The sequence below is a fragment of the Carlito syrichta genome, unplaced genomic scaffold (assembly GCF_000164805.1).
Source record: "Carlito syrichta isolate Samal-C Ts95f unplaced genomic scaffold, Tarsius_syrichta-2.0.1 Scaffold301817, whole genome shotgun sequence".
NCBI lineage: Eukaryota > Metazoa > Chordata > Mammalia > Primates > Tarsiidae > Carlito > Carlito syrichta.
Window position 1 is genome coordinate 254,571 of NW_007245913.1, and position 72,089 is coordinate 326,659.

Consider the following 72,089-nt stretch of genomic DNA (forward strand, 5'->3'; position numbering starts at 1 on the left):
TTATTTTGAGTCTGGTATCTTCTCAATAAGTAGGTTGTATCATTTGATAGTATAGTGGGGCTTGTGTTCTTACCACTTCCTAGGCTAGTGCTAGCAGTGGACATATTCTTTTGCTGCAAGAACAAGTGGCAATGGGAAAAACTGTGCAGGTCCTTCTAGGTAAGAACATTCTTCAGCCCGATGAGCACAGCTATAAATTCATATGAGAGCTACTACTTCCTTTTAGGTGGACTGCAACTCACAGTGCTGCTGAGTATTTCTGCTTTGTCAACAACTCATTCAAAGTAGTGTTGACCACTACCTCGTTTTTAATCTTTTTCACATGTCATGCCTCTATCTTTAAAAAAAAAAAGGAATGATCACCTCAAATCAAGAAGCTCTTAGGTATAGTGTCGTCTGAAAAACTTGGAGGGTCGAAATGCATAATTTGGGGGTATAAAAACTACCTTTGTACAGCTAAAGTGCTATAATTGTACATATTAGAAATTTACCAGTGAACTGCGTATACAAGATTCCTCAGCTATCTGAAGAAGATATTTCCTTCTGTAAAGTCTTCACATTTTTTATGCTCTGTGTGTTTGGAGTTGGGCTAATGAAGTCTCCATCTTCTGATGATATATTTAAGATTTGGAGGCTGTTGTTATGGGAAAAAAGGCATCTCTTCTTTTGAATAAAAAGTTGGTGCTTTGGACAAAATATCCCTTCTTTTCGCTGAAGGGAACATTCTCTCTTGTCAAGTAGAATTAAAAATGAAAACAAAGTGCTGGACGCGGTGGGTCAAGCCTGAATCCCAGCACTTTGGGAGTCCAAGGGGAGAGGATTGCCTGAGTCCAGAGATTTGAGACCAGCTTGTGCAACTTGGTGAGACCTCGTCTCTACAATAAATAAAAAAATTAGCCGGGTGTGGTAGCATGCGCCTGTAGTTCCAGTTACTTGGAAGGCTGAGACAGAAGGATCGTCTGAGCTCAGCAGGTTGACGCTGGGGTGGCTAAGGTGGCCGTGAGCATGCCACTGCACTCCAGTCTGGGTGACAGAGTAAGACACCAACTCAAAAAAAAAAAGATGACTTTTCAAGTTCTAAAAAAAAGGGTTGTTAATTTCTGGGTCAAATACCAATGTAGAAATAATTTCTAGTGTCATAATCTCTGAATTTATTAATTATAACACATTAAGTTTTGCACCAATGCAAAGTGAACTTTAAAAATTCTTTCACTGGCTTAGAACAAGTGTTAAAAATGATCAAATCAGTATAATCTGGGGGTTAAGGATGATGTCAGTTCTAGAGCCTGATGCCTAGTTCAGACCTCAAGTCTATCATTTACAGATGGTGTGATCTTGGGCAAGTTACTGAAAACCTCTGGGCTTCAGGTTCTTCACCTGCAAAATAGTACTTATTGTATGGGGCTGTTGTGAGGATGAAATGAGATACTTGTAAAATGCTAGTACGGGGTTGAGCAGAGTAAGAGCTCAATAAACAAAAGCTATTGAAACCTCATAATTTACTGTAAAGTGTAAGATGCAGTCTGCATTTCTATCAGTTAATTTAGATTACATATCACACAGTATGTGTGTGTGTGCATGTGTATGTGTGTGCGCATGTAGATTTAGTCAAAACATTTTCCTATAGTTTATTTTGGTGACACCATCCGGCAACACTTATTCCTCTTTAAAGTCAAGAACGGGGCCCCAAGTAGGGGGACTCAGACATTTACAGCTCCCTCCTCTGTTTCCTCAGCCACTGGCTGTTTAGTTCTGTCACTGTACTCCTGGGGCAGTACATAACCCTTATCTGCCTTGGGTTAGGAGAATGACTGGGCAATATGCTTGAGGGATATATTTCTGCCGATTTCAGGTTTTTCTTTCAGTTGTGAATGACAAATACCATGATCAAGGAATGCTTTAGCCTGTCAAGTGAGTTCCACAAGACTTCGCTCACTTATTTTGACTGATTTGCCTGCTGTCGTCTGTTAAATGTTTCAGAGGTTTCAGTTTGAAGACAGTAAAAGCTGGAATCTGGAAAGAGTACAGTACTCTTGCATATCTCGATTGTATATTAGAGTGTGTTGGCTATTGTCCAATAGTAATTCTATTATGCATGTGTATTAGTACTAATACAAATGGTAGCAGTAACAGCTAACATTTATTGAGTGCTTACTCTGTACTAGGCACTGTTGTATGCAATTTACACATATTACCTCATTTAATCTTCGCTATACTATTATTATTCCTATTTTATAGTAGTGGAAAAGGCCCAGAGGATTAAGGAAATTGCCCAAGGCTAGACAGCTTCAAATCTTTCCTCAGGTTGTATCTTCTTCTTCTACATTATTGATCACTCATTCACTTGAGTCAGTCCTGCCCTGAAGGGTGGTTCCTGGTTTTCATCTCATTAAATGTGAGCGCAGGCATCACTCAGGCCCCCAACCTCATTCCACTATCACCCATGTTTATATCAGTTCTTAGAAATACTTTAAATGATCAATTTTCTTAAGTTCTCAGTAGAGGGATATTTTCCTGGGGGTGGAAATATTTAATAAGCTCCTTGAATTTGAAGGTTATATGATGGGACCCTCAGATCAAAGATGCTTTAGCATTTAGCATGACTGCTAGGGACACTCAGAGATCGTTAAAAGACAAGGTTATGTTTTACAAAGTAAAGAAAATGAATAGGGCTAGAAATTAGAATGTTCTACTAATGGATTCTGTGGGGGTTTTTGTTGTTTCTGTTTTTTTGAGTGAGATATTTAATTCATTTCCAAGCCAAAACCAGATTTTTTTCCCCCCAGGAATGGTTAAAGTACAGGGGTTGGGGATGGGGGAGAGAGAATAGAGGTGATCAGACTTCACCTTCAAAACAAACCAAATCAATAAAGAAAACTGCAAACCTCTCCCCCCAACTGACCTACAGCAAACACCCTTCTTCAAGGGTCTCTTCCTCAGCCTCTCCCAGAGTCCAAGAGACAGTTCCCTGGATAATTTTTACCTGGGACAGAACCTGTTATCAACAAAAAAGTCTTATTTGGAAAAATTCTTCATGTAGGTCAGTCCATTGAACTGGGAGTATCGGATCATGCAGCCAGGGACATATGGGGTGAGTAGAATATTCTCTTCATTGGAAAATGAGAAGAGTACACAGAGAAGGCCAGCCCTTATTTCTTTGGTGACCATGAAAACTTGTGTCTACCACAGAGTAGACAGTCTTTGAGTGTAGGTGAGACTGCCATGCTTACAAAAGTGAGATCTATGCTCTCCTGACGGCTGCCTGCGGTTCACCTGGGAAAGGAGGCCCTGGCCTTGAAGATCTTGAAGGGACGATACTGCGCTGTGAGGGCCTGACAGGAAGATCACGCACCCTTTATAATGGCTGTGAGGAAGAAGAGAGGGTAAAATGGCTTTACCAAGAGTGTAGTGGAATGAGGGTGGGGGCCTGAGTGAGGTCTGTGTTCACATTTAACGAGATGAAATGCAGGAAGCCCCCTTCAGGGCAGGACAGACCCAAGTGAGTGCTCTTGGGCCTTGCACAGGGTTAATATGGAAACTGTACTGTAAGCTGTGTCTGGACACGTATGTGAAGGTGTCCACGTCCACCACCGCGAACACACCCCACAGCAGACAAGGTCCTTATCGCTGAGTCAACAGGACTCGGGCGACCCAGAGGACCTGAAGAAGCGGTGTCATTGGGGGAAGCCCACCTCTGCATGGGTAGTGGTGGGGGGCTGTCCGTGAGGACTGACATCCAGACACGCCCCCTCTCCCCCGCGGCTCCCCTCTCTGCCTAGATCCGTCCAGCAGGAGAGACATTGGCGCGTGGCCACCTGCCAAGTCAGGCCGAGGCTGCGAGGGAGGCGGCGTACGGGCTTTTCAGATACCGCCGCCGCGGCCACTCCTTTAGACTCTGGACGTGCGGAGACTGGGGACGCTCTCTCCGCCTTATAAAAAGCGCCAGGGCAAGGCCGGCGGGACAGCCCGGGAGGCGGGTACCGGGCCTCGGTGGAGTCCGCGCCGACGCGCCGCGCCGCGCCGCGCCGCGCCCCCACCTGTTGCGGCGGCCGCGCTGCGCTCAGGGCGCGCCCGGCTCCCGGGGCGGCGCGGGGCCGGAGGCGCGGGGCCGGGGCCGCCCGGCTGCGGAGATGGGCCGCTACTCCGGCAAGACGTGCCGGCTGCTCTTCATGCTGGTGCTCACCGTCGCCTTCTTCGTGGCCGAGCTCGTCTCGGGCTACCTGGGCAACTCCATCGCGCTGCTCTCCGACTCCTTCAACATGCTCTCGGACCTGATCTCGCTGTGCGTGGGCCTGAGCGCCGGCTACATCGCCCGGCGCCCCACCGGTGGCCTCCGAGCCACCTACGGCTACGCCCGCGCCGAGGTGGTGGGCGCGCTGAGCAACGCCGTCTTCCTGACCGCGCTCTGCTTCACCATCTTCGTGGAGGCCGTGCTGCGCCTGGCCCGGCCCGAGCGCATCGACGACCCCGAGCTGGTGCTCATCGTCGGCGCCCTGGGGCTGGCGGTCAACGTGGTGGGGCTGCTCATCTTCCAGGACTGCGCCGCCTGGCTCGCCTGCTGCGGCCGGGGGCGCCGCCGCCGCCACCTGCAACGGCCGCAGCTGGCCGAGGCCGGCACCCGCGGCGCTTTCGGGGGGCCCCAGAGCGCTGAGGACCCGCGGCGCGCGGAGACCCCGACAGGGCCCGGCTCGGACTCGGCCGTGACCTTCCGGGGAGCCTCGGTCGAAAGGAAGCAGGAGAAGGGGGCGACCGTGTTCTCAAACGTAGCAGGTGCCTTTCGGTTGTATCTTTTGGACCGCGCCGCCCTTCCTTCCTCCTCCTACCCAGTCCCTTTCTTCTCACACCACACCCTCTTTTTCTGCCTGCTGTTTTTGTTTTTAAATTTTAATCCATTTTGTTTACAGTCCCGCGTTACTTCTCTTCTGCTAACTAGCATATTCTCCATGATTTTTTCCTCTCCTGGGTGCTCGATTCCCTCTAGCCTCTTCCCTTCCCCCCTTCTCTCGTGTATAGGAGTACTGATTTTCTTGGAAATCAGTCCTCATTGTTGGGTAACAGATCGCACTCCTCAATGCCGCCTCCCCTTCGTTGGTTGCTATCTGAACTTTGTTTTTCTTCCTCCCCCTTTGACTATTCTTCTCTCCCCTTGGGTGTTATGGGTTTTGGGGGTGGGGGTGGGCTCCCACTCGCCATCTTTTTTGTTTTGACTTGAAGTGTGAATGAAGTCCAAAGGTGGATCACAAGGCTATTTCAAGGCCAAAATGTACTGTTCTGGGCTGGGTGTGTGTAGAAGTAGGGTCTCCCATAAACTAGTAGGAATTTAAAATAACAAAACTTTATTTTGAGTCTATTGGTTTTTTTTGCTTGTAGAACTTATACACAACACAAGGTTTCTTCTTTGAATGCAGGTGATTCCTTGAACACCCAGAATGAGCCGGAAGAGATGATGAAAAAGGAGAAAAAATCTGAAGCCCTGAATATCAGAGGTAGGGTTGACTTTGAGCCTATTTGAAACTTCCTTTCAGGGTCATTTGTGGACTATACTGTTCATTTCTGACTTTTAATAAGGCAACAGTGTGCTTGAAAGTAGGCCAGTTACCTGCATAGACTATGACCCCAGTCTCTTGCCTAATCACTGCATCGATCCTAAGAGAGAAACTAGTTGCTAATGATTTATCTTTGCTCCACTTAGACCCATGCTAATGCTGCTTGCTTTAGAGCTCCACATATCTGTCATGTTATACTTTATTTGCTTTTACCCATTCATGGATATTGCTAACATACAGTGCAGCCTATTTTAATGGAATGTGATTTTGTTTAAGGCAAGAAAGAAGTAGTTGAGCTGCTATCCAAGGTTATGCCCTGTCTTGCATTGCTGAATGACCCTATTACATCAGTGTTATTTCTGCCAGAAATCTGCTTTTGTAAAGGGACTGTTGGTTCACTAAAACCTCTACTTCCAGGCCCAAGGTGAGGGTTCTGATGAGGCCTAGGGTAGGTATCTAACTAGCATTCTCCTCACCATGTGTTCAAGATCAGAAGCATTGGGCTAAAGTCAGCCTAGGGGGTTCTGAGGTATGTTTCTACTGGACACCACCGTATCCAACGTCTCTCCTTTCTGACTTCTTGGGCACAGACTTTGCTTCAGAGTGATACCAGAAGGGATTAATCCTTAGTCTTGGCTTTGAGAATTTCAATAAGGATTAAGCAACCTTTTACCTTCATAGGGTGTAGGGAAAGCTTGTAGTGATGCTTAGATGGACATAATATCAAGAACAACTATTAATTCAGGACACATCTTCATTTTTGAAAATTTCACATCTGTTTTACAAAGGGATTCTCAGAATGGACCTATGGGAAAAAGTAAGAAATAACAACATCAATAACAATACATGAGCTCCTAAAAATTTCTAAATAACTTAAAGAAAATTTAAATGCAACAAGGGAATTTGCTTTTTAAAAGAGCTGGGTGGTGAATCTTTTTGGAAAGAGAGAATCTGTAATAAAAAATCATTATCCTTTCGTTTATCTTATCTTTCTTTTTTTAGGTTCAGTTAGAAACACACACACACACACACACACACACACACACACACACACAGAAGGATTTTAAGGTGGAGTTAACCCTCAGAGTACTTTAGTTTTTCAAAGCAAGTTCTGTTAATCATCTTCATTATTATGTTACAAAGTTGAGGTAGAGAATAGGTAAGTGGAAAGAAGCAAAGAAGAATGAACAGTAGGCCCCGGTACCTATTTTGGCCATGTTTGAGAAACTTGTATGATCTTGTTAAATTTTAGTCCAAAGTTATTGGAGTTCCTCAATGGAAAAATGTCAATGGTAGAATACTTTACTATACTTGGCTGAGCCCTTGGTCCACAGGTACTGACAAAAGTGCACCTTTAGCTTCAGATAGGGGTGAATAGTGTAGTGGCTGAAAACTAGGATTTTACTTTAAGCTGCCTGGGCTTGGGTTCTGGCTCTGCCACTTAAGAATTATACGACTTTGGACACATTGTTGATCCTCTCTAAACCTTTGGTTCCCTTATCTTTAAAATGAGCATATTGACAGTACCTACCTCATGATGTTGCTGTGAAATAGAACATGTAACGTGCTTAGGCTTAAAGTAGAAAATCCAGCTAATATTTTTATTGAAGGCATAGTTTGGGCCAGGAGCCATTCATGAATTAATCAACTGGTAATCACACCAATCTAATGAGGTGCATAATGTTGTCATTTAAGTAGTGGGTGGAATTGCTGGGTTCCAACCCACACTGCTTCAGTTAAGGGTTAGCTCAGATCATTGCTGATGCTTTTCTGTGAGTTCCTGGAGCTTTTCCATATTTTGGGCTAAGTATGAGACTGGCCTCACCTTAGGCCCTGTGTCCTTGTCTTACAGTTCAGGAAAAGACCACAGAATGTTAGAACTGGAAAGACTTTAGAGAAAATGGACTTCAACCTTTCACTTTACAGATGAGGAAACAGGGTCCAGAGATTTTGGCAACCTCCCCAAGATACTCTGGCTAGCAGCAGAGGCAGGACTGGGATCCTGGGCTCCTGTTTCACATTTCTGGCTCTTTTTATTGTCACACACTGCCTAGACTCCAGTCAGGGATGGCTTGCTTCTCCAGTATACACAGTCCACTGAATGGTTATGTTTCTAACATTTAAGCAACTGCTATAGAAAACAGGACTGCACTGTCTGCTTTACATATGCAGAGGAAACACCTGATAGGGATCCCTGTGAACAAAAATCATTTGATTTTCATTATTGTTTCTCTTATTCCATTGGGAATAAAAAAGGAGTTCTGAGAAACACATTCCATCTTCTACTGCAAAGTACAGTGAAAGCACAATCCTTTTAACATTCTCATCAGTGTGCTTTGTAGTGGTCAATTTTATTGAATGGGATCAAAGATGCTACATTAAAATGCTGTAGCAGTGTGTCAGAAGGACAATTCACCCCTTTTATTTTGGTGTAAGCATAAATAGATGAATAGCAATCCTGACATCCCTTGAAAGTAAATCTTCTTTGATAAGATTTTTCTTTATAATTTTTGATTTTCTTCTAATAAGAAAGTTCTCATCCTTTCATAACCATTTGCCCTATGTGAATGCACTCTGTTTTCAGTTATTCAACAAATTCAACAGGATGAGGGCTTTTCAAAGTGCTGGAACACATCAAATTTCAACTTAGGTCAAATTGCTCTTTCATGTTATATGCCAATTTGGGAGAATTTAGTTTTTCTCTAAAGATAGCAAGTGAGGGCCAAGTGCAGAGGTTTCCTGTCTTTGCAAAGCTACCTTGAAAGCTTTGTGACTAATCAGGTGATTGAGTTGTCTACTAAGTGGTGATCTTTGTCTCTTAGATAATGCTCCCAGATTTATCTTTCTGAATCATAGTTGTGAACACATCAGAGTCTGCTCAGAACCTTAACTGCATCTAGAATAAAGTTTAAACACTGCTGACATTCAAGGGCTTGCTGCTCTGGTGCCAATACTTCTTTCTAGACTTTTCTGCCCTTCCCTTCACCCCTTCATGGCCTTACCTTCCCCACTAGCTCTTCACCATCTCCCCCCATGCCCCTCAACATTGAGTGCACAACCATAGTGATGTGAGAAGTGCTTAGATCCTGTGGTCAGGCAGGCCTGGTTTGAGTTCTACCTCTGCCTTTTACTAACTAGGTGACCTTGGACAAATAACATAATTTCTTTGAGATTCAGTCTTCTCATCTACGTAATGAAGATAATAATACCAACACCCTTGTGTTGTTATGAGGATCGCATGTGTGGTTGGGACAGCACAGAGGATCCACTCAACAAATGGTGCCTATTATTATCATCACTTCCTGGTCAGTCCTCAGGAGTTTTCAGACATTGTTTTATATATTTTTCAGAACTAGCCTCTGGGGAAGTGAGAGATTCACAGTTGTGAATCTTTCTGCACAGAGAAGTTGGTATTTTTAGGTGCCATGGCTCATAGTTACAGTGTCAGAGTCTGTGAGTCTAAATTTAGCCCATCAGCCCCCCCAAATTGCCTGACAAGTGTGTGCTCCATTTTGGCCTCCTGTGAGTCCTCTCTGTCTGAAATGACTTCTCTTTTTTTTTTTGAGTTGGAGTCTCACTTTCCTGCCCAGGCCTGAAATGACTTCTCTTTTGACTACTGGTGAAGTCTGTATTCTCTTCAGAGTCCTGCCCAACTCATCTACCTTTAAACAAGCCTTCCGGAGATATCTCATCAGGGAGGACCCTCTTCCTCCTCCAGAAGGATGCTAATGCACTTATCTCAGAATCCTGCCAGGACTGTGGTTAACGATGACCATGCCTTCTTCATCTTTGCATGGGTGGTTAGAAAACACATTGCATCATTAAATCTCAGGAATTTAGGGGGATGATGCTTTAAGCAGTTTTTCAAACTGAAGGTCATGGCACTTTGGGGTCTAGGATCAATTTAGTAGAGTTTGATTAGCATTTAGAAAATTTATTGTAATTGAAATGGAGTAAGATAATGATAAATCCTATATAAGGGTAGGTTTTACTTTCTCATGAATCATGAATTATTTGTTCCAGTTTGTTTCTGTGTATGTGCTAGGATGCAGAACAAAATTCTTAACGTGAATTCTGGAAAAACAAATTTGAAAGCTACTCTTTGAAATAATTTTTAGGGGCTAATCGTGAGATTTCTGAGAAGGAAAAGCTGAAATTGGAATTTAGTATCTCTAGGAGGCAGGATGTAGATCTCTAGTCGTTTAACCCTTTCTAGCTGTGTGATTTTGGACAAGTTTCTTAGCGACTCTGTGCCTCAGGTTCCTCATTGTAAAATGAAGATTGTGTCAACCTGAAATAATCAAAAGGGTCAGGTTCCAATTTTATAGTCTATTCAAGTGAAAATCTGGGAATGGCCATTCCAGGATGTATCACTCCAGAGAAATGGGGATAATGCTCTGAAGTTAAAGGTGAAATTCTTGCTTATACAGGAAGAGGACAGGAAATTTAACAGGATTACAGTGTTTTCTATCTGGCTTAGGAGTTACAGCAAATTAATTAGTTACAATGTATTTTCTTTTCCATGTGTCTTCTCTATAACTGGTTTTCATTTCTTTCCAATTTAAAAGAGTGTATTTAACATTTAACTCACTGTGATAGCTATGATGTCTTGTGTGAGAAAGGTAAGAAGGAGGTTAATCTATAATGAAAGTCAACAGTAAGAGGGTTGGGGTCTTCCCTGGTTCTCTTTACCATTTACAACATTTTATAGAACAATGCGGGTAAGGGAGAGGACTTAATTTAGACAAACAAAAGCTTTCAGCTACCTGTCATGTGACTCGGGGCCCTTAATTCACATTCCTTTAGAGCTCAAAATAATTGAGTTTCAACAGCTTATTTACTTATTTACTAAAATTTTATATATTTAGGGGATACAAAGGCAGATTTCTTACATGCATATATTGCTTGGTGGTGAAATCTAGGCATTTAGTGCACCCATCACCTGAAGTGAGCATTGTATTCAATATTTACTTTTTCAACCCTCAAGCCCTTTCACCATCCCACTTTCTGTAGTCTCCAGTGTCTATTATTTCACTTTGTGTGTCCGTGAGTACTCATTGTTTATAAGTGAGAACACTGGTATTTGACTATTTGTTTCTGAGTTATTTCACTTAGGATAATGGCCTCTGGTTCCATCTATGTTCCTGCAAAAGGCATAATTTCATTCTTTTTAATGGCTGAGTAATATTCCATGGAATATCTATCTATCTGTCTATCTAATCTATCATCTATCTATAGCATTTTTTTAACCCAATCCTCCGTTGATGGATATTTAAGCTGATCCAACAGCTTAGATCTTGAAAGTGAAAATAAATAATTATATTGGCAATAATTACTTATATTCACAAGAGTGACTACCTTACAGAGTCCTTAAGAGAACTTACTGTGTAAATATATGTAACACACTTAAAACAGTGCTTGGTGTATACATGTTAGTTAGCATTACAATTATTGTTGTTATTAAATATAATTCAGGATTTGTTCTGTATCATAGGATTTATGGCTTAATCAATTAGAAAATACTGTTTTATTGAATGTCTGCTTTGCACGCCTCCAGTGCTATAATACAAACAAAGGAAGTTTAGGGTATGATGCTGACCCTCATGCTACTTATGGAGAAATAAGACTAATATGCATGAATCAGAATAGCGGACTGTCTCAGGCAATGAGAATGATGTCATGTGCATATAGGTACATGATTTTCTATTTTTATGGTAGCATTTTGTACTATCCTGAATAAAGTTAAAGTTTTGATAGTGTATAGACCAACTCTTGGGAATGTTTTGAGTTCCCGTTCTGTGGCTCAGGACAGGGACTGGGGAATAAGAAGCTGCTTTGGGGATGGAGTGGGAATGAAGGGGACACAGCATTAGAAAATGGTGATAGAAACGAAGAGCTGAATATCACATGTTCTCACTCATAAGCGGACCTTGAACAATTATCATAATACTATGAGGAAAGGGATTGGCAGCACTGGGAAGCTGCAGGGGTGAGGTGGGGGGAGGGCACACCTCATCAACAAGGGTGCTTGCATAATGAACATTTGTATACTTAACCCTAAGTTGTACTCCACATCTTTAAAATAAAATAAAAAATTTAAATAAGAGAGAATTACTCCAAAACAAACAAACAAAAAAACAACAACAAAAACGAAAATGGTGATAGCTTAATGTATGTCAAATCGGTGTCCTATTACTGTAATTAAACACTTAGCCAAAGGGAAATGCGAGGATTCTTTTGATCCCTGTATTATTATGGGGGGAAAGTTACCACAGATTACATTTAGCATGTTTACAGAATGGCATTTTACCTCCGATGTTACTCAGAATCCTGGAAGTGTTGCCAAGAGGAGGAATTAGCCCAATTAAAAAGCACCTTCCAAGTGAGACTGTTTAGTTTAGCCGTGAGTGAGTTGTTAGTAATATGGATTATTATTAATCCTACTGAATGAATCTGTGGAATACATGGAAAGACAAAGCAAACCTTTCTTCTAGAACAGTGCTTTGGAAACTTTTAGTGCTTTCAGATCACCTGGGGGGTCTTATTAAAATGAAGATTTGGATTCTATAGATCTGAGGTGGAGCCTGAGAGTCTGCATTTCTAACAAGCTCCCAGGTGATGTTGCTACTGGTCTGCAAACCACACTTTCAGTGTCAAGATTCTGATGTTGCTTTAGGTAAAAAACCAAACCAAACAAAAAAAACTTTGTACTTTATAATTCTTCTGGTCAAAATTTCGCCTAATTTACTTACTAAATTCCAATTGTCTATGTCTAATAAACAGTTGGGCACCCAGATCCTCTTTGCTGAGGATTGCATGTTTTCTATATCATAATAAATACCTTTAGGAACAATTTCCTTAATTAAAGTCACCCACAATTTTTATTATTATCCATAGAATTTTAATTTTATTTCACTGTGATAAATAGCTTTTTTTCCTTGAGTCAGGGTCTCACTCTGTCGTCCAGACTGGAGTGCAATGGCACACTCACGGTCACAGCAGCCTCAATATGCTGGGCTCGGGCAATCCTTCCTCCTCAGCATTCCAAGGAGCTGGAACCACAGGCACGTGCCACCACGCCTGGCTAATTTTTTGATTTATTGTAGAGATGAGGTCTCACCAAATTGCCCAGGCTGGTCTCAAACCCCTGGACTCAGGCAATCCTCTCGCCTCGGCCTCCCAAAGTGCTGAGATTACAGGCTTGAGCCACCGGCCCAGTCAATAAATGGCTCTTGATGCAGTGGACACATTGCTGGAGTCCCTGTTCGTGAGGCCATTTTAAACCAAATACCATTTCTTTTTTTAAAAAAAATTTTTGATTTTAAAGATGTGGGGTACAATTCAGGATTAGGTATGCAAATATTCATTATGCAGGTACCTTGTTGAAGAGGTGTGACCTCCCTCCCCTGGCAGTTTCCCACTACTGTCAGTCCTACCCCTGTTCCCCTGGCAGTTTCCCACTACTGGCAATCCACTTCCTACAGTATTATAATTGTTCAAGGTCTGCTTATGAGTGAGAGCATATGGTACTCTCTTCTTTGTTTCTGTGACAGATTTCTGAGTATGATAGACTCTAAATCCATCCAAGTTGTGGCAAAGTCCATATGTTTGTCTTTCTTTATAGCTGCACAACGAAACTGGACTGGATAAAACAAGTGTGGTACATATATGCAATGGAATATCATGCAGCCAAATACCATTTCAATGACCACTGACTGAGTGAGAAGTAGATCAATACTTCTAGAGAAGGGAGAAGATGAGTTAGGGTATAGGGAAGACAAAGAATTAAAAGAACTACTCTATTGAAAGATCTTACTTCCCCCTCCTCTTAAAAATGTTTAAAACATTTTAAAGCACAGACACTTGTCTGAAAGAAATAAAAATCATTTTTACAGCCTCTATTTTCTGGTGTGGTGCCCTTTGATGGATGGTGAGTGGTAGCAATGTGGCACTGAAATGCCATAGTCACTCTTCTACAGGTGACCTACTTGGTCAGAATCCTCCTGGGCTGTTCCTCTTCTCAGGTTCTCTGAGTCCTGAGATGGTAGCCTGAGGTTTTGTTTACTGAGAAGCAGTTGCCATTATTTTTTCATTCTGATCCGTCCTGCTGTTCTAACCCCAAAGAAAACGAATAGCAACAAGTATTCACATACTTGGGAATCTGAGTCATTGAGGGTCACATGGCTTCCAAACTTGGATCTATAATGTATTAGCCTTTCTTTCTTCCTGGCAGGTGTACTTCTGCATGTGATGGGAGATGCCCTGGGGTCCGTGGTTGTGGTCATCACGGCCATCATATTCTATGTGCTTCCCCTGAAGTCTGAGGACCCATGTAACTGGCAGTGCTACATTGACCCCAGCCTGACAGTAATCATGGTCATCATAATTTTGTCATCTGCCTTCCCACTCATCAAGGAGACCGCTGCCATTCTGCTGCAGATGGTTCCCAAAGGAGTCAACATGGAAGAGCTGAGTAAGTAGACTGGCTTCTGATCTAGAACCACTCTTGGTTTAGTGTTATTCAGGTCAATGGTCCAGCGTTAGTTCAGAGCAGTGTTTGAGTTATGTATTCTGAAATATTTTAAATCACCAGATGATAGAGACATCGTCATATGTTTTGTAGCCTAATAAGATGACTCACAGCTTCAAGAACCAAAGTTTGTTTGCAATCCACGATTTTCTGACTTAACTACAAGTTTTTGAGAATGTAATGCTTGGGTAATACCAATTTCTAGGCTGCTTACCTTCATGGCAAAGATTTATTTAACTCAGATACGGTAATTTCTGTCAAGAACTTTATTTTTATTCTCCTTGTTCTGAAAACAAGAGTCATTGATGTTCTAGACCCTGTTTTCTAGTTAACTGGTTTTTATGAGCGTGCAAATCACTACATCTCTCATAACACTGCCTGATGCTGCAGGCAGAGCAGGTGGTGGGAGGGGAAGAAGACACAGAGGAGTAGACACACAACATTGTCTTTGCCATCCCAGGAGCTAGCTGTTTCCCATTTCAGGAAATAAGGTAAATGTATGCAAACCAATTTGTGATATATACCAGGTATGCCTCTTAATAAAGTCACATAAACATATTTAAAACAGATCTTTTTAAAAAACATTAACAACAATAGCAATACTTTTATGGCACTTATTATATTACTTATTACATGTGTAAGTACTATTAACTCATTTTAATCCTTAAAATAATACTATAGGGTACTATTATCATCATTCCTAATATTAAGATGAGGAAACTGAGGCATAGAAAATGTAGGTAAATTTCCTCAGTTCATGCTGGTAGAAAGTTACTAAACTGGGATTTAGACTCTAGCTGGCTGCAAGGTCTTTGCTCCTAATCACTAGTCAATACCATCTTTCTAAATACACACTCATTTTAGAAAGTATAGGAAATACAGAAAAGCCTAAATAAGAAATTAGAAATCTCTTATAATTCAACCACGAAAATTACCACCATTATTATTTTCTTCTATATACACTGTAAAAAGAAAGATCATACCTTTTTCGCTTAAAAATGCTATGCATACATTCTTCATATCCTTAAATATGCAACTAACTTTTAAACAGCTGAATTATATTCCATTACATAATTGACTTAACTATATCCTTGTTATTTTCATTTTTTTCCTTAATGCAAAGAGCATTACCCAAACCATTCTTATAATAAAGCATTTGGTTATTTCCTTTAGGATAAATTCCTAGTACTAGAATTTCTGGTAAAAGTTTTTGACTCATATTGCCAAATTATCCCTTTTACAAAAAGGCATTCCACTTTATGCTCCTCCTAGAAGTCTACTAGAGTGCCCATTTCTGCATATATTCAACAGCCCTGGGGATTTTTTTCTTCTTGTTGTAAAACTTATTTTCTTGGATGACTTTGTATAGACTTAACAAAGTGTGGTATGGGAAATCAGAGAGGAGAAAGAAGATTATGGGCAAATGTACCCCAAAAAGTATGGTTATTTTTCTTCCTTTTCTTTTTTTATTTTATTTTCTTTTTTTTTGAGGTGAGGTCTTGCTGTGTTACCCAGGCTGGCCTCAAACTCCTTGTCGCAAATAATCCTCCTATCTGGGCCTCCCACAGCACTGGGATTACGGGTGTGAACCACCACACCTCCTTTTTCTTCCCATTATTCTTAGTAAACACACAGCAATTTTGGTGAGAATGCTTAAAGGACCATAATCCCTCATGTAAAACCATGTTTCAAATATGGCACTCACCTTAGCTTTTATTTACTCTTCTCAATTCTAGTGAGTAAACTCTCTGCTGTGCCCGGAATTAGCAGTGTACATGAAGTGCACATCTGGGAACTTGTAAGTGGAAAGATTATTGCCACCCTGCACATCAAGTATCAGAAGGACAGGGGATATCAGGATGCCAGCATAAAAATTCGAGAAATCTTCCACAACGCCGGAATCCACAATGTGACCATCCAGTTTGAAAATGTGGACTTGAAGGAACCCCTGGAGGAGAAGGACTTATTGTTGCTCTGCAACTCACCCTGCATCTCTAAAGGCTGTGCTAAACAGCTGTGTTGTCCCCCTGGGGCACTGCCTCTGGCTCATGTCAATGGCTGTGCTGAGCACAATGGCAGGCCCCCTTTAGACACATACCGAAGTGATGGCCTAAGTAGAAGAGACGCAACAGAAGTGGCCATTGAAGTGTCTTTGGACGGCTATCTGAGTGGCAACAGACAAGTTATTAACAAAACTCAGGAGGACCAATGTTATGTCAACAGCACACATTTTTAATCTGGTACCCACATAATCAGACTGTATAGACAAGGCACTTTGGAACCACTAACTTGGCTTGTGGAAGGAACTTTGTGGGTTGGACTATAATTGCACGCAGTGTGCACTTTTTGTGTTCACTTCGGGTTGGCCATTTGAGATTTTAGCTGAACATGTGTGTTAATTTTTGTATGACTGATAACCCCTTCCCATTTCCCTGGGGTGTCTCATGCTGCTCTTCAACAGTTTTAGCTTGAACATGCATTTCTAAAGCAAACTGTACTAGTGTATATATCAGGGACATTGGAGACTGGGACTCAATGACTGTGGACACAGTATTCAGAGAAGTTCTTTATTTTAAACTGATTAGAACTTCTAGCTAACTCTCAGGTGACCTTGTAGCCTAAATACATTGAAAAAATGGAATTACCATGATAGCTGTATTTTTTCCATTTGAAGATCATAAATGAGGTATTTCTTTTATAGTATTCATGGCAGAGGTATTCATGGCAGAATTATCTTTTTATTTGATTCATGTTTGTATAAATATAAAGCAAACACTTGTTAAGGTAGAAGATGTTCTCAATACATCAGATGAGGTAGAGTTTAGTAGGGGAAGAAGAAGAGAAAATGATTTTTGAACATCTCTTAATTTTGTGAGCTGAGAGAAAACTAATGTTTACTTTCTGCTGTGAACTAAAATACAGCTATAGCGTATTTCAAATGTTTAAATATATAATACATTTTTTTCACTTGGAAGTGAGGGAGTTCCTTAACTTCCTTAAGTTTGACACACGTACTTATAAACTGTCTTTTAGGGTCAATATAATTGGAACTGTTTCATTTAGTGCTTTGATAATGATTTGCTTATTTTTCAAAATTTCTTTTGAGTCTTCATTCATATGCTCACATTGATCTAAGCAGCATTTACCAGAAATACAATGAGTATTCCTGGGATAAGAGAATATATAACATTGAGTGTTAATTCTTGCCAAATAAATAAGCTAGACTGCCTTTTCTTTAATTAGACACATTTAAAAATATTTATTATAGCTGCCAACTAGTATCTTGATGGAAAAGTTGATGTCTAAGGGAGAAATGGTAATTAATTTAACTGTTGCCTTTAATGTGTTTTTGAGGAACTTAGAACTTTCTTCTATATCTCTGACCAATATTATCAAGTTAAAATAAATTTTTTATAATCCAGTTCAGACCCATAACCAAATTACATTGGAAGTAGAGAAACATCTGCCATGTATTTGACACATTGTTTAGGCATCAGTATTTAAATCAGAACAGTCTCATAAGTATGCGAAAATAAGAGGTACCTCACTGTATCTTCTTTGATAAGTTGCAAGATTGACTGAAAATGATGATCTCTTAGGGTGTGAAGTCCTGTTTAGAATCTGTACAGGCTTTATAAGAAGTGCTGAGTTGACAATAGAAACTGTATTCACATTTTTCAGCACAAACATTATTAAAAAATTTTCTTAGCCCTACATTTTAAGGCTAACGTAAATAAGCAGGTATGACCAATAGGATAGGAAATTCCTTGAAAATTTATCTGAGTTTAAGGTGACTGTGAATTAGAAAAATAGAAAAATGCCTAAAAATATTTTATCTCTAGAAGTTTATTGGGCTTAGTTATATGTGTTTTATAAGCTAAAAAGGGAGTAAAAGTAAGACATTTCTTTTTTTAGTATTAAAAGTGTGGCATAAACTCACACAAACCGGAGGATTCTCTAAGAAGCTCACCATGGAATTATGTGGGCTGAACTCTACTACATAAACATTGATTGAAATGTCTTAGCCAAAACCACATAAGAAATTTGCCTCTCGAGGACAGCCCCCTACCCTCCCACTGTGGGAGATTTTCTTCCCTCTCCATAAATCCTGTTTTCTCACTTAGAAAAAAAAAAGAAAGAAATTTGTCTCCAAATTCAAAGGTCTAATATGATTTCCCATCATTTTGCCTTTATTTAAGGGGAAAACATAATTTCACAGTTTTTGTACAACTGGCTAAAGGAATGCATATTAGTTTTCATCTAAACAATGTTCTTTAATCTCTAAAGTATTTTCTGGAAAGGAAAAAGCACTTAATTCCAACATAATTAAATCTACCCTCAGAAAAAATATCTTGATTGAAACTTACGAACATACCAAATTATGGACTAGAGTCAATGTGAAATAATGCCTTTTTAAGACAGTTTGGCTGAGTGCATTTAATAATGTCCATACAAGCTAAGTGCAATATTTTGTATTGGATTGGAGAGGTTGCATTTGCCACCTCTGGCACTGTGATGCTTGCTGTATGGAATTTTCACTTGGGCTTTAGTCTCCCTTGAATTGTCCTACCATTTAATTCTTCCAAGAAAATACAAGGGTTTTATTTTTTCCTTTGTATCAGCCCTTCTTCGTGTCAGTAACATCAGATGAGTAATAGATTGAAAACAACTTTGAGATTAGGAAAATATTACCACTCAAGTTGGTGTTCCTGTGTGCTTGGATTCGTTCCAGAAAATTCCTTCTTTTTTCTTTTTAAGAATGAAACATAATTTTTTGGGGGGGGAGTGAAATCATGGGCAGCTTTACTAGCTTTACTAAAGAAGGTAGTCTCTTCCCAGTTCACTTGGCTATGAATTGGCACTGGCAGGATTTGAACACAGACAGCTGGTTTCAGAGGCTGTGCTTTTCCCCCTTTTTTTCAATTCTCTGCTGTGCTACAGCTGTGAGGCAGCAGAACCTAGTGGTTATAAGACTAGACTCTAGTACCAGACTGATGAGCATAATTTTAAAAGTCTATGGCATCCTCTGTGTGTTAGATCAGGGACCAGTTTCCTGTTGCTAACATGACTTTCTACCTTGCCTATTGCCCTTCTGTTTCTATAGAAAGAATCCTTTTTGTATTAGTTCAGCATCAACTATAGGAAGTACTATGTTTGCTTCATTTTCCAACTTCCAAATCTGTTTTTGGAAATAGAGGTTAATTTTTTTCTTCATGATATTTAGCCATTATGAATTCCCACAGGGCTGCCAGTTTCCACTGTTGACAGAAAAAAAAAAGATCCTTCTGACTTCATGATGAAATATCAATAAAATAGGGAGACATTATTTGAGGAAGAATGAAAAATATTTTCCATGTTTAGTTACTTATTTTTTGCCACCAGCTAGACTAACTCTAGTGGTAGTTCAAGGGTGCTTTGAATGTTAAGGAAATCACTGAGGTCGATTTTGTATTATAATAAGGCAGCTGCCCTGTGAGTTAGTAAGAGCTTTTGTGATGCTTACATCAGGTTTTGTCAATCTTGGGCATTATTGACATTTTTCAAGTGGGTGAGTCCTGATGTGTGGGATCATTTTGTGTATATTTTAGGATATTTAACACCATCCTTGTCCTCTATTTATAAATGGTGGTAACATCCCCCCAAGTTTTGACAACTAAAAATATCTCCAGACATTGCCATATACCTGTGGGGAAAATTTTGCCCTGAGTTTTGAACCATTGATTAAAACTAAGGGTAGTTCAGGGACATTGTTGACTAAAACCCTTCTAGAGCCCAATAATTCTTTTAATAACTTATTCTGCAGAATTTGCTGTTTTAAAAAATATTTTAAAAAGTGAAATCAACCTATTTATAAAAATTGCAGTTATCTCTACAGAGGAACTTTGGGCCTTTAAAGAAAATATATTATTTAAAACAAAAAACCCTTACAAATCGTACTATACAGATGAGTTATGACAGTGAATGAAATGAAGAAAAAAGCTTTTGATCTCACTATTCTGTTCTGATCTCTTCAACTCTTAAATATTCTCAATTTGATGGGTCACTACTAAATGAGACTGGATAATTATCAGCACAGCTGATTCTTGGGGTTAAGGTGTTTAGTTTTTCTTAATAGTCAAAACTATCAGATTTAAACTTGATGATGTTTCTTGTTATTATTAGTTCCTGGTAAGCAGCTAGTGCTAATGATAAGTTCAGATGTTTAAAAACTTCTTTATCATTTATGACTAACTTTATCCTTTGTCAAATCACATCCATTTTCTCTGAGAGGGCAAAATATATTTCCTAATTTTAAAGTATTTTGCTTTTAAATAGATTTTCACACCCTTGTGGTAAAAGATTGCAAAAAAAGGCTGTTTTAGAAAAAATGAGGAAACATGGCCTGATTTGGATTTTGAATTTAGATTAGTGATCACTGTAGCTCTGTCACTCCCTGGATAAATTGTCAACTATTGTGCTTCTGTGTATATTTACACTCGAATAAGTCACAGGTAGAAATCAGGCTATTGAACCGGAAAACTTGTTTCTCAAATAAAACTTTCGGGGCCCATAATCCTCAATGTAATCTACATGTTCTTCTTAATCTGGAGTTTGGCTAATGCGATTGTGCCATTTTTTGGCATTTCTTTTTTCAGGTGTTTTGTCCCTGTTTACATGGAACTTGAAGGTTTGCTACATGATCAACTGTCACCTCTTAGTATGAAAACAGGCCAGAGACACCAAACCTGCTCTGAATTCTAATGAGAACAATCCAGAAAGGGTGATTTTCAAGGGAGAGTGTCCTCTTCCTGGAGGTCTGAGGTTATGTTACTGTATTGTGGAGTTTTGTTGCTTAACGTTCTCCTTCTGTCCTCCCAGGCAATTTTGCCAAAGCGTAATTCTCAGATTTGAGGGATTTGTTAAAACTCTAAGATATAAAGTTTAAATAACTCATTACTAATTGCATGTGAACCCCTCAGTAATGTGTACACATAGATATACCTTTTAAAGGTAAAAGATGTTTAATGGTGCTGTAAATAAAACTTTTTAAAAAAATAAAAACATGACTGAGATATGCTTTGGGCAATTAAATGGATAACTCAGAGTAGCTGAACTCATTTTGTCTTTGTCACTTACCCTGGTGAAACTCCTTGGATTGGTTTTAATAATTTGGGCCTAATTCCTTCTCCTTGCTGGTCTCTTCTTCACACTGCTTCTGCTGCCCCCTAACACCTGCAATGTCACAAGGACCATCTAGGCAGAAATGTCACAAATCAATGTGGCTGCCTTATACACTGTAGCCTAGACAGATCTGGCTTTCCAGTGAGTCCTATTGACCCTGGGCTACCAAATAGGCTTTGTGTAAAAGGGGAGTACCTTGGATTTAGGGAATGGTCGAGGGGGTGAGCTTACTTTTGAGAGGCCCCATTGATTTAGGAATCTCTCCAATAAGTTGACTGTAATCTTTGTGAATATTGAATTAGGGGAACAGTCTTCCAGTTCTTTCAACTGTGTATATCAATTGGTCAATTGATTTATCAGTATATCTTTATTGTCAACTGTGTGCAAAGTGATTCTTGACTCCAAGAAGTTTACAGTCTACATGTGAAGCTAAATAAGGCAGTGTGACTTAGTGGAAGTTTAAGGGGGGCTATGCGTGACCTGTGATTGTGAGGGGTACCTGAACTGGATGTGTTCTAGTACCCAACCGCACACATTTCAACCTCAGGGCAGCATTTGCAATAGGAAAGTGCTATACCACATTTCGTGACCATCAGCTTTCTTCAGTGATATGAGTCTACAGTATGAAGCAGAGGACTGAGACCAGGACTTAGGGTATAGAATCTCTACTACATTTCAAAGAGAAGCCCACTTCACCCTCTGTCCACTCCCTGCAGAATATTTTTTCATGGCACTATTATCTCGTAACATTATACTATACCACTTTGTAATGCACCACTGTATTCTTCAGCCCCATCACAGGACTTGGAACAGTAGCTGGCACATGGTGGTAGCTCCATAAATATTTATTGAATGAATAAGCATGAGAATGAAGGAATAGGTTCAACTCTTAGTGATACCAGGTACAGGTTTTGGACAAATTATTTAACTTTATTGAGCTTCAGTTTTTTTATTTATAAATGAGGCTAATGAAGAAAATCTGTGGTCCATATGAGCAGGATTGTAGGAATCAGAGAAGATAATGCATGTGAGGACAGATTTAAATGTCAGTGGATTTTATTATTTTACACTTTCAATCTGTCATTCACAATCTTCCTGTTGTCATCCTGCTTCCTCTCAACCAGGTAATTCCATTTTGTCCATATATTAAACACCATTAACTAGTGGTAAAAGCAACAAGGGAGAAAGTGAAGAGGAAAGAAAGGGTTAAGGGCAGCTTCACAGAAGAGCAAGCATCTGAAATTGGCCTTGGATTAGTTCATGAGAGGAGAAAGAGGGATAGGACATTTCACACTGAGAGCTCTGACTTGATTCTTTAGACAGTTGCTCCTAAAGCTTTTGTGGGAGGAACCTAGGGTAGCAAATTGGGGAAATGCCAGGAATAGAATATTTTTGGAGAACAGTTTTATCCAAACATCTCCCCCGCCAAGTTCTGCATTTCTCTGTACAGTGTTTCACCCCACGTACACTGAAAATCTGCAGGCTTGCACCCTGCCCAGAATGCTGGGTTCTACTAGCTGTTGCTAAGGCCTCACTGGGCATTGCCTTGGGGAGTCTGAAGATTCTCCAAATGTACTCCGAGTTCAACCTAATTTTAAAATCAGTTTTCTTTGACTCTTCCTTTTTGGTTTCAGTAGAAGCAAGGGTAAATTGCATGGGATTTATATCTACAGGGCTGGCTGGCATTTTTTTTTTTTTGAGTAGGAATAGGGAATGCTGCCCATGTTCCCCCAACACCCAGGGTAATCCCCCAAACCAGCTCTAATGTTGCAGTCTTTTTTTTTTTTTTTTTGAGTTGGAGTCTCACTCTGTCGCCCAGACTGGAGTGCAGTGGCCGCGCCCGTCCACTGTAGCCTCGACTTGCTGGGCTCCAGCGATCTTCCACCTCAGCCTTTCGAGTAGCCGGAATTACAGGCATGCGCTACCATGCCCGGCTGATTTTTTGATTTATTAGAGATGAGGTCTCGCCAAGTTTCCCAGGTGGGTCTCGAACCCGTGGGCTCAGGCAATCCACTCACCTCAGCCTCCCAAAGCGCGGGATTACAGGCTGAGCCACCGAGCCCGGCATGTTGCAGTCTTATAGCCATTTTATCTTGTTTTGTTTTTTGGTAGAGAGGAGTCTCACTATGTTGCCCAGGCTGGTTCCAAACTTCTGTGCTCAAGCCATCCTCCCATCTCGTCCTCCCAAAAGTGCTGGAATTATGGTGTGAGCTATCACACCTGGCCAGCAGCTGTTTTTTAATTGTGCCTTTATTCTTATCCTATGTCCAACTAGTCATTATGCTTAATTAATGCTCCCCTCATGAACTCCTTATGTCACCCCCACTTTTTCCATTCCTGCCCTGTCTGTCAGGTTCAGCTGTACCACCTCAATTTGTGCTATTGCAGAAGCCTCCTGACCAACTTCCTAGCTACCCTCCAAATCTTCTCTTGTCAGCTCTCCTGCTGTCTTCTGCTTCAGGAGGAAGGACAAACTCTCCAGTTTGTCACTGAGTTACCCTCCTTACCTCAGTCCCCCAGGGTTTATTTCCTTCTGTAAACAAAAGCATGAAGATACCTAAGGGAGTTAGAACGTGAGAGGGTGTCCGGACAGTTTCTGTGTGGGCTAGTACATAGAGTTTTGTATAAGTTGAGGAGTGAATATTATTCAGTAGTCTGTTCCTTTTAAGCCAGAAAGACTTCTACTTTTTTTGTTTTTAAATTACATTTGCCAAATTGTTTTCTTTCTGGTTTCTCTTTATGGCTGATGTCTTCCTTTTCTATGTGAGTGGTCACTTTGCTCCAATGCTGATTTCCTGTAGATGACAGAATGTGCGACCTTCCAACACTAGTGTTCTGACTCGGCACACACTCTGATATTGACATATCCCGTGTGAGCAATGCAACCATAATGTCTCTCATCTTGTGAGGCAAAAAAGAGTGTAGACGTTCCTTCATCTCATGTCTTCACCATGTGGCCATATATGTGACTATATCACAATAATAAACTCCAATATAGAGCCAAAATATTTGGTGTATCACACTGATTCTTTTAGGCTCGAGGATACAAGAATAAATATGCATGGGATTTTTAACCACAGGGCTGGGTGGTATTTTTTCTAGGTAGGGACAAGACAAATGTAAGGGGTTAAGTTGTCCCTGGGGCTAAGGTTGACACAGGCTTGCAGTGGTGATGATAACAACCAGGTCCCCTATCTACCTCAGAAAACTGGGACCAAAAGAAGATCATGTGAGTTTGCAGCTGTCATCTGATGTGCAAAGATATTCAGAAAAAAAGATGACAATTTTGCAAGGCATGATGCTTGATTTTTGATTCATAACTTTTTAAAAATTTTGTTAAAACTCATGCTATGTAGTACTTTCTGAGTGGGGAAACATGATTTGACCCCTGGTATGGCCAGACTTAGGTTATAGAAAAGTGTTTACAGAGATATTTTATTGTAGAAGTTAATATTAATATATGCTACAAACTATAGCTTAAGGTTTAAGCATTCTGTCTTTAGAATCTGCCTGCTTTCAAATCCCAGCTTTACCATTTGGTAGCTGTTTGACCTTTGGAAATCCATTGTCAGGGGATTTAAAACATTCTCTGGGCCTTGTTTGTGGCACCTGTAGAATGGAGACAATTGTAGTTCCCGCCTCATGAGATTGATGTGAGAACTGAAGGAAATGACCCATGCAGAGCACTAAGCAGAGTGCCTGCATCTATGAATGCTCTACGAATGCTAGGTCTTCTTTAAACCTTAATAAGTAAAATTTGAGCTAGATTTATTCCAACTTTAACTCACTACTCACAGTGGAAATGTTAAAAATGTATGATGTAGACCTGAGTGTCAGCCCCCAATCAGATTTGAAATTGCAATGACTTTACCTAAGAAGTATATAGACCTGATCACACCTCTGCCGGCCCTCCCACTCCAATCCCAAGGGACCTTATTTCTAAGAAAACAAAACCCAATGCTGGAGGGCTTCAGCAAAATACCAGGGCTCAATTCAACAGGACCTTGCCTGCCAGCCATACACAGGAGACACTTCGAACAGTGATATCACTGCGTGAGGACTGAGCGACTTCAGCTGAATCTGGGGGACCTCCATTTCTGTCAAGCCCTCCACCAACACACCTGTGGTTGAACCAGTGCGTTTTAAAGCTCAATGCAAGAGGAGACTGTACACTGTGGGGGAACCGTGGGGCATCTCAGCAAGAGGGTGCTCAAAAGGACTTATTTGAGGATTTGGGCTCACATTAAGTGATTTTTGGAGGAGGATTTGAGAAATTGAGGCTTTGCTCTAGATTGGATGTAGCCAGAAAGTGGGGATAATTCCATGACTATCTTAATAAACCCTATCTCTAAGTGGGGAATGAATCAAGACTCAAGTTTAAATGCAAGCTGCTGTCACTTGTGTTATCTAGGATAGGATCTGTTTTTTGTTTTTGCTTTTGAATTGGCGTCCACCCTGTCACCCAGGCTGGAGTGCAGTGGCATGATCATGATGTTCAAAATTCACAGCAGCCTCCACCTCCTGGGCTCAGGTGATCCTTCCATCTCAGCATCCCAAGTACTGGCACTACAGGTGCACACAACCATGCCTGGCTAATTTTTTGGGTTTTTTTGGGGGGTAGAGATGAGGTCTCACTATGTTGCCCATGCTGGTCTCAAATGCCTGGGCTCAGGCAATCCGCTTACCTTGGCCCTCCAAAGTTCTGGGATTATAGGCATGAACCACCATGCCTGGCTGGGTCTGGTGTTTTTGTAGTTTGCACAGTGTTCTTGTTTTTGTCTGTGCTTAGACATGATTATGGAGTGGTCTTATTTCTTGTCTTACTTCATCACAGTCACTATGGGGTAAATATATATGCCTCACTCCCTTTCTCTGATGACTGCACCCTGACTGGGAAGATGGCCCCTGGCCAAGGCCATCTGCACCTGGTCAAAATGTTTTGGAGATATGCACACTTGTGTTCAAGGCACGTGCCTAAGGGGGTAAACATCTTTGTTCCTGCTTTTCTGCACGTCATGTTATTGTTTGTGTCTCACTCCTTCTTCCCATTGGGGATATATAACCTCTCCCAACATTTATTGGGGCATGGAGAACTATGTACCAACTGTCCGCTATAAGTTCACTCCTGTAAGTAGTTATAAACCCATGTCTTTGCCAACCTGTCCTCCAGGTGATTTCTTCAGAATAGGCAAATAAACGTTATGCGAGTGCCCTGTTTAATTTGGGGCTCCCATGATACAGTCACCGACTGGTGACTGGTGGATACAACATCTGTCTGGTGTTGGTCCAGAGAGATAGTTTATGCTTGATAGGAGATTACCATGGCTTAGGTCTGAGAGCCTGGCCAGCCCCACAAACAATGAAGCCTGGTGTGTCCATTTCCAGATGCTAGGGCCTGTTTTGTTTTTATTATATTTTCAGTACTTAATATATTTGTTGGTTCCTTTTAATGAAGCAGGCTATGGGCATTTAAATCCTGATTAAAAGGCCACATAGAAGCTTTGTGACTCTGGGTGAGTTATTTTACCTTTTGGCACTTCAGTATCCTCCACACTTTATTGGTGAGGATGGATACCAACCTCCCAGGGATACTGTGAAAATTAAATGAGATAATGCATGTTCCTGGAAAATAATGATTTATTTACCAATTGAACTGTTTTTTAATTGAATCCCTGTGTATTATGCAGCTGTCTGATTTTAGGACAGGGATCAAATGCATTCTTTCCTTTTGCCTCATTTTATTTCTGTGCATTATGGAGTTATTATTTTAAAAAAAAAAAAAAAACCTTAAATAACATAACCAGAAGATCTGTCAGAGGCATACGGTTATTTCTTCCTTTGTATCCACTTACAGAAAATACCCACATGTTACAGCAGCTATACCATCATTGTTAGAAAGAGTCGGCTACTGTGTGCATCATAGCATGAGAACTAACACAGCCTGTGAGATGCCATTGTCCTGGCTGTCTTCTCAGCAGGAAGTGTTTGCTGAACACATGAATGAATGAATGAACGAGTGAATGAATGTAAATAGTGAAGCATAGTTCACCTCTCACTCCATAGTCCATCAAGCAGGCATTTTCTTTGTCCATCAACACTAACATTTAATTGGGGCTTCACCTCCCAGGTCACTGAGTCACGCTCAACACTTCAATGACAAGAATACTCCAAGTGAGATATCTGTGGTTCCCAAGAGTCAACAGCCCGTGAGAGAGTAGGCCTCCTATCTCCCACTTACACTGTCCTGCACTTGGGCCACCACACCCACAAACACTTTAGGCCATCAAGTTTGAAACAGATGTTTTCAGTCCTGTTGTTGATAAGCAAGTGTTCTTTGTTCTACTTCGGGGTTCATAATGTTTCTTGCGTTTCTTCCTGGCCTCCCTTTATATGCTCCTTTTGCCTTTCTTAGAACATTTTTTATTATTAAGTGGCAATAAAACAAAATAGTGCAGGTATGTATCAAGTGTTAGAGAGACTGCCAAAATTCAGAGGAAAACATGTTTGACAAGATAGCTATATAAGGTTTGTTCTCCAACCTGCTTTTTAAAATTGACAATATATCCTGGCTTTCCCAGAAAGGACATAAAGACTTACTCCACTTTGTCAACAGTTACAGAGTACTTTATAATACACCTATATCAACTGAAATATCTACTCGTCTGTTGATAAATTTTACTTTCTTAAGTAAAATTTAAGTACCATTGGCAACACTGTGACATTTCTTGGGTATTTTCTATGTAGATTTCGACTTAATGCCATTAAAACATTTCTTCTTTATTCTTTTTTGCTCCTCCTGCTCCCAATTTTTTTAAATGAGTATATGCTACTTATATAATATCAGAAAAGAAGTTACTTGAAAATAGTATTAATCTCACAAATGTTTCCCTCAGTTCTGAATTCCAAAGGCACTTATTGTTACTACTAAACCAGTATTATTTATTGATATGTATGTTTCATGTCTTCAAATAAATAGGTTTTTTGAGAACATAGAGTGCATTTTAATAATAATATCATTGACTTAGAACGTCTGTGGACAGGTGCTTGACTTGTGTATGTGATCTCATTTAATCTTCACAAAACCCCTGCAAAGTCAGTTCCCTTTTTTTTTTTACTAATGAGGAAAACAAAGCTTAGGGAGTTTAAATGATTTGATCAGCTCAGTTGCAGTGGAGCCAGGATTAGAATCAAGATCTCTGATTCCATTGCCTCTGCCCTTTTCACTATTCTGTGATATTCTCTACTTCAGAATTCACTGAGGCATTTAGCACAGGGATGGACACACAATTTATGTTTAATTAAAATTTGTTGACTTAACTATGTTGGAGGACAGTACTTCCTCTAAAGTCATATCCCCATCAGTGTATCCAAGCCAGTCTCCCCAAAGACCAATTCTACATGATACGTCTGACTGCTTCCACTAATTCTTCTTTTCTTTTCTTTGAGTCAAGGTTTCACTCTGTTGCCCAGGCTGGAGTGCAGTGGCACTATCACAGCTCACTGCAGCCTCAACCTCCTTGGGCTCAGGTGATCCTTCTGCCTCAGCCTCCCAAGTAGCTGGAACTACATGTGCAACACCATACCTGGCTAATTTTTGATGTTTTGTAGAGATGGATCTCACTCTATTACCCAGGCTGGTCTCAAACTTCTGGACTCAAGTGATCCTCTTGCCTCGGACTCTCAAAGTGTTGGGATTATAGGCATGAGTCACTGCCCCTGGCCGATACTTCCTTTCTTTATTGTATTGATGACCAGATTCTCTTCAGCATATTGGCCTTGAGACATCATAATATGGAAGGAGAAAACCTGATAGGGGAAAAAATGAAGTGATTTCTGGAAACAGCAACAGATGGTGAAAGACAAAAGGTGAAGCTCAGTAGATCAGAGGGAATGACTCCTATAAGGCCATGGTTATTGGCTGGTTTTGAAATGTGAGATGCCTATTAATTGTCCCCTTTATCTAAAAGTTGTTCATTAGAATTCATAATTGCCTTGCCATAAAAGAGAGCTTGATTGTGAACTGCTGGACAAGCAAAAACTCTGGACCTTTTAATGTTTTTGAACAACTTATTCATTAGGGGAAAAACCACACCTCAAGATGATCTCACCAGGCCTCTGGAAAGCAAGTCATGCGTTTAGAGGCATGTCTCATCGTAGAGACGTGGCCTTTCCTCTTTCTCTGTGGTAGTCTTTATGAGCATCTCTAAGTAGTTTAGGCATATAGTACCTCTGTCCTTAACTACAAGTTCTTACTCCACTAAATTCTAACATAAGATTAACTTCTGTATACCTTTTCCTTTCTGGAAGAATTTGGATTCCAAAACACGCAAGTTGCATGTCAATTCTTGAGGGGGTAATTTGGAAAAAGAGGAAACTAGGTGTTAGGAATAGAGACAGGAAATTAGAGCCCTTTGCAAAGATGCCTTGGGAAAGATAAAAGCAAATAAAGAAAACAAAACCTTGGCCTCAGGACTACATGTGGCTGACTGGAGCCACAACCTTGGCCTTGGGGTTGCATGTGCTGGAGAGGAGCCAGCATGAGCTGAGGACAAGAGCATTAAGAGTACCGGAATGCAGTGACTGGGAGGAGGAATGAGACGATAGAAGGCTAGATGTTAGGCCTGGGGTGAGACTGAGTGGTGAGCCCTGGGATCCAGAAGTTAACACAGCTATGTGTTAACCTTGGAAAAACAGTCAATATTTGGCTCAGAAAAAAAGTGCATTGTAGTATGAGGATTAGCTACTTAAGAAAAAGAATCAAAATGGACCAACAAACTGGTTTTCAAGATTGGGGAGATCACGAACATTTTCTAGCAAGAAAGCGGTGATATCATGAATGAATATAGCAACTTTATTACTTATTTACAATGTATGACTATTATTACTATTGTCTGTATTTTGCCTTTTCTTTGTAGGTTTATTTTAACGGATATTCAATTTTTATTAGGCCTTTCCTTTCAACTGAACTTTTTTTTTTTTTAAGTTATCAAAATTTACTAGAGGAAGATGAGAAAAAAGAAAGGGAGACATGCCAGAGCTGGTGGTATGGGTGGGAGAAACTGCCTCAATTGAACTTTTATGAAAAAAAGTTTAACTTTATTTTCCACTGGAAAGTTCTCCTATCGGGGACTTTTTAGAAACCTTGTCCCAATATTTGGGAAAAGTGTTCTGTTTTATGAATAGTCAGTAATAGCACCAAAAGTATGCAAAAAAACCAACAAAAAATAGGCATGAGTACAAAAGAATAAACACAAATACAATATTTGCCATGTCAACTTCATTTAAAGACATTGACAGCCCTCACTTAAATGAGAAGTTAGTTTGGGCTGAGCCGAAACGTTAACTGTAACACAATTTGTCATTGAGCTGTCTGAACTCCCATTTCTAGTTCCCCTTTTCTCTTGCCTGCTTCCACTGTAAAGGTGAGAAATGCTAACTGCCTACTCCTCCAGCCTCCTTTGCAGCTAGGGATGCCCATATGGAAATTTTGACTGATGACCAGTGTGTAGAAGAAGTTTTCAAGGTTGGGAAGGGTGAGTTCTGGGAAGACTTCTGTTCTTTTCTCACTAAAAGAAGAGATATAACTCCTACTTCCCTTTCTCTCTCTCTCTCTTTTTTTACTTGAATGCAGATTTGGTGCATAGAGTTGTGATAGTCATCTTGTGACCAAAAAAGGGAAAGAACCTCCTCACAAAAAAATTAATTTCAGAAATGCAGGTCCTGATGTCCCTGGGCCATGCAATCAGAATCACCAGCTGCTGATCTCTAGACTTCTTTTTATATGAGGAGAGTAAACCTATAATTTAAAAAAGATATTGTGAGAAAGTTTACTGTTACTTGAAGCTAAAAGCAGTCCTAACTGATTCCTAACTGATAGTATAGCTTTTTATTTTTCTTACTTCCTCATTGACAAATATTAGTCTGTTCAGGGAATTGGATTAATAGTTGATAGTACCTATGGTGAATGTATATTGTTTCAGCTATGTCTTTTATTTTCATGTATTCTCAAGTCATATTTCCAAGAACCATAATATTTTAAATAAATCTCCATATTACAGGCTGTTCTGTCTATCTGAGATCATTTCTCTTTGTTTGATATTGAAAGAGAGCAAAGGTAGCTTGTGAAAATCCGGGAAAAACCTATCTATGAGTTATCTATGAGTTTTCATAGCCTCAAAATACTAGGGGTTCAACAGTCAGTCTACATTCTCACCTCATCCTAAAACTTTCATGCAAGGAGACAGGCCAGAATTCTATCCATTTTCATAGGTGGAAAAATGGAGTCAAATAGATAAAAATTCTTATATAAAATTTTACAGAGACAGGATGGGATCCTCCTGCCTCAGCCTCCTGGTACTATAAGTGTTCACCACCACACTCAGATAATTTTTTTCTTTAAAAAAAATTATTTTTTTTTAAGAAGAATTTTCTCCACGTTGCCTAGACTGGTCTCAAACTCCTGGCCTCAAAGTGGTTCTCTTGCCTCGACCTCCCAAAGGAATGGGATTACAGGCATGAGCCACCATGCCCAGTCTATTTACTATATCTTTTACCATGTAGTTCCATGTCCTTTGTTCTCTCCCTTCTTCCCTCCCTTCTTTCCTTTCTTCCTTTTCCTCCTCCTTTCTTCCTTTATTTGTTCCTCTTTTAATTCCATCTCTTCAAACTTTGTGCAGCCTGTTTTCAACTGAGTTTGTTGTAAATTCCATTTTCAAGAAGCAAAAATTTTAAAAGAAGATGATTAAAAGAATTTTAAATGATTATCTCTTTAAGAGTCATGTCTAGAGTTTCTCTTGCCCATTTAGGTGACTTTTTCCTCTTTCCTCAAATTAAAGAATGAGTTCCTATTTTGCTGTTTCAATTTGGTTGTGAGATCTGAATTTAGAGACAGAATTCCTGGACTGGGTTTTTGAGTCGTGGGCATATCTTTTCACCCCAGATCTTCCTTTCCCTCTGTCAAACGAGGTGAGTGGGCCGAACAATCTCCAGAGCCCTTCCCAGCATGTCTAGCCCAGGATTCCATGGTTCATGCTGTGTTTCCTGTTCCTGTTCCTGAGTGTTTCTTGCTTCTCTGCTATGGTGTCCTCCTCTGCTTGTGCAGCTGCGGCACATGATGAGTGTTTTGATTCTATTCTTGGTTAACTTTATTTCCCTTTAACTTCTTTCTGTTTTGTTTGTTTGCCCAAAGGTTTTTTTCCCCTTACATCCTTTGCCCTTGTGTTCTTGCATTGAATTCTCTCTGGATGTCTATCCCCATTGCAGTTCCATCACATAGGGCCTCTTTGTGACCCCAGTGTGAGAAGATAGGCGTAAGATCTGTTCTAAAGACTACTTGTGTCCTCACATATCTATTTTTCCCACGAGATAGCTGGATCCACGGAAACAGGAGTTTTGCCATAACTGGTTTTTCTTTTCTTTGCTAAATGGTTTTGGCATCCGCTCTATGATATTCTGTTTCTCCCCTTTGGTTTTCTTTCCTTTTTATTATTTTCCAGAAATCTAGTAAAATCATAACTACTTTCTCTATGATTACCTTTAAGCTTCAAATACTTAACATTTTATATTTTTTTCTATGGGTAGAAAGCAGCGTGGTGTGGGACCATATTCCCAAAGCAGGACCTAGCCATGGGAAATTATTTTAGGTGATAATGAACATCTTTTATTTGAATATTTTGTGTTTATTTTACTGCTTATAGAAATATAGCTATTACATTAAACTTGTAATTTCACAGTTGTGCTATAAAAATCTTCCCTTTTTAATACGTTTCCTTACATAGATATAGCCTAATTTAAAGGGAATAATGACATAATACTAATTAACATTGATTGAAAACTTTATAATAGTGTATTACATATATTAATTCACTTAATCCCCAAAACAACCCCAATGTAGGTACTATTTAACTTAAACTTTGGACATAAAGAAATAGGCATGGGCCAAGTCAGCTGTCCAAAGTCTAAAAAGCTAGTGAGAGGATTGGACATTAGGTAGACTTACTTCAGAACTATGTTTTACCCACTGAAACTTAATCCCTCTAAAAATAATAGTGTATGTGGTATATGGTTTTGGCACAAATCATAAATATATTATTTGAATGACTGAAACTTGGGAAGAACTTATGTAATGGAAAGCACATGGGCTTTGGAGTCAGACAAACTTCAAAAACTGGATTTGTTATTGGTTAATTATGTATTTCTGGACACATCTCTAACTCTCTATCAAAATGATGGAGAAAATGTTAAGTGCTCATCCTCTCATAGTTTTAACACTTATTAATTTCTATTCTTTCTTTGATTCTCAGTTTTCTCATCTTCAAAAAAATCAGGATCAGTGAACATTGAGAGGATTATAAAAAGTAACCATGACCAATGCAGAGAGGATTTCTATTTAAATCTACTTCCACTTTGCTGGCTTCTCATAGTTGGCATGTTGACATATCAGATCACCAAGTGCCTTAAGAAAAGTTCTCTTTCCCACCAGTGACCTAACCAGGGTCAGTCTGGTGAATTTCATTGATACCAGGTGCCCCACTGAGGGGAAGAGCATGGAGTACAGGGTAACTCTAGTCAGGAAGATAGCATATTCTTTGTGTGGAGCTGGGCTGATAAGAAGGGGGCTATACCTCCATCAGAAGAGAAGGGAGTGAGAGAGAGATAACCTTTCAGGGTTTGTTCTAGTTCTATGAGTCCATGTATGGATGGGTGGTTTCAGAATTGGTTTGTCCACTGTGTGGGTCATCATAAAGTGAGATTCTTGACCTGCAGGATGTGACTGTGGCCAAGGAACACCTGAGGTTCAAAATAGGAAATGCCTATAGCAGCATTCTAGTGGTAAAATATTTCCAGATTTTACAACTTTGAACTTATTATCCCATAAGGAATAATACAAATGACTCCAGACTATTTACCCAAGTGATTATAATGGCGTTTGGTAAAGATAGGACCCTTTGATTCTCCACAAATGATTAAACCTTTATGACTAATACAAGGACAATTGCATTTTAAAGAAAGAGATTGACTTGCTAAGCATTTTGAAAATAGCCAGATGCCCTGATATAATAGTTGAAAATGAAATTTTATACATCTTAGTTGAATGGGCTATTTATAAGCCCTTCTCCCCCACCCCATGAATATATGTGTAAGTTATTTTTGTTTCTTGTTTGTTTGTTTTCTTAATAATACTGAATTCTTCTTGACTTCTGTGATGAAGAATTTGAGAGAAGCAGAAGAAAAGCAGAATTTGAGTCCAAAGCTCTATATTCAAGGTTCTGTCCTTCCGTTTACGATTGCTGCGTGACCTTGGGTGTTCACGAAATCGTTCTGGACCTGAGTTTCTTAGGAGGAGGGATCTGTTCCCCGGTTTTATAGGTTGGGGTGAAGGTTATCAGATAACCTCATAAGATAATGTATGAGAAAGTGTTTTGAAAACTGTGAAGGGCTGTAAAATGTGAGGTATTGTTATTCCTCGTGTCATCTGGCCAGATGCCAGGTCATACTACCCTTCCAAGTTTCATGTGTCTTTCCTTATCTCCTCCCTAAAACTTAACTCCAAAATGGTACCAGAGTTAGAGTTTGGGAGATTCTACCATACAATTTAAGTTTTGATAGTTCCTGATTTGTTTATTTTTTGTTTTGTTTTATAAAAATAAAATGAAATCTCATTAATTTGTGGAAAAGCAAGTGAAAATTAAAATTAAAAAATGGAGCAATTAAAAACATTAGCACACTATCTCATGATGGTTTTTCCATTACAGCAAGAGTTTTAAGTGTCTACCACATGTACTCACCAACATTAGACAAAATGCCAGAGATCTTCAGTGGATCTTGAGAGAGAGAGAGAGACAGAGAAAGAGAGAGAGAGAGAGAGAGAGAGAGAGAGAGAGAGAGGGAGAGAGAGGGAGAGAGAGAAAGGAGATGCTTAAAATGTATAAGGCAAAACTAAAGCAGACATGGGCTTTACCTGGGATTCATGGGCTTATTAGGTGTCCACAGATGGACTTTCAGAGGGTCTTTGAAATCATGTCAAGATTTGTGCATATGTGCACATGTATATTTTCTTCAGAGAGGAGCCATAGCTTTCATGAGATTCTCAAAGGATCTGTAATTAAGAAAAACAATCAATCAAACAAACAAACTGAAGAACTGAGTCAGAGAACACGGCTAAGCTACAGGTAGTCTGATTAAATGGCACACAGACTATTATGTGGTGAGATTAGTCAGAAAAGCTTTTCAAAAGAATGATTGAATCAGGCCTGAGCCAAGAACAGTTTCTGCTGGGTATGCTCTTATCAATCATTAAACTAAGAAGTTGTAATACCTAGTGCATCACTAATTGAGAAAGTTTTAGAAAACTGCATTAGTCATAATTCCTAATTATACTGTTTAGTAATCAGACTTCAGTTTCAATATGTTTTGAAACTTCCCTGAGTAAAATGCAAAGTTCAAATGAACTTGCATATATAATTTTGGGGAAGCAATAGAAAGTGTGAAGGTAAAAATAACTTAAGTGGGATTTTTGGCCATCTCACTTTCTTTCCCCCCAATTCTGCCAATTTCCAGCAGAGGTAAATTGATTCCATATGTTTGTTGAGTTGCTCTTCTGTAGAAATCCCCATGTCTAGAGTTTAAAAGCTGTCTGTTACCAGGTAACTTATCCGACTGGGGAATCAGGAGGCAACAGAACCACAGTATGAGCTCAGGAGGGCCTCCATGTGGGGCTCAAATTCCACTGCTGACGTTTTGTCCTGGGAGACAGTGGGAGCAAGACTTTTCATCATACTTAGCGTACATCTCCCATTCACACACTGGGAGTTTGGATTCTTACTTCCTTCATATGTTGAAAATATTTTATCTCAGTCTTGCCTTGCCAGTTAGGTTGAGCAAGTTACTACATCTCAGTTTTCTTAATATGTTAAATAAGAGTGAGAGTATCTATTTGTTTAGGAGAAGAAACATCCTAAGGTCAAAGAAGACAAGATGAATGAAGAAGCAGGTGAACAGGTAACTGAGGGAAAGTAAGTTGAGTGAGTCCCCATTTAGTGATTTTACTGTTTCAAGCACTTTAGGAAAATTGTACCAAGTGCTTGTGATCAAAAGAAATTGGTACTCTTAACACTCATCCTTCCCTTCTCCCCTAATTTTAATTAAGACTCGAGGCCAGAGAGATAAACACAAAACAACGTATGTTAAATGGCAGAACCGAGAAACAAAACTAGGCATTCAGGCACATAAGCCTATTTTTCTTTTTTATTTTTTCAGAGTTGACCGTAGAAGGGAGGCAATCATCATCACTTGCGTTTGGTTGAGACTCAAAGGCAGGCAGGGGAGTGGGAAAGCTTTATAGTGGACAAAGGGAAGGCTTCAGTTATGCCCTGACTGAAGGCTGGAGTAAGCCTACTCTTTTTTTATTTTTTATTTTTGAGTTGGAGTTTCACTCTGTCACCTAGACTGGAGTGCAGTGGCCGCTCCCGACCACTGCAGCCTCAACCTGCTGGGCTCCGGTGATCCTTGCGCCTCAGCCTTCCAAGTAGCTGGAACTACAGGCGCACACTACCACGCCCGGCTAAGTCTTGATTTATTGTAGAGATGAGGTCTCACCAAGTTGCCCAGGCGGGTCTCGAACCTGTGGGCTCAGGCAATCCACTCACCTTGGCCTCCCAAAGTCGCTAGGAATACAGGCTGAGCCACAGAGCCCGGCCATGCCTACTTTGAACTATATGAGCTGGATTGACTCTTCCATGTATATTATAGAAATAATGTAGATTAAAAATCATTATGATGTCTTTCTTAAAATTAGTGTTCTTTCTACATACTTTCACAAGTGTTTTGAGTATTTTAATTTCTCCTTACTTATCAATTTTATTGTAAAGTGGAATTTAGCATGAAACAAGTCAGCAAAATGATGAGTTTTTAATATTTTATTAGGTGTTTAAACTTGTCTTGAACTTTGGTTTTATGATCTCATGAAAGGAAGTCTTGCATTTGTTTCTCAGAAAACTTTCTATGAATTTAATGTTTGAGGCTAAAGGTTTTGCTTTGAGTAACCAGAGACTAAAGTTCTCTTTGTGCCATATTGCTGAAAACTCCTAACCTTACCTCTCAAATATTTGATTTTTTTCCAAAATCCCAGAAGATTCTTGGGATATCTAATATGCAACACCAGTTCCATGCCCTTAATAGTAGCACCCAAAGATGAAACACAATCAATTCAATAACTCATCTGATTGCGGAAAAAGATTACAATCTAAGCATAAATTTCCTTCATTTAAGAGCATTTCATAAGATATAAATCAGTATTCCTTAGGCTCAGTTTATATGCAGCCATTAGTTTATAATCTTCTACATCAATGATGCATCCATCAGTTGTGAAAAATAGATTTGCCCGAGACTGTTCATACTGCTCTTGTATTTGGTAAAGGAACATTGGGAGAAAAATTGGAACGCAAAAAAGAACTTAAGGGTTTCAGAGTTCTAGGAAGCTCATGACAATTGCTCACAGGTTAACACTTTCAGTTTAAGCTTTACTACAAGAGGTCTTTCCAATTAAGAACATGACAGAGATTGTTATTTCTCAGACTTCATTCTTCTGTTTTCTCCTTATTGATAGAAACTTGAATATTAGCTGGGCACTTAGCTACTCAGAATAAAATCTACACTCTCAGGATGTCTCATAGCTAGATGTGGCCTGGTGACAAGTTTTAGAAAATGGAACATAAGTAGAAGTAGTGTGTGCAAATTCTTCCCCTTTCCTTCCAAGCTTCCTGGAAGGTAATAGCTGGAACTCAGGGTGAGAGAACAAATGTGGTCATTTTGAAATCAACAAACTATAGTTATTCTAAATATGTGTGCCCAAAGTATCGATTCCCATTTGATGCTTATCTTTTTACTGTTTTACTGATGTCTTTGGATAAACAAAAAGTTCTTCACTTTAATTTATCCAATTTATCAGATTCACTTCTTTTGTACACTTGGTGTTTACTGTATATTAATAGTTTTTTTCTATCCCACAAAGACTTGCCTATGGTAGTTTCAAGAAGAGTTTGTTTACCATTCACATTTAGATATATGTCACCTAGAATTAATATGTGAACATTGCGTGAGGTTCGGGTAAGCTTTATCTTCTAATATAGCTAATCAATTGACCCAGCATCATTTATTGAAAAGACACTCCACTGCTCTGCAGTGTCATCTTTGTCATAAATTGTGTTTGTATGTATGTGAGTCTGCCTTATATCTCTATTCTATTACTTTGGCCTGTTGTTTAGTATTGTGTCAGTACCACACTGTTTTAATTGCTATATCCTTATAATAAAGCTTATATCAGATAACCTTGTGATAAGTGTTTGGTCAGCAGTCTTTTTATTAGAACTTAAATATACTATACCTCTGTCTTTTGTCTTGTGTTTTTTTCTGTTGAAATGTCAACTATTCTGTTTTTTTTAAGACAATCTTTCTTTCCTTTCTGCTTTCCTTTCCCTTTTTTTTTTGAGTTGGAGTCTCACTCTGTCGCCCAGACTGGAGTGCAGTGGCCGCTTCCGGCCACCGCAGCCTCGACTTGCTGGGCTCCGGCGATCCTTCCGCCTCAGCCTTCCAAGTAGCTGGAATTACAGGCATGTGCTACCACGCCCGGCTGATTTTTTGATTTATTGTAGAGATGAGGTCTTGCTGCCCAGGCGGGTCTCAAACCCGAGGGCTCAGGCAATCCACTCATCTCAGCCTCCCAAAGGCGCGGGATTATGGGCTGAGCCACCGAGCCCGGCTTCCTTTCCCTTTCATCTTCAAGAAATCTTTTTGAGATATTCTCATTCTCTTTGGTCTTCAGCAGTTGTACTATGATGTACCCAGTATGTATTTCTTTTTATTTTTTCTGCTTGAGGTTTACAGATTTTTAATTAGTTATGTGCTTTTTTGTTTAATCAACCGTTATCTCTTTAAGTATGCTTCTCTTCCATTCTTCCTCTCCTTTCTTCTAGTTTTCATATGTTAAATCTTCTCACTGCATCCTATATATCTTGTATTCTATAATCCATTTTCCATCTCTTTCTATGCTTTATTCTGAATATTTCCTTCTGACTTACCTTCCAGTTCTTTACTTCTTTTTTCAAATGTATCTAAAAGCTGTAATACTCAGTCATCAGGTTTTCAATTTCAGTTTCTTTATTTTGTAGGTCCTGAATTCCCATTTGTTTCTTTATGTATGTACATATACATTTTTCTCACTTTTCTGGTGAATTTTTCGTGTCTTTTATTTTCTTGAACATTGCAAGTGTATTTATTTTATTTTATGTACATTATCTCTATTTAAATTTTTTTTATTTTAAATATATAGGGTACAATTCAGGGTTAGGTATACAAATGTTCATTATGCAGCTACCCTTGATGATGTGGTGTGCCCCCCTCCTCTGACTGTTTTCCACTACTGCCAATCCCACCCCTGCCCTCCCCTGGCAGTTTCTTACCACTACCAATTGCTTTCTTATAGTATTATGATAATTGTTCAAGGTCCACTTATGAGTGAGAACATGCAATACTCAGTTCTTTGTTTCTGTGATAGATCACTCAGTATTATAGCCTCTAAGTCCATTCAAGTTACTGCGACATTCATAATTTTGTCCTTCTTTATGGCTGCATAATATTCCATCATATATATGTACCACATTTTTTAAAATCCAGTCCTCTTTTGATGGTCAGCACGGTTGGTTCCATGTTTGTGCTATTGTGAATAATGCTGCAATAAATATGCGTGTGCAGGTATCTTTTCCATAGAGTGATTTGAGTTCTTCTGAGAATATTCTCAGTGGAAGGATTGCGGGGTTACATGGGGGGTCAATTTTTAGATCTTTTAGGAATCCCCACACTGTTTTCCACTGAGGCCATTCTAATTTACACTCTCACCAACAGTGTAGAAGTGTTCCCTTTTTGCCACATCTGTTGCTTTTTGAGGTATTAATGATGGTCATTCTGACTGGAGTTAGGTGGTATCTCAGTGTGGTTTTAATTAGCATATTTATTTTAAAATTGGTGTCTGAAAATGCTAATAACTGGAGTCTTTGTTGATTTATTCATATAATCTTTTTTTCTCCCTCTTTTTGTCTTTTATTCATGTCACATAGTCTTTTGGTTTGTCTGCTTATTTTTGATTATGTATTTTAAACTGTATAGCAAGGTTCTTTATATAAATAATTTGAGGTTAGGTTGACATTATCATCCTACAGAGAAGAAATCATTTTGCTTCTTCCAGACATCTAGGGGGCACTAGCAATGCTGGATGATCTCAGTTCAATGTTAGGGATTCAAAGGATTTGTAGTTGAACTGCTACCCTATAAGAATCTAATTACATATGGTTCACCCTTACTTCTAAAGGTAGCCTGTCAAGGTTCTAATCCAATGCAAGAGATGTCCATCAAGTTCTCCTGTTGACAAACCTTGACTCCAATACCTATTTCCCTAAAACTGAAGAATATCAGTGACATTAAGCTCCCCATCAGTTCTTAGGGAAAAGCAGTCCCAAACTCGGGGCTTACCTTCCTGGGCTTTCTCATCTCCATATCCTAAAATGGTAATTCTGCATTTGCTTGACAGTTCTCTATTGCTTCTAAGGAGATTTAAAAATTTTTTTTTTCTTTTCTAGCTGTCCTCAGCAGAATATTTGGTCTGAATTTCCTAGCTTGCCTTTATCAGAAACAAAAGTCCTCTTAAGCACTTAAATAATCTTTTAAGGCATGCTCCTTCTCTTACACTTTCCCTGCTGTTGGAAGTTGGATAAATCTACTTTAAAATGTTCCTGTGGTACATATACCAATGGAATATTATGCAGTCACAAAGGACAAAATTATGGACTTCGCAGCAACTTGGGTGGATTTAGAGTCTATCATATTCAGTGAATTATCACAGAAACAAAAAACTGAGTACCACATGTTCTCACTCATAAGCGGACCCTGAAAATTTATCATAATACTACAAGAAAGGGTTTGGCAGTAGTAGGACGCTGCTGCGGAGGGGACCACATAACATCAACACGGGTACCTGATATCAAACCAGATGAAGTGAGGACCAAAGGAAGGTCCAGACTTTACCTGAATGAGGACCACCTATCTACCTAATCCTGAATTGTACCCCACATCTTTAAGATAAAAATAAATAAAAACAAGTTCCTGAATTTTAGATGTCTGTGAAAGTGTTTGCTGGTAATCTGCTTGAAAAATTGACTTGACTGTTCTTGGATGTTTGCACTGCCAAACACATTTTTTACTCAGTTGATGGTTTTGCATACACGAAAATAGCATATTGGGATTTTGATGGGAATGGCATTAACTTTTCATAGTGTAAATTGGAACTAGCAGGGTGGCTTTCTTTTCTTTTTTCTTTGCTTTTCATTTTTAAATTTTACTTTCTTTTTATTTCATTTTATTTTACTGATTTCCCCTAAGTGGGCATCTCACTCTGTCGCCTAGTCTGGAGTACAGTGGCATGATCATAGCTCACTGCACCCTTGACCTCCTGGGCTCAGGAAATCCTTCCTCTTAAGTCACACAAGTAGCTGGGAGTGTTGTGCACCACCATATCCAACTAATGCTTTTTTATTTTTTGTTTTTGTAGAAGCAAGTTCTTGCTATGTTACCTAGGCTGGTCTTGAACTCTTGGCCTCAAGTGATCCTCCTGACTCAGTCTCTCAAAGTACTGGGATTATAGGCATAACTCACCACACTTGTCCTGATTTCCTTCTTTATAAAGGCTGAATAATAGTCCCTTACATTTTTTTATTCATTAATTTGTTCATCAACATTTAGGTTGTTTCTGCACCTAGGCTATTGTGAATAATGCTACAATGAACATGGGAGTGCAAATATCTCTTTAAGATCTTGATTTTAATTCTTTTGGATAAATACCCAGAGGTGATTGATGGACCAATGATAGTTCTATTTTTATTTTATTTTATTTTATTTTTGAGTCAAGGTCTCACTTTGTTGTCCAAGTTGGAGTTCAGTGGCACGATCATAGTTCACCACAGCCTTGACCTCCTGAGCTCAGGCTATCCTTCTGCCTCAGCCTTCTGAGATGCTGGGACTACAGGTGCATGCCATCATGCCTGGCTACTTTTTTATTTTTTCCTTTTTTGTGGAGATGAGGTCTTGCTATGTTGCCTAGGCTGGTCTTGAACTCCAGGGCTCAAACAATCCTCTTGCCTTGGCCTCCCAAATTGCTAGGGTTACAGACATGAGTCACTGTGTCTGGTCTATTTTTATTTTTTATTGAGGAACTTGCTTACTGTTTTCCAGCTGCAATATTTTATATTCCCACCAACAGTGCCTAAGGGTTCCAATTTCTCCACACCCTCATCCACATGTGTTAGCTTTGTTTGTTTTTTTTGAAAATAGCTATTCTAATAGATGTGAGGTGGTATCTCATTGTGGTTTTGACTTGGATTTTCCTGGTAATTAGTGATGTTGAGCATCTTTTCATATATGCACTGGCTGTTTGTATGTCCCTTTTTTTTTTTTTTTTGAGAAATGTCTATTTAAGTTCTTTGCCCATTTTAAAATTAGGTTATTTTTGCTATTAAGTTGAAGGAGTTTCTTATATATTTTGAATATTAGATGCATGGCTTTCAAATATGTTTTCCCATCTGTAGGTTACCTTTTTACTTTTTTTTCCTTTGCTCTGCAGAAACTTTTTAGCTTTATGTAGTCCCTCTTAGCTATTTTTGTTTTTGTGGCTTGTGCTTTTGATGCCACACCCAAGAAATCATTGCCAAGACCAATGTCATGAAGGTTTATCCCTATGTTTTCTTCTATGAGTTTTACATTTTTAGATCTTTTTATTACATTTTTAATCTATTTTGAGTTGATTATTGTGTATAGTGCAAGCTAGAGGTCCAATTTTATTATTTTGCATGTAGATATCCAGTTTTTCCAACACTGTTTTGTTGAAAAGACTATCCTTTCCTTGTTGTATATTCTTTGTACAGTTGTCAAAGATCAGTTGATTGTAAATGTGCAGATTTATTTCTGGGCTCTCTATTCTGTTACATTGGTCTAGGTATCTGTCTTTATGCCTATATAATCCTGTTATAATACCTGTTTTAATTTATGTAAATTTGCAATATATTTTTGAAATCAGGAAGTGTGATGCCTCCAGCTTTGTTCTCAAGACTGTATTGGCTATGTGAAGTACTTTGTGGTTCCATATAAGTTAGAATTTTTTTCTGTTTTTGTAAAAAAGTCACTTGTGCAGGGTGTGGTGGCTTGCACTTGTAATCCCAGCTATTGAGAAAGCTGAGGTGGGAGGATCACTTGAAGTCAGAAGTTCAAGACCAGCCTGCAATATAGCAAGACCACACCTCTACAAAAAGTTTTTAAAAACTAGCTGAGAATAGTAGCATGCACCCATAGACCTAGCTACTTGGAAGGGTGAAACAGGGGCATCACACCACTATACTCTAGCCTGGGTGACAGAGAGATACACAGTCTCTTTAAAAAACGCCATTTGTATTTTGATAGGGATTGCAATGAATCTGTAGATCCCTTTGGGTAGTATGGACATTTTAACAATATTGAATTTACAATCTATGAACTTGGAATGTCTTTCCATTTATTAGTGTCTTATTTAATTTCATGTGTAATTGTTTTGTAGTTTTCGGTGTACAGATCTTTTACCTCCTTTGTTAAATTTATTTTATTATTTTTGATGCTATTGTAAATGAAATTTTAAAAAAATTTCCTTTTTGCATAGTTTATTGTTAACATATAGAATGCATTAACTAGTATATAGAATGATTTTTTTGTGTTACTATTGTATCCTGCAACTTTACTGAATTTATTTGTTATTAACATTTTTTAGTGTCTGGAGTCTTTAGGGGCTTTTATGTAAAAGATAACGTCATCAGCAAACAGAGATTATTTTGTTTGTTTTCTTTTGAGTTCAGATCTCACTCTGTTGCTCAGACTGGAGTGCAGTGGCATGATCATGGCTCACTGCTGCCTTGATTTTTCTGGCTCAGGTAATTCTTCCAACTTCTATCTCATGAGTAGCTGGGACTATAGGCATGTGCCACCACACCTAGATAATTTTTTGATTTTTTTTTTTGTAAAGATGAGGTCTCGCTATGTGGCCTAGGCTGGTCTCGAACTCTTAGGCTCAAGCAATCCTCCTGCTTCAGCCTCCCAAAGTGCTGGGATTACAGATGTGAGCCACTGTGCCCCCATGGTTTTACTTCATTCTTTCTGATTTGGATACTTTAAATTTCTTTTTCTTGTCTAATTGCTCTGGCTAGGATTTTCAGTACTATGCTTGGCCTTTGGCTCTTCCCAGGTCACAGAAGCCAAGCGCCATTTTTTTTCTAATGGACAAAGGTCAAGAAGATGGCGACTGAGTCAGTCAATCTTTGTGAGTCCTGGTGTGAGTGAGTATATGGAAAATTTTGTGTACATGTTGGTGAATGAGTGGGCATGTGAGTGGCTGAATTAGTGAGGGCTAGGGAGCTAGCAGCCAGGGCTCTTCTGGTACAGTGGCTGGTACTGGAGCGGATGTGCTTGGACCTTAGCAATTCCCAGGACACAGAAGCCAAGTGCCATTTTTTTTTGTAATCAACAAAACCCTTCCCAGGAAGAAAATGCTAGGAGAGACTAACTAAGTGGCAGCTCATGAACAAGTGGTCAGGACCCTGGTGCAACAGCTAGTGCTGCAGCTTCTCTGCTTGGTCCTTGGCTCTTCCCAGGTCACAGAAGTCAAGCGCCATTTTTTTTAATGTACAAAGGTTTTCCTCTGAACAAGAATCAGGGAGAGACTACCGCCTCAGGCTCTGCCTCACCACTGCAGCAGGAGAGACTGCTGGCTCCAGGCATTGCCTCACTACTTCAGCACCTAGCTGGGCACTGGCAGCAGGGGCTGTGGAGAGAGCCCAGAGGCAGAGTCCCACCAAAGAGGACAAAAGAGGCACCTTGTCACTATCTTGAAGGCAGGGCAGGAGAGTGCTCTGACTTGCTCACCATGGAGGAACAGACCCAAGCTCTGTGGCTGGTGGATCAACTACTCAGGGGTTGATCATGACCCAGAGGGTATATCCTGAAAGCACAAACTTTGAAGTCCCAGGCACCCCACACCCTACCCTTATCCAGCCATGGGACAAAGTGTGTGGCAAGAAAGGATGAGGAAAGACTCCAAAGAGATCAGTGGTGAGTCCAGGGCTGACCCAAACCCCCTCCTCCCCAGAAATCCTCTGAATGTCAGACCTACACAACTAGACCATGACTGAGAGGGACAAACCCAGGTGGAGCCTGTATATTAGTTGCAATAGGAGAACTCTATTCCAAGATAGGCCTGGCTGGAGCACTCCCTGTGAGTACATACCTGGGGAAGAGACAATCCCAACCTCCCACCGGAGCAGATCTCCCTGACCAAATGAGAGTGTGTGTGGGGGAATTGCAGCCCCACCCACCTCTATTACCCTTCCTCCTTCCCTGCTATGGACACTGGGGAGAGAGTGAAAGAGAGTGAAAGAGAGAAGTTCTGCAGGAGAGACTAGACTAGAGGAACAATTGCTGAGCCTGTCACAAGAGGGCAGTGTTTAAAACAATTTTTTTAATTTAAAATTTTTTTTGCATGTTTGTTAGTTCATCTATTTTTAAAATATTTTTTCTTTGTGCATGAATGTGTATGTGAGGGTTGATCTACACCCCCCAATTTTTTTCTTTTCTTTTTCTGTTTCTTTCTTCTTATGTTTGTTGTTTTCTGTTTATGTGTGTATGTGAATGATTGAGTGTTCATCTTTCAATTTTGTTGTTGTTGTTTTTTTTTTTTTTCTCTTGTGTTCTTATTCTTCTTTTTTAGTTTAAGGTGTGTGTCAATATATGTGTGAGGGTTCAATCTGAATTCCTTTTTTTTCCCCCTCGGTCTTTCTGTTTTTCTTCTCCATTCACTAGGTGCTAGATGTGTGTGTGTTTAGTTTTCTTGTTTTTTGTTGTTGTTTGTTTTGTTTCACTTTGTTGTTATTCTAGTTTGTTTTAGGGTGTGTGTATGCCTGTGTGTGTTCAATTGTTTTTTGCATTGGTTTCTGCTTTCATTGTTCTATGTTTACTTTCTTTTTTAAATTCATGTTCATTTTATTTAATTCTATTTTTCTCTATGCTCCTCATTGCTGTCACTGTATCTTTCAGGGGGTATACACATGTACTGATTGCATGATCATATAAGTGGTGGGGAGTGGGTCTCAGGGAACATATACCACAATCAGTAAACATTGTAATTTAAAGTAGTTTCTAGCACCCCATACCCTACCTTATTCCACTCTCAAAACTACAAGAGACAGCAAAGCTTCCCCCCACTACAGTCCTATTTCAAAATAGAACAAATCCAGAGCCCAGATCAGGGAAGAAGAGAGGGCTGAGCAAACATCAGAAGGGAAACCCTCTTCCACTGACACTGAATAATAGAACTCAAGAGAAAAGCAAGAGATCTGTCACAAATGAGGAAAAACCAAAGGAAGAGCAAGGTAATTTCAGGTGTAACAAAGATAAAACTCCTGAAAAATCAGACCTTGGATCCAAACAATGGAAGTCACTGACCAGCCCCAGAATATGACAGGGATTGGGGAATGGATGGAAAGAGTGAATAAGACTCAAGAAAGATAAGATGCAACACCGAAAGGACTTGTAACAGAGACTTTGGCAATGAAAAATTTAATCCAGGAAATATGTAACAAGATGACTATCATGGAAAACATAATTAATCTAGCTGAATAAAGAATCTCCAAACTTGAAAACCAAAACATGGAATTAATCCGATCTGTAAAAAATATAAAAAGAAGACTCAGAAAGAACAAAGTGTACAAGAGATGTGTGATTATATCAAGAGGCTGAACCTACACCTGACTGGTATCCCAGAAGAAGAAAGGGAAATGGAGAACACCTCGGTGTAGTATTCCAGAAAACTTTCCTCATCTCATCAGTGATGTGACCAGTCAAGAATGAGAGATACAGAGAACCCTCACAAGACATCAAATGAGAAGACCAACCCTTAGACACATAGTAATTCACCTACACAAAGTAAGCACAAAAGAAAAAATCCTAAAGACAGCAAGAGAGAAAGATCAGACTGCCCACTGGGGAAAATCAATCAGAATAGCAGCAGACATATCGGCAGAAACACTACAAGCAAAAAAGGACTGGAGTCCAATATTCAAAGTCCTCAAAGATAAACAATTTCAATCAAGAATTTCCTACCCAGCCAAACTCAGGTATCAGTGATGGAGAATTAAAATCCTTCCCAGACATCCAAACCCTAAGAGACTACACAGCTTTCAGACCAGCTCTACAGGAGACACTTAAAAAGGTATTAAGCACAGAAGAAAGAAAGAAAAAAAAGAATGACCACACACTTCCCAAGAGAACAGCAGAGCACAGAATCAACAGCGAATACAGTACAACAACAAACTTGAAAACACATGTACATCAACCCCAAAGTCAAAAGAAAATAAGCAAAGAAAAAACATCATAAGAACCTCATGACAGGGATAAACAATCACATTTTAATAATCAGCCTAAATGTCAATGAAATAAATGCACCACTGAAAAGACACAGAATGGCAAACTGGATGAGAAACCAATACCCAGTTATTTGCTGCATCAAGGAAACTCATCTTACCACAAGGGATACTCAAACTTAAAGGATGGAAAATGAATTTCCAGGCAAATGAATCACAAAAGAAGGCAGGAGTCATGATCTTAATATCAGAAAAAACAACCTTTAAACTACCAAAAATTAAAAAAGATACAAAAGAATGCTGCATAGTGATAAAAGTTTCAATCTATCAACAAGAAATATCCATCCTAAACATATATGCATCCAAATGGGAGCACCAAGTTTCATAACGCAGCTTCTAGGTAAACTTAAAAAAGATACTGACTCTAATACTATCATAGTTGAGGACTTTAATACCCCTAGACAGATCATCAAGACAAAAAAATCAGCAAGGAGATCTGGAACCTCAATGTGACTTTTGATCAAATGAACTTAATTGATACATACAGAACACTCCACCCAACAATCACAGAATACACATTTTACTCATCACCACATGGAGTGTACTCCAAGATCAACCACATCCTTGGCCATAAATCAAGCATAAACAAATTTCATAATATTGAAATTCTGCCATGGACCTTCTCAGACCACAGTGGAATAAAAATAAATATCAACAACAACAAAATTCCCCCAAAACCCTCAGAGACATGGACACTAAACAGCATGATGCTAAGCAACTCCTGGGTCAACATGGAAATCGAAACAGAGATTAAAAGATACATGGAAAGAAATGAAAATGAAGAAACGTTTTATCAAAACCTCTGGGATACCGTGAAAGTGGTAGTAAGAGGGGAATTCATATTGCTACAAACACACATGAAGAAAATGGAAAGATTACAAGTTAACAGCCTAACAAATCACTTAAGGAAGCTGGAAAAGCAAGACCACCAAAACCCTAACTTCAGCAGAATCCAGATCACCAAAATAAGAACCCAAATCTTACATAGAAGACAAAAAATACAAAAAGATCAATGAAAAAAAAAAAAGCTGGTTCTTTGAAAGTATAAACAAGATTGATGGTCCCCGAGCAAGACTGACCAAGAAAAAGAGAGAAAAAGCCCAAATAAACACAATCAGAAACACAAAAGATGAAGTCAAAACTGACCCTGAAGAAATACAAAAGATCACCAGAGACTACTATGGACACTTTTATGGAAACAAACTTGAAAACTAAAAGGAAATGGAGGGCTTTCTGATATCATACAACCTCCCCAGGTTGAAACAAGAAGAAATCAGGACCCTAAATAGACCAATAACCATCCAGGAAATTGACTCTGTCATAAGAAAACTACCTACAAAAAAAAGTCCTGGACCAGATGGCTTTCCAGCAAAATTCTACAAAACATACATAGAGGAACTGATACCAATCCTATTGAAAGTATTCCAGGTGATTGAGAAAGATGGAACTCTTCCCAAATCATTTTATGAAGCTAACATCACACTGATACCCAAGCCAGGTAAAGATCCAACAAAGAAAGGGAACTACAGGCCAATATCCTTGATGAACATAGATGCTAAGATTCTCAACAAGATCCTAGCAAACCGGTGTCAACAACACATCTCAAAAATCATCCACCGTGTCCAAGTAGGCTTCATCCCCAGAATGCAGGGCTGGTTCAATATTCATAACCATAAATATAATTAAATACATCAATAGACGTAAAAACAAAACCCACATGATTATATCAATAGAAGCAGAAAAAGCTTCTGATAAAGTCCAGCATCCCTTCTTAAAACACCCTCAAACATCTAGGAACATACCTCAAAATAGTATGAGCCATCTACAAGAAACCCACAGCCAACATACTGCTAAACAGACAGAAATTGGAACCATTTCCCCTGAAAACTGGAACAAGACAAGGATGCCCACTCTCACTCCTCCTGGTCAACATAGTTTTGGAAGTCCTAACTAGAGCAATCAGACAAGACAAGGAGATCAGGGGTATCCAAACAGGAAAAGAGGAAGTCAAGTTATCCCTCTTTGCAGATGACATGATTCTATACCTCGAAAACCCAAGGGAATCTGTCAAAAACCTCCTTGCACTGATAAAGGACTTTGGCAGTCTCAGGGTATAACATAAATATGCAAAAGACAATGGCATTTCTATACACCAATAATAAACAAATAGAAACCCAAATAAAAAGCACAATCCCATTCACAATACCAGAAAAAAAATCAAAATATCAAATACCTTGGCATCTTCCTAACCAGAGACATGAAAGACCTTTATAATGAAAACTACAAAACACTGCTCAAAGAAATCCAAGAAGACACAAACAAATGGAAAAATATTCCATGCTCATGGATAGGAAGAAACAACATTGTTAAGATGTTCATCCTACCAAAGGCAATCTACAGATTCAACACAATACCCATTAAATTAGCAGCATCATTCTTTTCAAACCTGGACATGATAATACAGAAATTCATATAGAAACATAAATGACCATGAATAGTCAAAACAATCCTTAGTAAGAGAAACAAAGCAGGAGGGATCACACTTCCAGACCTCAAACTTTACTGTAAGCCTACAGTAATCGAAACAGACTGGTATTGGTACAAGAACAGGCATATAGACCAATGGAACAGGATGGATTCCGGAAGCAAAGCCTCAATTTCTCAATCAACTCATCTTGACAAAGGCTCCACCAACAACCACTGGGGAGAGGAGAACCTACTCAGTAAATGGTGCTGGAAAAACTGATTTGGTGCTGATTACATTCAGAAGACTGAAACAGGACCCCTACCTATCACCATACATAAAAATTAACTCTAAATGGACCAAAGACCTAAATAAAAAACCTCAAACTCTAAGCATCTTAGAAAACACAGGAGACACCCTTATGGAAACTGGAACTGGCAACCAATTCCTATCAGAACCCTAAGTGCCCATACCATAAGAAATAAGATAGACAAGTGGGACTTAATCAAACTGATGAGCTACTGCAAAGCAAAAACAAAATGAATGAAAAAACCATCAAGAGAGCAGGGAGACAGCTCACAGAATGGGAAAAAATATTTGCCAACTGTATATCTGACAAAAGTCCTAATATCTAGGATCTACAAGGAACTCAAACGTGTTGAAAGGGAAAAAAACAAACAAACAGCCCCATTCAAAAGCAGGCAAAAGACATGAATAGACACTCCCCAAAAGAAGATTTACAGGCAGCCAATAGACACTTTAAAAAGTACTCAGGCTCAGTAATCGTCAGAGATGCAAATCAAAACCACACTGAGATACCACCTAACCCCAGTAAGAATGGCCATCATTAATAAAACAAACAATGACAGTTGCTGGTGAGGATGCAGAGAAAAAGGAACGCTTCTACACTGCTGGTGAGAATGCAAACTAGTGCAACCTCTTTGGAAGACAGTGTGACAATTTCTGAAAGAACTAGTAATTGACTTTCCATATGATCCAGCAAATCCCCTATTGAGAATATACTTAGAAGAACTCAAATCATTCTGCAAAAAAGATACCTGCACATGCATGTTTGTTGCAGCTCTATTCACAATAGCAAAAACAGAGAACCAATCATGCTGCCCATCAAAGCTGGACTGGATAAAAAAAAAATGTGGTACATATACACAATGGAATATTATGGAGTCATAAAGAAGACAAACTTATGGACTTCACAGCAACTTGGATGTATTTAGAGTCGATCATACTCAGTGATCTATCACAGAAACAAAGAACAGAGTACCATATATTCTCACTCATAAGTGGACCTTGAACAATTATCATAATGCTATAAGAAAGGGATTGGCAGTAATGGGAAACTACCAAGGGAGATGGGATGGGATTGGTAGTTGAGGGAAACTGCTGCTAGGGGAGGGAGGGGCACACCTCATCAACAAGGGTATCTGAATGATGAACGTTTGTATACCTAACCCTGAATTGTACCCCACATGTTTAAAATAAAATAATAATAATAAAAACAAAAGGAAAGAAGTGATAACAGTGAGCATCCCGGTCTTCTCTTGATCTTACAGGAAAAGCTTTCCATTTTTCACCATTGAATATAATGTTAGCTATAGGTTTTTCAAATATAGGCATTCTTGTTTTGAAATTTCCTTCTGTTCCTAGTTTGTTGAGAGTCTTTTTTTTTTTTTTATCATGAAAGGGTATGGAATTTTGTCATAGGTTTTTTGTGCATCTATTGAGATAATCATGTAGTTTTTATCCTTTATTCTGTAATATGGTATATAACATTTTGTATGAACCATCCTTGCATCCCAGGGATAAATCCTATATGGTTATAGTGTATGAACCCTTAAATTACTGTTGAATATAGTTTGCTAGTATTTTGTATAGGTTATTTGCATTTATGTTCATCAGAGATAAAATTGGGCTGTAGGTTTCTTTCTTTAGTGACTTTATCTGGCTTTGATATCAGGTAAATGCTGGCCTCATAACTTTGGAACTGGTCTTTTGTCTTCAGTTTTTTTTTTTTTATAGATGAGATGGAGAAGAATTTGTGTTCATTCTTCTTGAAATACTTTATGGAATTCACCAGTTATTTGGTCTTGGGCTTTTTTTTTTTTTGAGATGTTTTTGATTATTTATTTAATCTTCATACTAGTTATAGATCTGTTCAGATTTTCTGTTTCGTCATGGTTCAGTCTGGTTAGGTCATATATTTCTAAGAATTTATCCATGTCTTCTAAGTTATTCGATTTGTTGGTGTATACTTGCTCATAGCAGTCTCTTATCTTTTTATTTCAGTGGCATCAGTTGTAATGAATGATCTTCCATTTACTTATTTGATTTTATTTCCTTTTTCTTAGTTAGCCTAGATAAAGGTTTGTCAATCTTATTTAGCACTTCAAAAAATCAACTCTTTATGTTGCTAATTTTTTTCTTTTCTTTTTAAAAAATTTTCTGTTTCAATAATTTTTGCTCAAATCGTCATTATTTCCTTCCATCTGCTGAATTTGGGTTTAGTTTATTCTTCCAATTTCTTGAGGTATAAAGCTAGTTTGCTGATTGAGATCTTTCATCTTTGTTAATGTAGAAGTTTACAGCAATAAACTTCCCTCTTACAACTCTTTTTCCTGCATCCCATACAGTTTGGTATATTTTGTTTTCATTTTTGTCTGTTTCAAAATATTTTCTAGTTTCCCTTCTGATTTCTTTTTGATCTATTAGTTATTAAGGAATGCTTTGCTTAATTTCCACACATTTGTAAATTTTTTAGTTTTCCTTCTGCTATTGATTTCTAGTTTCATTCCATTGTGATTGGAAAAGATACTTGATATGATTGCAGTCTTCTTAAATTTGTTCTGTATATGTCTGCTAGGTCCCTTTGGTCTACAATGCTCTTTAAGTCAGGTGTACCTTTATTGTTTTTCTCTCTGGATTGTTCTATGCATCACGGAATGTGGGATATTTAACTTTTCTACTATTATTGTGTTGTTGTCTATTTTTTCCTTCAGTCATGTCAATGTTAGCTTTATATATTTAGGTGCTGTGATAGTGAGTACATATGTATTTATAATTATTATATCTTTCTGGTCAACTGACTCATTATTATATATGTCCTTCTATGTCTTTTGTGACAGTTTTTGATATTATATAATAATAAAAGAGTCAATTGACCAGCAAGATATAACAATTCTAAGTGATATTTTATGTATGATAGGAAATATCTATTTCTTGAAGTTAGTTGATTCATTTGTAAAATTGTCTATGCCCTATATCTTTTTGGAGGGATGGGACAGGTATAGGTAGATTTCTAAATGCCTGATTTCCCTAATGGCTATTGGTATGTTCAGGTTTTCTATTTCTTTTTAAGCCAATTATGGTAATATATTTTTTTAGATGTTTGTATATTTCACCTAAGTTTTCAAATTTATTGTAATAAACTTGTTCATAGTTTACTTTTTAAAAATTTCTACCAATTTATAGTTACCAGCACCTTCGTTCTCATATTTCTTATTGTGCCGTCTCTTTTTCTCTATTGTGATTTAGTCCAGAGTATTTTATTAGACTTTTTAAATAATAAACTTCTGGTTTTATTGTTCAACTTTAAAAATAAATTTAATAGTTCTCTTTTGGCCATGTTAAGTTTGGTATGCTCCCTAGGCATCCAAGTGGGAATTTTAAGTAGGCAGTTAGATATATAAGTCTGGAGCTTACAGGAGAGGTCAGGGATGGGGACATAAATTATGAGAATGATTGGCATAGAAATAGCACTTAAGATTATGATACTAGGAAAGATCACCCACGCAAGATTTCTGATCAGTGCTCTCAAACTATCTGTGGAGAAGGACCAGTTTTATTTTTCTATTCCAATCTTTTGCAGACCAATATTAGACACTAGAAAACAAAGATATCCACATCCAAGTCTAATTTTTTATTCTTAGATACAACGACATTAAAAATACTTTGTCAAATTGCTGTTAGAAGTTTCTAAAGGCTTTCTCTCAGTTTCTGTACCTCTGTCATCATGATCTGGTGACAGTTAATAGGTTGCCACTGGTATGCAGACCATGCTTTGAGTAGTAATGGGCATGAAAAATTATAAAAGGAGAATAGAAACCTGGGGGATTCTGATCTTTGGAGATCTAGTAGTGAGGGAGAAGCCAGCAAAAAAGCCTGAGGAAGAGCAGCTATGAGGTTGGAGGAGAATCAGGCAAGTTTACCATCAGGGGGGCCTGGAGAAGAGAGTGTTTCAAGGAGACAGTGGTCAGACATGTCAAATGCTACTGACTGGTTGAGTTGAGTAATCTGAGGAAAAATAATTGGTCAATATTTAGGTTGATAAGGGAATATTTGGTATGAAATTCCCATTTGAGCAACTTGGGGAGAGGATGAGAAGGGAGAAAGAAGGGCCAAGCACACACAACTTTTTCTAAAAGTTTTGCTCTGATGGAGACCAGAGAAATAGGGCAGTAGTTGGAAGGGGACATGGGAGCAAGATAAGGCATTTTGTTTATTTATTTAAAACTAAATATGATTCCACTTATATGAGGGATTACATACACACATGCACGTGCGTGCACACACACACACGGGATTCCACTTATATAAGGTTCTTAGAATAGTCAAATTCATAGAGATAAGAGGTGGAATGGTGGTTGCCATGTTTGGGGGAGGGCAGAAGGAGGAGTTAGTATTCAATGGGTATGCAGATTCAGTTTGGGAAGATGAAAAAGTTCTGGAGATGGATGGTGATGATGATTGCACAACAATGTGAATGTACTTAATGCTACTGAACTGTACAACTAAAATGTGTTAAAAAGGTTAAAATAAGAAAATGGTAAATTTTGCGTAAAGTACACTTCACTACACTACACAACATGTATATGTATCAAGTGATACTTTTATGTGGATGGGAATAATTCAGTAGAAAGAAAACTGATGCTGCAGGTGATCTCAATTATGAAGCAATTTTACTTCAGTGGCTTTCATGTTGGGAAAGTAGGTCCCAGTCCGAATGAGCAGGGTCTGGTGGTGGGTGCATTTTCATCATGCTTCCAGTGATAACTGTAGCCTTCATTTTTGTGTGTGCAAACCTAGCCCCTGGCTTAGGCAAGAAATTAGGTTTGGGTTTAGTTCCTTTTTCCTGAGAAAGTGGAAATTCCGCTACCTATTGTCTGCTCTGACTATTGAACTGAGGGGTTGAATTTTAGCTGATTCACTACACAAAACTCAAGGCAAGAAAAGATAATAATTAAAATTAATTAAGTACTTGCCATATGCCAGATACCATACATTTAACCCCCATAAGCTTCATAAGAGCCCTATGAAATAGGTGTTACTGTTTTTATTCTCACATTTTTTTTTTTTTTTTTTTTGAGTTGGAGTCTCACTCTGTCACCCAGACTGGAGTGCAGTGGCCGCTCCCGGCCACCGCAGCCTCGACCTGCTGGGCTCCGGCGATCCTTCTGCCTCAGCCTTCCAAGTAGCTGGAACTACAGGTGCATGCTACCACGGCCAGCTAATTTTTTGATTTATTATAGAGATGAGGTCTTGCTGCCCACGGGTTCAGGCAATCCACTCAACTCAGCCTCCCAAAGGCGTGGGATTACAGGCTGAGCCACCGAGCCCGGCTTAGGTGTTATTATTTTTATGACCATTTTACAGATGTGGAGGCTGAGGCACAGAGATGTCAAATAGTTTGCCTATGGTCACACATTCAGAACTCAAGAAACGGCAGCCTTGGGATTTGGACCAAGGAAACCTGACTCCAGAACTCCAGAGTTTTACAATTTACATAGAGGGAAGATATGGAAGTATGAATTCATCATCCATCAAATAATAACTTAGGCCTGCTGATTCAAAAAATTTATCTACCATATCATCGGAACTATGTTCACATTATGGGCATTTGATTTAGTTTTAGAAAAATCTGATTTATCACACTAAATTAATATCATCAATTTGGTTTTTTTATTGGAATTAAATTCTTTTTTTTTTTTTTCGAGTTGTAATCACACTCTGTCACTTAGGCTGGAATACAGTGGCACACTCACGGTCACCCCAAGAGTCAACCTGCTTGGCTCTGGCAATCCTTCCACCTCAGCCTTCCAAGTCACTCTATCACACCCAGCTAATTTTTGATTTATTGTAGAGACGAGGTCTTACCAAGTTGCCCGGGTAGATCTTGAACCCGTGGACTCGCAATCCACTCACCTCAGCCTCCCAAAATGCTGGGATTACAGACTGAGCCACAGAGCCCAGAGGAATTAAATTCTTAAGTGTGTTATTTTTAAAGATATAAATGATCTAAAAGATATAACCAAATCTCATGTTTTTGCATATTTGTTTAATATTATAATAAAATGTTATTTAAACTAACAGTGGAAGTCCTAAGATTTGTTTATCCTTAGACTTTGACTACTAATTTTAAAAGTATTTGTATATTAAAAAATATTTTTATATAGTGGTTGGCTGAAGAGAAAGATATGAGCTTGAGACCTTTTCAGTGATCTTGGTAGGAGATAACAATTTGGATAAAAGTGGTTGTTTTGAAGATGGAAAGAAACATAGAAAAGAGAATTGGCAAGTACGAGAAAAAGGGATGGACAAGATCTATCCAGAAATAAGAAGTTATAGAACTACTGTTTCCACAGGGAGTAAGAAAATCGGGAAGAAGTGGCAGAATCTAATGCTCTGTTACAAAGGTGGCGAAATAAATAAAAGCTTCCATTAATAAATACAAAATATATATATTTTTTCTTTTCTGTAAGAAAGAGGATCGTTGCTTCTCTTCGTAGTTCCCTGAAGGTTTGCCAAACTTCTGTTTGTACAGAGGAGTTAATGTATGACTTAACAGAACTGTTCTCATTCTAGCTAAAAACACTGTGCTGAAAGGTCTCTCAGAGACCTGCCTTCAAAGGTTTCAGCTGCCTGGGTAACTGAGCAATGTTGCAGCAGAATCTCAGTTTTGAATTGCTTCCCATGGCAGGCTTTATTTAGTTCAGGATGCATTGTGATTCTTAATGCAATGTGATTCTTAAAGAATCTTTGTGTAATTTTGCATTGAGGTAACATTTGCAGGACATCCAGCACTTTTCCATGAGTATTTTCTTAGCAAAAAAAAAAAAAAAGAGTAGATTGTGACAATGTTTTGTTTAACCAAGGTTGCAGAAGACATTAAAAACAGCAGTAACTAGGTGACTTTGTGAAGGTGACCAGGGACCTTTATATGCTCTTTACGTATTCATTCCTATTTTTGACTTGCTTAGTATGGGTAAATCCTGCTGGAGTTGCAGCTGTTATTATAGATCTATAAAAATTTTTTGTAAGGGTTGAATAAAAAATGAACATTATTTTCGTAGACTTTTATGTTGACTCCTTGTTGAGAATGAAAAGATTTAATCTTGGCTCACGAAATTGCTCCTAAATACTATAATAAATTGTCACAACTACTATAGAATCTGCTTTGAATTCTAGTATACTCTAGCAAATAATGGAGAATCACAAAATATTTTTTGAACAAATTAATGAATGAACCTTTCGTTTCTGTGCGATACTTTCCACATAGACATTATTTTGGTATATTATTTGACAGAAGAGTATATTTTTTCATTTTGATCACTTACTGGAAAACATCTCCTGCCTTGAAAAACCCTAATCCTAAAATACAATTTTTCATGGCATGTGAATAAGATAACAGAAAAAATATATTACATTTCTTAACAATTGTTACCTTTTTAAAGGAGATATTAGGGTTAACTACCTTTATCTTTATCATAAATTAATAGTCATCTTCAACCCAGTTGCTAGATACATAATAAGCAAAAACTCAGGTGAAACAGTTGCAAAAGGAGGAGTAAAATAAGAAAGAAAAGTTAGAATTCTCGGTTGTTACCTTTTGCCGTGATAAAGTATTAAAAATGAATGATACAAAAGCAGAGTTACATACAATACTCAGCATCTGCCAAATTAGGATAATAAAACTATAGTCTGATGAGATTAAATGCAAAATCACAAAAAGCATATAATCATTAAAAAAAAAAAAACAGTGGACAAAGAGTATTCAGTACATGCCAGACATTCCCTGTCTTAAACTGTTCACAATTTAAACACATTTCATTCCTATGATTCAGTGAGGCAGTTAATTATTATCAGCAGTTACTCCATTTTAACAGATAAAGAAAACTGAGCTGCAGGAAAATGAATTTGTCTAAGTTTATCTGCTTGTAAGTGATATAGCCAGGACTTGAACCCAGGTGGTCTAGCTCCAAAGTCCCCACTCCTGACTGAGGCTAGGCTGCTTCTCCACAGATGGGAGCAAGGATGTCAGGTGCTGATTATCCTTAGATTCAACTGAAGACCAAGCTCTCACAATTTTTGCTTTGCAAAACGTTGAAACACCATTACTGTTGCCGAAAGAGTCTTCCTTCTTACCTTTTATCCCAAGGGGTTAGAAAGAATTCAGGAGATAATGCCAGTAAACAACTTTTAGCTTTCTGTTTAGAATTTACCATTTAAATGCAGAGAGATCATTATTATCTATATATATTTAGCGGCTACTATTCCCTATAAGTATACACAGAAAGGTGCATGTAATTAGTCCAATAAAAAACTGGTATCAGACACAAACAGAGAAAAGCAAAATAACATACGTATACAGACAGAGTTTATGTATGCACTTTTTGCTACATTATTGATTAGGACATTGATTAATTTTTTTCTGTCAAAGATCAGCTAGGGCAATGGCAACAAATAATTTTGAGATTCTAAGGTAATTAATTTTTATGTCAGTTTTATTACAAAAAGACTACAAAAAGTCTAAATGATAGAGCGAATCCTGGGTACTAAGGTCTCTTAACATTTCAGAATCTAGAAATTTTCCATCCAACTTTAACTAGTTTCTGAACAAACATGATGATGTTTGGGTTGCATAATTTAATGGATGGAGAAAACACGGTAAAGGTGCAGATGCCATTTAAAAATTACTTCAATTAATGAATATTATAAATAAGACAGAGATTTCATTATATTAGAGAAAAATTGCGTTCATTATATATGGCTATTGGTTTCACAAGAAAAGGGTTGATATAAATGTGCCGCTATTTACATATTTACTTTTGATTTGCAAGGTGGTTACGAACATTAACCAAACACTTTGCTTCCGAGGGAAAATAAATCATTGATAGTGGTTACGGCTTACAGGAGCATCGTACTAGACAAAAAAGCTTTTACTTTCAAATTTCCTACTGACATTAACAAACTCATTATATTTCTTTAATCTTTTAGCTTAGTCACGATTGCTTGGAAGCTAAGAATTTAAAGGAGGCAATTTTCAATATGTAGTTAAAAAACATGAGATTCACTAATCAGTTTCAAACTTGAAATATTTTTAAAACATTCGTTTGATTGCCAAACCTTCAACATCCTCTTTCAGTGACTTAATATTCTCTTTTAGAACCAATAATACATTTGGTTATAATAAGAATGTTGCAGATTAAATATTTAATTTATGCACATTTATTTATTTTCTTAGTATCAATTTTTGTATCTTGCACCATGATAACTATACATTAAAGCAGCGTGATGATGATGATGATGACATGAAATTTGTGAGCTTCATATTTTTTTCTAAATGTGTAAAATGGATTAGAAACAAATTAAAGATTATAAAATTAAAAATCTTCTTCCTAAACACCTTGTTTGTTTTCTTAGGGACCTAGCATCTCCCATTAGAAATAATATCTGGAATTAGTTAGCATGCATCAAAAGCTAAAACTATGTAATCTTTAAAATACTTCTCTTATAGATAAGGAATTGTCACTTGTAATAACCTTATCAACAACTCTTCGTTTACTTTTCAGAATAATTTTCTATTTTTAAAAAATTATTCTTGAGGTACTGAATTTATATATCCTACAAACTTGGATGGAACCCTTTAAACATTTTTTAACTTTGTATTTTCTCATTAAATGCTTTTGATCATATATGGAGCTATACTTAGCTTTGTTTTGAAAATGTCCTAGTTTAAGTGAAATGTCTTTACGATGATTGTGATTGAAAAGTTCAACATTTTGAGCTCTGAACAACTCATCATTTTACCTAATTGGTTGTATTACAATTTAAAATTTATTTTTCCCTTTGTTTTCCTCCCAAAAAATCTTAAAAATTATTGGATAATTTCATAAGTAAATAAAATAATATTTCTGATAGGATTATAGTTTTTGTTGTGACAGTTATGAAAACATATTTATAACAATACATTAGTGTATCAATTTATCTACTCACAAGGAATTTATTTTTTTAAACTATGCAGAAAAAAGAAAGACTTTTTAAATATCAAATGCTAACTTTAAAAACTCTAGTCTTTAGTAATTAGAATATTTCTGTTTTATATGTGGCACTAGAACTTTGCAAATTCTTAGATGCAGAGAAAAATTTCTGGAAAAGATTGGTATAGAAGATATTTTGGAGCGTCTACTCCTTAATTAAGCTGCCCAGATAGGAACTACAGAAATCCAAAATTTGCTGTGTGAGCTAAGGTCTTGTTTTCTATTTTATAGGTTTGCTAAAGGGTTAATCTAAGCAAAACTAGTATTTCCAAGTTTGACTCTAAAAGGACTAAGTTATTTTATACATATCCAAATAAAGCTTGAATTCGTTCATGCTTATTGATGCATAGAATAAAAATAATGAAATAAAATATTTGGATGAAATAGCTGAGGAACACTTATGTTAGTAATTTTTTGATATAGAAAAGTTTGGTATATGAAACCAGCTAAATTGCTAGAATAAAGAAAGCATAAGAGGTGATGTAAAAATCAACATAAAAATTGTCCAAGGTCTTCTCAAATATTAAATTTAATAGTATTTCTCCCCCTCTATTAAGTAGTTTCTAGAAAATTATATTTCTGGAGCTTTGATAATCTATAATTTTTAGAGTTTACCTATAAGTGCATATAACATTTATTAATATTTGTTAAGTATCTTCATCAACTTGAAACATCCTCTGTATTTCACAGAATTTCCATTGCAGGAAAAGTGTATATTATATACACATTTTGCCTCTATTTCCTTGAGAATACTAAAGACAAAACATGGAAGTGTAAGCTAATTTCTCTCAGTGAGTGGGGACTGATTGTTCCTGCCTTTGTCCCTCTGAATTTGTATCTGCATTTTGTTTTATATTATTTTATAACTTTTTGATATGAAGCTTTACATCATACACAAATCATATCTTGTCTAAACATTTAGTTCTGTAGGATTGTAACTGGCATAAGCTCCCTCCATCCTTGATATACTACCATGAATTGTATTCCTATTGGTATGAACTGACCTTGTCCATTTCACTTTGAGGATAATCTATGCATTTTTGATAGTTGCTTTAAACATTTATCTCTCTCAGAAAAATAATTTTGTTTCCATATAAGCATCAAACCTTAAAATTAACCTTTAGTTTCAGAAGATCAGTATTTATATGTTATTTGTACATTGTATTTTTTTGTAGGACCAGGAAAAAAGAAAACAGAATAGGTTAAAAAATGAACACCACATTCTTCCATTTTTAGATACTTTGAAAGAAGAAAAATTCCCAATCAAGAGATTATTTGATATTGAGCATGTAAACTTGTATTGAATTTAGTTAAAAAATAAAATTAACAATCATTTTTTGTTTTGGGAAAATAAAATATGTATTTAGAGGTAGGAAGGGATATCCCATTGAAGCTACATAACTTTTTCTAAACAAAAATTTTTAAAAATGTTTAAACAGAATTTATTAAAAATAAATTCTTATTTTTGCACAATTTTTGGCCTTAGTGGCCCAAGACTCTGTTTACCATCACCTTAAAAATTTATTGGTTGTTTAACTGAAAATAAACATCATTACAATTTTAAGGGGGTTCAGAGTCATATAAAATACTGTAACTCACCCTATAAATTATGAAGTTGTTTGCAAATGATGGCCATGGCGACGAAAACTGGTAGCCTTATCATCATCATCAACATCATCATCATTACATATTTTTCTTATGACTGTATATTACTTACCCTGTGGCCCAAAGAAAGTTTTGATAAGTCCTCTTGAATTGGATGCGCTTTTACAAATCCTCCATAGTTAGATAAATTCACAGCAGCTGCAAAACCTGCAAATGCTGAATATATAACTGCTGAGAAAAATTATTTCCCTTTCTCCTTAGGGATGCAACAGATTCCAGTGAGTTTTGGAAGTAAAAGTCGAAGTTAATTCTAAGCCTTGATATGTGACCTGGAAGCGCCCCCTTATGTCCAGGATCTAGAATATACAACTAAAATGTACTTGAAGACACCAGCAATGGTGGTTTTAGTATTGGACGATCTGCAACAGAAGTGGCTTTAACTTGATACTACCCCACTCACTGTCCCCTGACGACCAAGGATAAGTAATCTCTTGTTTTCTTACCAGCCTCCCAAAATCTATTTTCTGAAAGGCACCTAGACTAATTAACATTAGGATATAATTTGCTGAGATTTAATATGCTGCTCCTTTGATTTTCATTGTAGATGATGCTGTAAAAAGATTCCTGAAGTGTAGAACTTCTGGGATTACTGGGTCAGTTCAGAGGGGCCAGGAGTAGGTGAAGTAGATGAAGAAGAATTGGGCAAGTGCAGACTCTAATTTTGTTTTTATTTAAAGTTTTGCTCATTGTGGGGTTTTTTGCGTTAATTTTTTATTTTTAAAAAGATTGCATCAAAAATATTATTTATCTCTATTACAAAATTTTTGGACACTCCCTTGAATTCTACCTTTTCCCTCCTGAGTGCCTTACTCGCCTCACCCTAGTCCTGGCCCATTCAGGAGGAAATAGTCATTCTGCAGGTGCCTGCCATTCCTAGAGTTCCAGATATCACACTATGAAGTTGCCACCCAGTCCACCCTTCCAGCTGAACTTGATGACCACCAATAAATAGTTTCACCGTATCTATACAAGTACACTGTGTAGGGAAACTGAACTGGAGACTTGCTACCAATCCAGTGACGTTGAAAGGGTTTAATGAGTTCATGTAACAAGGGAGGAGGAGGTCCTTGGGTTCAAAGGATTGTAAAATAATAAAGGTATATAACATTTTTGCATTACCGTAATAAAAAAATAAAGGACCTGCCATATTGCAATGTTATCTGTAGTCCTGGAATTATCTTTCACTTATCTGGCTAAGTTCTCAATAGTCAATATTTTTAACATTTCAAAGTGCTGGTTTTTCCTGGTAGGATCAAATATATGAAACCAGGTTGGAAAAGGTATCTCCTAAGAGTATAGGGTTCAATATTAACTTTCCACAGAGCACAAATGAGGGCTTCCGGTGGGTGCCACAGTTCCCTAGGGCGAGGGCTGAAGGCTCAGCACTCCCAAGCCTGGAGTGTGATCAGATTTCAGTCTTCAAAGGTCAGCATCTGGGACTTCTGAAATGCAGTACTTGGAGAGCTTTTAAGACTTATGACAGGGAAGAATAGCTTAACTGTATTCAGCAACCCTTAGGATTCATAGGCAGTACTCTTTTGAAGACAACCTGTGATATTTTAGTGAAGTTTGTTTTCCTTTCATAGACCTGTTTCCTGGTTTCAACAAAATAGGGAACCCAGAAAGCTTTTACTTGCAGCTGGGCAAGAAGACAGGGATAGGGAGAGGATGATGATAAAAACCAAAAGTTTAAATTCACTTATATCTTTGTTTTTACATATGAAAATAGACCCCCATCTAATTTAGGCTTTTTATTTCATTTCAGTGTGACCTAGGCATCTTTATCACTGTGTGTATCAGGAATTGAAATCTCGAGGGGCAGGGTCTAATAAATCCTTTAACAGCTTTCTAGAACTCATTGTGGAAGAAATATGGCTATAAATAATAAACCAGTCACATAGTTGACACAGATTGGATTAACAGTGGTAGGGGCAGTCATGCATATTCCTTATTTTCTACTTTCACAAAAAGTCAGAGAGGTGGAGTAGTCTAACACTATATGAGAATATAGCTTTCTGTCTTATTTATAAAAAAGCATTAGGATATACTAGATATTAGACTATACTATAAAATGGGTTTCATTAATGACTTTTTATATTTGAATATACTAAAATTAAATATGAACTCAGTTAACAATCTTTGTACTTTATTTAACAAGACTTTTTTTTTTTTGGTAGAAAAGAGAGTTTTACTATATTGCCCAAGCTGATCTCATACTCCTGGCCTCAAGCAATCCCCCTCTTTGGCTCTCCAAAGTGCTGGGATTATAGGTGTGAGCCACTATACTCAGCCTATTTAATAAGACTTTTAAATTAAATTTTAAAATTAAGGAACAATTTGTTTCGAAAAAGAAGAATAGCTGCCACAAGAACAATTTCATAAATAAGAGTAACTCATTTAATCTATCATGGGATTCCAGTTTTAAAAAAATAGAGTAACATGCATAATCAGAGTGTATGTTTAAATCGTATCACTTAAGTAGCTCTATTAGGCAATACTTCAGTATAGCTAAAGCAAAGTCAAAACTCCCAGAGTTAATATTTGTAACAAAAATTCTTTCATTAACCTTGTAACCTCTTGCAGATGTCCAGAAGGTTGCAAAAGTGTTTATACAAAAATCCTCTTTTGTCTTCTTATTTTCTGAAACTAAACTTTTCATTATTCAAGATATTTGAGAGATATTTAAGAAGAGCAGACTACATTTACACAATAAATCTTATCTTCCTCAATATATTCAAGTGCTAACATCATCATAATAATATTTCATTCTTGGCCGGGCATGGTATTCAAGCCTGTAATCCCAGCACTTTGGGGAGCTGAGGCGAGAGGATTGCCTGAGCTCAGGGGTTCGAGACCAGCTTGGGTAACTTGGTGAGACCTAGTCTCTACAATAAATCAAAAAATAAGCTGGGCGTGGTAGTGCATACCTGTAGTTCCAGCTACTTGGAAAGCTGAGGTGGAAGGATTGCCTGAGCCCAGCAGGTCGAGCCTGCCACTGCACTCCAGCCTGGAAGACAGAGTGGGACTCTGACTCAAAAAAAAAAAAAAAAAAAAATCATTCTTTTTATCTTTATAAACACTTTTTTGGGGTCTGTATTTGATTAAGTAAGTTGTTATGATCTAGCCTTAGAAATTAGCCACCATTTAAAATACCAATACCATGGAAAAATGAAGCAAACTTTTAGAACATAATATGTGCATTAGGGAAAGACTCAACTTGTTATAGAGAATCATGTCCCCATGATAATCAGGTTTTCTTTCTCAAGTATCAGAATGAGCTCAGTTTAGGCCATCTTCCCAAGATGATATATGGTTTGAGCATATTCAATTCTGTATCATTAACTATTAAGATAAAACAGAGCAATTGATACATAAACAGTTTTTAAATAGTACATAGAAAAGGGGGAGTAGGGCAATAATCAGAATGTTAAACGTCAGTATTACCAATTGAATTAACTTTTTTTAATCAATATTTTTTATTATAATATTGTGGGGTATAGTAAAGGGTTAGGCATACAAATATGCTTCGTTCAGGCACCCTTGTTGATAAAAGGTGTCTCCTCATCCCCAGACAGATATTTACTACCGTTAATCTCATCTCCCTCCCCCCGCATAGTTTCCCACCACTGTCAGTCATTTTCTTATAGTATTACATTGGATGTTCAAGGTTCATTATATGAGTGAGAACATGTGATACTCAGATCTTTGTTTCTGTGAGAGGTCACTCAGTATTATAGACTCTAGTTCCATCCAGGTTGCTGCAAAATTCATGATTTTGCTCTTTTATGGCTGCGTAGTATTCCATCGTGTACATGTACCACATTTTTAAAATCCAGTCCTCTTTTGATGGATAGCATGGTTGCTTCCAGGTTCTTGCTATTGTGAACAGTGCTACGATAAACATATGTGTGCAGGTATCTTTTTTATAGAGTGATTTGAGTTCTTCAGGGTATATTCCCAGTAGGGGGATTGCGGGGTCATAAGGGAGGTTAATATTTAGAGCATTTAGGAATCGCCATACTGTCTTCCACAGAGGTTGTACAATTGAATTAACTTTAATCATGTGAGGCTGGGTGAACATTGAATTTATAAAATGCAGTAAGTCACTTAGGATGTTAGCTTAATATGTTGACTGTTTTAAATTGGCCTGAGATCATGGGGTCATAAAGGAAAGTTTTGAGCGACCAAGTTCAGTTTCATAAACTTCATTTGCCTTCACATGTAATTAGATGCAATAATAGTAATCATCTTCTTCTCCTCCCTGCAAAAGACAAATCTCTGATTTTGTTTTCTCAACCAGAAAATTTTATTGGAGGATTTTGTTAGGACAGATACAGGTAAATAATATAGAATTCTTGGCTTGAAGATGCTTTTGAGTTCTTCAACAAAATAATTTATCTGTCTCTTCATGCACAATGCAAATACTTAATTTTTTTTTTAATAAATGAAAGGATTAGCCAGGAATATCTATGCTTATTAGCCATTATTCATGGTTAGTCATTAATGCCATTTACCTCATTTGAATATTAGATATTCGATATATTTAAGTTATGATAAATTATAGTATAACCTTCCTTCCCTAAAAAAGAGTCAAGCTGGGCTCGGTGGCTCAGCCTGTAACCCCGTGACTTGGGAGGCTGAGGTGAGTGGATTGCCTGAGCCTGCGGGTTCGAGACCCACCTGGGCAACTTGGTGAGACCTCATCTCTACAATAAATAAAAAAATTAGCCGGGCGCAGTAGCGTGCGCCTGTAGTTCCAGCTACTTGGAAGGCTGAGGTGGAAGGATCGCTGGAGCCCAGCAGGTCGAGGCTGTAGTGGCCGGGAGCGGCCACTGCTCTCCAGTCTGGGCGACAGAGTGAGGCTCCCAACTCAAAAAAAAAAAAAAAAGAGTCCAGAGATGATGATTTTTATTTTCTAGTAATAAAGATTAATTAGATATTGGTCTTCAATGTTAAGTAAGTGACATATACTTAACAGAAAGCAGAAAATTGAGATGTTGCTGTTTGGGGTTTTGTTGAAGGAAAAAGATATCATTATATACCAGGAATTAGTTCTTTCTAGACAATTTTTTTTGGGCTCTGAAGAGCCCTGGCTAGATTTTTTGTTCTCTCTAGTGCAGCTGAACATTCAGAATATTCTGCTTCTATCTTTTATTATAGAATCAGAACAGATTAAAAAACAAATGCTTAAAAATCCTTAATTTATTTTTTTCTATTTAAACAAGTCACTCATATTTGTAGGAAAAAGGACATACAGATAAGCAAAATGAAAGACAAAAATTCTTCTTACCTCTATTACTTTGTCCAGTGCTATAATGTTATCAAATACAGACTGTTACAAGTTAAAGACATATTTTAATCCTAGAACAATTTCTAACACCGTGAAACAAGAACTACAGCTAATAAACTAATAATAGAGATAAAATGGAATTCTAAAAATATTCAACTAATAAATGAAAGTCAGAAAAAAATCATATGAAACAAAAATCTAAGCAAGTCCACTTAAATTAAGGTAACCATACTGATGACAACATTAAAATAGTTTAAATGTTCCAATCAAAAGGCAGAAATTAGAGATTGTGTCTGGATGAGAAAGAAAGATCTAATTATATGTTATCTATAAGAAATACACTTTACGCTGGGCGAAGGTGACACACTTCATCAACAAGGGTACCTGCATAATGAACATTTGTATACCTACCCCTGAATTGTAACCCACATCTTTAAAATAAAAAAAAGAAATACACTTTAAATATGAAGGTATAGATAGGGTAAAAATACAAAGTAGAAAATAATGTACCCTACAGGCACTTATAAGATACCTATATTAATATTAAAGTAGACCTTAAAATAAAGACTATGACTAGGAATAAAAAAGGGATTTTTCTTATTTATTTATTTATTTTTGAGTTGGAGTCTCACTCAGTCGCCCAGACTGGAGTGCAGTGGCTGCTCCCGGCCACCGCAGCCTCAACCAGCTGGGCTCCGATGATCCTTCTACCTCAGCCTTCCAAGTAGCTGGAACTACAGGCGTGCGCAACCAAGCCTGGCTAATTTTTTTGATTTATTGTAGAGATGAGGTTTTGCCAAGTTGCCCAGGCGGGTCTCGAACCCGTGGGCTCAGGCAATTCATTCACCTCGGCCTCCCAAAGCACGGGATTACAGGCTGAGCCACTAAACCTGGCAAAAAGAGATTTTTCATAAGAGTAAAGGGAGTCCTTTATCAAGAAGACATCACAATTCTAATGTGTATGCAGCCAATAACAGAGCTTCAAAGTATATAAAGGAAAAACTGATAGAACTGAAAGGAGAAATAAACAAATCTACAATTATAGTTGGAGATCAACAGTTCTATTTCAACAATTGGTAGAACAAATTGACAGAAAATCAGTAAGTATACAGAAGACTGGAAAAACACTGTCAGCCAACTTGACCTAATTGACATTTATCCATCCCTAAACAAAATTTGTTATTTCCAAGCACACATAAATTTAATCAAGATAAACTACATGCTGGCCAAGAATCGTTATATTTTAAAACTTCAATATCATACAGAGTATGCTATCTGTCTACCACAAAATTAAATTAGGCGTTAGTAGTAGAACATGATCTGAAAAATCTCCTAATATTTGGAAATTAAAGAACACATTTCTAAGTAACATATGGGTAAAAAAAAAAAATAGCCTGGGGCGGGGGACAAGGAGAGGAAACTCATTTTGCAAACTGCTCTATTTACTTAACAGTATGTTGTAATGTGTTAACATCATCACTATTTAATGATTCTGTTGTATAGAGGTACCATAACTTACTTAGTTGATTCACTGAGATTGCCCATTGAGATTTGCTGTGCAAATGCTATTGATTCCTTGCCTGATTATTTCTTTAGAAAAAGTTCTTAGGAGTCCATCATTTTGGCCAATTTCTGATCTAAGTCTTTGGTACACATTCCTCCATTTTCTTCTAAAAATTGTACCGATTTACTGTCTCATCAGAAGTTTATGAGAGCTATTGTTTCCCCATATCCCAAATAAAACTAAACATTACCTTTTTAGATGTAAGATGTGAGGTAGCAATCTAACTGTTAGCTAGTTCACTAACTTTATTTCAGAAAACACCATTTTTATTTGAAAGAATGATTGACAGATAAACAATGTTTACTCATATTTTGATATTTTGCAGATATTTTCTTGAAAATGAAAAAAGTGAGTATGTCACTTTAAGGAAAATAAGCAATGATATGATTTAATTCTTCAATTAAAAATTAGAATTTGGAAAACTTGTTTCTCCCACATTGACCTTAAAAGTTTCACAATATGTCAGTATTTTTCTGATGAGAGTGGTAGTGATATTGATGACTTGAACTTGTTGATATTGTATATTGAAATGTGTCAATTTTGAAATATCTGCATAGCTCAAAGAATCAATATTTTCCAATTTATTGGGATTTACACTATGGGCTCCCCTGATTCTAGGACCTTTGAACTTGAACTGGCATTATTTCTCTGGCTTTCCTGGGTCTTCAACCTGCAGACAGCAGATCATGGGACTTCTCAGCTTCCACAGTATGCGTGTGTGTGTGTGTGTGTGTGTGTGTGTGTGTGTGTATGCATATACACACACATATATATCCTTAGTTTCCACAAATGTATATATACATGTATATATGTATTTCTGCAAGTCAGTATTTCTATACCTATATCCTATTGGTTCTGATTCTCTGGAAAACTCTGACAAATATAACCAAAATTATTACAAAATCATGCATAAATAAAAGATTCATTTAAAGTATAAGATGAACAATGATTTTTAGTATTTCAGAATATAAAAAGTGAATTAGGCCAGGTGCATTGGCTCACACCTGTAATCCCAGTTCTTTAGGAGGTCGAAGTGAGAGGATTGCTTGAGCCCAGAAGTTTGAGACCAGCCTGGGCACATGGTCAGACCTCGTCTGTACAATAAATAAAAAAAATGAGCCAGGAGTCGTAGCACATATCTGTAGTTCCACTACTTGGAAAGCTGAGGCGGAAGGATCTACTGAGCCCAGCAGGTCGAGGGCAACAGAGTGAGACTCTGACTAAAAAAAAAAAAAAAAAAAAAAGCTTATTGGTATGGTTTCAGATTCTGCATTGCAACAAACCTTAAAGAAATGACCGTTTAGTTTATAATTAAAGAATAATATCTACAATTATCTAAAAAGTCTATTAAAATACTCTTCCAACTACATATCTTTCTTCATATGCTTCAGATTTCAACCAAAACAACATATTGATTGCAGAAGGAGATAGAAAAATCTAGTTGTTTTCTGTTAAGCTAGATATGAAATAGATTTGCAAATATGTAAAACAATGTCACTCTTTTTTTTTTGAGTTGGAGTCTCATCTCACTCTATCACACAGGCTGGAGTGCAGTGGCACATGCACTCACAGCTACCGCAGCCTCGACCTGCTGGGCTCAAGAGAACCTTCCACCTCAGCCCTGCAAGTAGCTGGAACTGTAGGCATGTGCCACCATGCCCGGCTGATATTGTGATTTATTTGTAGAGATGAGGTCTCACCAGTTGCCCAGGCAGGTCTTGAACCTGTGGACTTAGGCAATCCTCTCATCTCCTCCTCCCAAAGTGCTGGGATTACAGACATGAGCCACTGCGCCCAGCTTCACTCTTCTTACTAAATTTTTTTGTGAGGAAGAATGGTCATTGTTCTTAAAATATGTTAACATGTATTGGGTTTATTATGTCTAAAGAAAAAATACACTTTTAAAAATATTGCAATTTTAATTTCTGTTATGGTAGATACCTCTTTGGTGTCTTCAGTCATTTTTTTGTTAGGAGTTCTGACACCTGAAAAGTTTGAGAACTGCTGTACTAAACCATCTCTGCACTAGCTAACTCCTACTAACAAGAATATATACAATTAGTATATCCATGTATGTATGGGTCATTGTGAAGTGTCAAGATGATCAATAACCCTATGAACGATATTATGACAGAAAGAAGGAGAATTAATTTTACCCTGAAACAAGATACACTGCTGTTCTTGCTATGTAAAGATAAATTGATTTGGGTCCTTGTCACAGATGGCTGTTGAAAAGAAAGCCTTCATCAAATTAGTAAATATGTACAAAGTGATGGAGTCTGTACTGATTGTTCCTGTAAAGATACAACATTTAACATGGCAGCTGTGATTTGGGCTATCATCTAGTTATGTACATGGTAGTCCACCATTATGTGCCACTATCCATCTCATTTTTACAGAAGTAAAAGATAGGTGAATTGCATGAGGCTATGATGAGCTTGACCACTCTTGCACCCTTCAGGTTTGCAATGGTGATAATCTAGACCATCCCTCCAGTAATTTGATATTGCTTCTGATATACTGTCTTTCAGTTTCAGGGGTTTTCATGTTGTTCTTCCCACTATATTGGCTTTACTCTTTAGGTCAGGGAACCGGTGTGGAATCTGCCAGTTGAAAATTCCATTGTCCCACGGGAGTCATTGTGAAATGGACTTGAGCCAGAACTTTACTTATTATTTGGCTTCCATATGCCTATGTGATACCCAGAGACCATATTGGCTAAATCAGCTGGTAACAAAAATAGCTGAGGGCTAATATCTATATTAGTCCCATATATTAGTCCTTAAGAGAATTCTGAGCTTTCCCTTTTGCTCAGTGCAGTTTACCCTGTCAAATAACTGCAGGTCTCTTTGGGGAACAGAACGGAGGAATATTTACAATATATCTGTGCAGAGGTTGTAGGGTTGTTCCTTAGGAGACCTGACTTTTCCCTCAATTAGTGGGCTCTGGGTCTGTGAAGAGATTAGATCAGGACACTGGATGAGTGACTATATTACTT

At 38.0% G+C, this 72,089-nt stretch overlaps 1 protein-coding gene across 1 annotated transcript; it reads left to right on the forward strand.

The window, feature by feature from the left end:
- Positions 1-3,879: 3,879 nt before the first annotated feature.
- Positions 3,880-17,516, forward strand: SLC30A10 (solute carrier family 30 member 10). The gene is made up of 4 exons (XM_008055311.1): positions 3,880-4,770; positions 5,409-5,486; positions 13,780-14,019; positions 15,813-17,516. The coding sequence occupies exons 1-4, from the start codon at positions 4,131-4,133 to the stop codon at positions 16,310-16,312; spliced, it is 1,458 nt and encodes a 485-aa protein (XP_008053502.1). The 5' UTR covers positions 3,880-4,130; the 3' UTR covers positions 16,313-17,516.
- The last annotated feature ends 54,573 nt before the right edge of the window (positions 17,517-72,089 follow it).

Coding starts and splice junctions, on each gene's coding strand:
- SLC30A10 (XM_008055311.1), top strand. CDS start 4,131: ATGGGCCGCTACTCCGGCAAGACGTGCCGGCTGCTCTTCATGCTGGTG. Junction 4,771..5,408: donor CGTGTTCTCAAACGTAGCAG/GTGCCTTTCGGT, acceptor CTTTGAATGCAG/GTGATTCCTTGAACACCCAG. Junction 5,487..13,779: donor TGAAGCCCTGAATATCAGAG/GTAGGGTTGACT, acceptor TCTTCCTGGCAG/GTGTACTTCTGCATGTGATG.